This window comes from Bidens hawaiensis, unplaced genomic scaffold (genome assembly GCF_021521415.1).
Source record: "Bidens hawaiensis isolate Kalapana, Puna unplaced genomic scaffold, B.hawaiensis_p1.1 tig00419429_1, whole genome shotgun sequence".
Taxonomy (NCBI): Eukaryota; Viridiplantae; Streptophyta; class Magnoliopsida; order Asterales; family Asteraceae; genus Bidens; species Bidens hawaiensis.
This window is the reverse complement of record NW_027504857.1, coordinates 307,314-379,402: the sequence shown is the minus strand read 5'-3', so window position 1 is coordinate 379,402 and position 72,089 is coordinate 307,314. Positions and strand designations below refer to the sequence as shown.

The following is a 72,089-nucleotide window of genomic DNA, read 5'->3' as shown; positions in this document are numbered from 1 at the left end:
GCGGGCAGAACGGATGATTCGACGACTAAACGATATAATTCGTTCACTTCTAATCCATGCCCACCTACCACCCGCTTTCTGGGTTGAAGCCCTTCACACCGCCACTTACCTCCACAATATCCTTCCCACCAAAAGGCTAAATTTCTTCACCCCAACATTAGCCCTTTACCTACGACACCCAACCTATGACCACCTTAGGGTGTTCGGTTGTGCGTGTTACCCTAATACTTCCGCCACCCAACCACATAAATTACATCCTCGTGCCATTCGATGTATTTTCTTGGGTTACCCACCTGACTTCCGTGGATATCGATGTCTAGATCCTACCACGGGCAAGGTCCAAATTTCCCGACATGTCACTTTTGATGAACAAACCTTCCCCTATACCATGCCCGCCCCCTCGACCACCTATTCTTTTTTGGATGACCCATTACCACCCATGTTTCAATTCGGGACAACACCTATGCCTAAACCAAACATCACGGCCCCATATCCCTTCACCTACTCCCGTCGTCCCCGGCCCAACACTGCCCAGTCTAAAACTTTATCCCAACCCCGCCCATCCCAGCCAATCTCTTCGCAACCTGCCCACTCCATTCCCGGCCCACCTCAGCTAAATCCAAACCTGTCTACACCAGCCCCTAAGCCCACACCTCAAACCAATACTCACCCAATGTCTACTCGGTCCAAAACCGGGTCTATAAAACAACCTGTTTACTCGACTCTCCTAACCACCTCTATCTCCCCGATTCCCACCACTTATTCCAGAGCTTTTTCCGACCCTAATTGGGTGCATGCCATGCAAACAGAATTTAATGCTTTACAGGAAAACGACACTTGGGAATTGGTTCCCCGCCGGCTGACAGACCGGTTATCAGATGTATGTGGCTTTTTCGCCACAAGTTTAAAGCAGATGGGTCATTGGAACGCTACAAAGCAAGACTTGTAGTTAATGGACAATCACAGACAGTGGGGTCGATTGTGATGATACGTTCAGCCCGGTTGTTAAACCGGCCACTATTAGAACTGTTCTTTCTCTCGCAGTCTCTCGTTCATGGCCTATTCATCAGCTGGACGTCAAAAATGCTTTTCTTCATGGTCACTTGAACGAGACGGTCTTTATGCATCAACCTACGGGGTTCGTTGATACACGTCACCCTAATTTTGTTTGCAGGTTGAAGAAATCTTTATACGGCCTTAAACAGGCACCACGAGCATGGTACAACCGTTTTGCATCATATATTTTGCAGCAAGGCTTTCACAACAGTGCGTGCGATAACTCATTATTTATTTATACCAAGGGTGCCGACACTGCTTATTTGCTTTTGTACGTGGACGACATAGTTCTCACTGCGTCTAGTACCACTTTTTTAAATAATATTATTCGGGTCCTTTCGCGGGAATTTGCTATGTCTGATTTGGGTGCCTTGCATTATTTTCTTGGGATCAAAGTTACACGGCACAACCATGGTTTGTTTTTATCTCAATCGTAATATGCGAAGGATATTCTGGCACGGGCTTCTATGACCGCATGCAAGCCTTGTACTACACCGGTGGATTTATCCGCCAAACTTAGTGCCACCGAGGGTCCGTTGTTTGATGATCCTACTTTATATCGAAGCCTAGCAGGTGCCTTACAATACCTCACTTTCACTCGTCCTGATATTTCTTATGCTGTGCAGCAAGTATGCTTATTTATGCATGAGCCTCGGGAGGCTCATTTTGCTTTCATGAAGCGTATCTTTCGTTATCTCCAGGGAACTTTGGCGTATGGTCTTCATATTGTTAAGAGCTCGTCACACAATTTAATTGCTTATTCGGATGCTGATTGGGGTGGCTGTCCGGATTCACGACGTTCTACAAGTGGCTATTGTACCTTTTTGGGTGATAATTTAATTTCTTGGTCTTCTAAAAGACAAGCAACAATTTCACGTTCTAGTGCTGAGGCTGAGTATCGCGGGGTCGCTAATGCAGTTGCCGAATCCACTTGGTTACGCAAATTGTTGTTTGAGTTACATGTTCCCTTACAGAAAGCTACGGTTGTTTATTGTGATAATGTTTCAGCAGTCTACTTATCAGATAATCCAATACAACACCAACGAACCAAGCATATTGAAATTGACATTCATTTTGTTCGAGAGAAGGTTCGTGTTGGTCATATTCGAGTTCTTCATGTTCCTGCTGCACTTTAGTATGCTGATATCTTCACAAAGGGCCTTCCTAGGGTATTGTTTCAGTCTTTTCGGTCCAGTTTGAGCGTTTGTACTCCGCCCGCTCAAACTGCGGGGGAATATTAGCACCATATATATTATTAAGATAGTTTAAATTTATGTGATAAGATAATCATTGTAAATTAGGAATCATTATCTATTCCTATTTAGGTGCTAGGTTATGTTTATGTTTCTTCCCTATATAAAGGGCCCTCACATATACATTCTGATCATCAATAATAAGAATACCATAAACACTTTTACCAACATCCATCAAGCCCTCATTTTCACAAATTCAAAATCATTGATGTTGTTAGATGCCAAGAAGATAAAGATGCATTCATGGTGTTGAGATTTTTTACGAAGATCGTAAGGTACAATATTCGGGATAGGAGTTTTAAGCAGCTATTCAATCAGGCTTACCTTAGTAGAGCGGGACACACAGAAGTTCATCGGTATGTCCAATCTTTAAGTTCGTTCTAAACGAAAATAATAAAATTTCTAAATTGCGGCCAACCTATGTGTGAATTGCCGTTGCATATGGTTGGTTCGCCATTTGATATCTTTCTTTTAGAGGTAAGTTTTTAGCTTGAAGAAGTAAAGTGTTTGATATAATGCTTTATTAACTTGGGTTTGTGTTTTATGAAATATCAATGCTTTATTACCTGTGAAATCTTATTTGACATTTAATTCATGGGTACACTTTCGCATGTTTCTACACTTACTAGATTGATTCATTGTAAATTATGAGAATTATATACTAATGTTCATCACGAAACCGAGTTTGTTTCACCACAAAGTACAAAGATTGTCTACAGTTAATCTATATGACTGGTTTTCATTCTCTACTGGTAACTAATTGAGCGAAACTATTAACTCGAGACATTTTTACAATACGTTTTGCTGAATGTAATTTTGATGAAACGATATTTGTAATCTTAGAGCGTAAACAAATTATAGTTCTAAAAGGGCAAGAATTAAGTTGATATAGATTTGCAGTATCTCATCTTGAGTCTCTTTAATAAGGATCACGACTCGTTAGTTGCGTGCCATTACAATTCAAAAGGTATAAAGGTTGGTTTAGCCTTGATAGATCTTGTTAAAGTTTTGTTTAAACTTTAGCTAAATGTTAATTATGTAACTAGTAGGTTAGATATGGAAATACTATAATTAAACCTACCAGTGTGTTACACCCCTTTGCAAACTGACACGACGTTTAAAACACGTACAATTCTGACGACCTTTAACTAGGCTTACCGCGATCATTTGTAATAATCTCTTCTTCAAGGAATCATTTCCATCAAATCGTTAATTATCTACAGGTTCATGCATGTTTGATTTCTATTGTTTAATGTTCAATCTATCCGATTAAGGGCCATCAATAATGATCTAGCTTCCCATGATGCATATTGTCACTTCTTCCACATTGTACATGTGTTACATGCACGAACGCAAACATCATAGAGTTACTAGATGGAATCATGGATACAAAAATAGTTAAAAATCACGTATAGCGGCTTTAAACAAACACAAATGAATAACGGGATTCATTTATGATTACAAAGAGCGTTACCAAATCACATATAAAACGCACTCAAATTAGAAATCATTGATGTTAGAGGTGAAAAAGAAGTTGCATTCATGGTGTTGAAATTTTTGAGGAACTATTCAATACCATTGATGTTTACCTTAGAAGAATTGGGTACAAACAAGTTCATCATTAAGACCAAAGAATGAAATTCAGTTGAACATTACTTAGCCCAAATAAATCTTCCTTGTTGAGAATACAACTTATGAAATCTTATTTGTGATTTTACATGTTGCTACGCTTATTAGAGTAAGACCAATAGTAGATTACGAGTATATATTCACTCGTACATCCAAAAAAACCAGGTTTGTCTCGTTTAAAACTTTAAACGTGCTTGTTGGTGTTGTTCGGCTAAATTTGTTCACGTAACTAACATACAAAGATTGGCTAGAAAGAACATTGGAAAAATATGTTGATTTCATATAAAGGCAGTCCAATCTAATTCAATTTATATATATATATCCTTTTCTCCATAGTTGTTTCTGAAAGGAATTGAAGTCCCGTCTAATGTGTTCCAACCGTTCTATAACTAGAAGTAGTGCTTCATATTGTATACATAATTGCAGTATTGTACTACTTGATTCTTACAGTTAGCACCTTAATTTAATTCGTATTAGATTCAAACCCATTGGCTATTAATGCAATAGCTACTTAATAATAAATGCATAAATTCCTCGCTATAAAATAGGAAAAGAAATGAAAGGTAAAATTCAGTTAGTACCTTTTTTTTTGAAAATTGACTTTCATTAAAAACAAACACAACCAACGACTATCACCAAGACGGAGAAAGACGCTGAAATCCAAAAACCAAAACCAACAATCACGTTACATCAAATAAACACCAACTTTTCCAATCCACTACCCCTATCTTAGATCTATTTTTGTACCAAAGAAAACCCAAAGATTTTATATCCGCAACCATTTCTGCCACCTTAGTGTTCTTGCCCGAAAAAATCTTTTCATTCCTAGCCCGCCAAATCCTCCAACAAGTAATGATGACAATTCCATGAATAATCAATCTCTTATTCCCCGTCGCACCACAAACCTTATGCACTTCCACCAAATCATTGACATGAAAAACAAAAGATCTAGGGATGTTGCACCATGAACCAATCGCATTCCAAACGGCCATAGAAATGAAACACCCGGTTAACAAGTGCTCGAGCGATTCCTCATTACTCTCACATAAAGCGCAACTATGATCATCACAATGCAAATGACGTCTAGCTAAAGCCTGCTTGGTTGGAAGACTATCCAGAACGGCCCTTCACATAAAAATATTACATTTTTTCGGGACCCAATCGCTCCATTGGAAACTGGAACTCCCAGCATCCACAACGGACCGCACCATCCATCTTTTAATCGCCGAAACCTCGAACTCTTTGCAGCTACCAACCGTCCAAGACCATGAATCTTCACGGTCAACCATCACCACCCCTTGAAGAAGATCTTCCAACTCCTGCTTCTCGATCACCTCCTGTTGGGAGCAAGGAGCTCTAAGCCAATCCCACACAATGCGACGAGAAGATCCAGTGACCACCAACCGATCTGCTAACAAGACATTTTTATGTTTTTCTACCGCATATAAGGACGGATACTTGTCCATAATCGGCGCCGAACCCAACCACAAATCCGTCCAAAACAGAACTTGGCGACCATTCCCAACTGTGGCCCGGATCACTCTATTAAAACCCACACCATCAACCTTAAATTTGTTCCAAAACATAACACAATTCTTCCAAACCCCGGGAACTCCATTATTAACCGGAGCAAGCCCCCAACAGCGCGAGGACCCGTGAATAGACAACACTACTCTTCTCCACATCGCGTGATGATCATTTAGAAATCTCCCAAGCCATTTAGTAATCAGCGCTTGATTATTAACCTCTAAACGAGCGATACCTAAACCCCCTTCCTTTATAGGTTTGGTTACTACCTCCCAAGCCACCCATGACATCTTCCTCACTTCATCCGAACCACCCCATAAGAACCTTCTCATCAAAGCTTCTAAATCATTGGTAACCTTCTTGGGAGCCTTAAAAAGCGAAAAATAATAAGTGGGAAGACTATCCAGCACCGATTTAATAAGGGTTAACCGACCGGCAATAGATAACGAATTAACTTTCCATTTAGATAGCCTCTTCTTGAACTTGGACACAACCGGTTCCCAATTAACCACCCTATTCATGTTAGCGCCAACCATAATCCCTAGATAAGAAAACGGGATTCTACCCGGCTTACAACCCATGAAACCAGCTTGGATATCGATCTCACCATCTTCTACACCTACTCCAAATAACACTGATTTATGGAGATTAATCTTTAGCCCCGAACACAAGTAAAATATGCGAAGAATACGTTTCAAGTTATCAAAATTAAAAGAAGACCACTCTCCCATAATCATAGCATCATCCGCATAAAAAAGATGGGATAAAGTAGGACCTTCATTAGGAAGAGTAATACCATGAAACGCACCTATATCACAGGCTTGTTTCAACATACCTGAAAAAGCCTCCATCAGAATAATAAAAAGAAAAGGCGATAGCGGGTCACCTTGACGAATGCCTTTATGACATCCAAATTCGAATGTAGGAGAACCATTAACAAGAACAGACGATCTGCTCGCCAACAAGATACCACTAATCCAATCGCACCAGACCGAAGGAAAACCCATCTGAGAAAGAACCGACAACAAGAACTCCCAATTCACATTATCAAAGGCTTTATCGAAGTCAATCTTGAACATAAAAATTCTTCTCTCCCTCTTCTTAGCCCAAGCAATAACCTCATTAGCCACCAAAGGGCCATCAAGAATATATCTCCCGGATAAGAAAGCCGACTGATGCTCTGAGACAATCTTATTCATAACCGTTTTGAGTCGATTCACTAACACCTTCGACACAGTCTTTAAAATACAACCAATGAGACTTATCGGTCTAAAATCCCCCAAAGAAGACGGATTGTTTACCTTAGGAATTAAGGTGATAAAAGACGAACCAACCCCCGAGCAAAAACTTTTAACCTTATGAAAATGATCAAGAATATCCACAAAATCCTTCTCTAACAACTCCCAATAAAACCGAATGAACCTAAAATTAAAACCATCCGGCCCAGGAGCTTTGTCACCACCGCAATCAAAAACCGCCTTCTTGATCTCATGCACGGAAAAATCACTGATCAAAAAATCCGCCTCCACCGAAGACAAGACCGAAAACCCATATCCAATCAACCGAGGCCGATGTGTAATAGATTCTTTAAACTTACCAGCAAAGAATCGCAAAACTTCCTTTTTAATGAGAACCGGGTTTGTTTCCCACGCCCCATTCACTTCCAAACCCGGAAAATAATTTGAAGCTTTACGTTTATTAATAAAACCGTGAAAAAATCGAGAATTTTCGTCTCCATGAATCGCCCAATTACACCGAGCCTTTTGCTTCAAATCCCGGTAATAATGATTATCCAACTCGCCTAGCCGTCTTTTAATTTCGCTTAAAGACCATGTCTCTTCTTCCAACAAATCCCGGACCTCCAAGGTTTGGTCCAAGTCACGCAACTCTTGCTCCAATAAAACCCTCTCCTCCTTTTCTTTGGCTTTACAATCGATCGCCCATCTAGTGATAGCATCACGCAAAGCTTTAAATTTATACAACAATCTCGCGTCCGGAGAACCATGAAACGAGCCATCAACAAGCGTCTTCTTAACCAACGTCCCAAAATCCTCTCTACCAAGCCATGAATTGAAAAACCTAAACGGTTTGGGACCATAGTTCTTGGAAGAACCAATTTTCAAAACCAACGGACTATGATCCGGCTTATTCCTTTCGAGAGCAATATACTCCGCACACGGCCATTCCATAAAGAAATCCCAATTAACGAAGATTCTGTCAATACGGCTTAATTTATTTCCTGCGACAAAAGTAAAACGCCCCCTTTCAAGGAGTACTCGTGAAGATTCGAATCATCAATGAAATCGTTAAACTCATTGGCCTCACCCACATTAAACAAAGAATTCCGCCTATCCTCAGCACACCGAACCGAGTTAAAATCTCCTGCCACAATCCACCTCCCATTACCCTCCTCGATTAAATCACGAATTTCTCCCCAAAGAGCTCGTTTAGTAACTAGATTTTGAGGAGAATAAACATTGAGAATATGATACGAGCTACTCTTTCCTTTCACAGTGCCCGAAACTAGAAGCCAATTATTATTCTTGACCACCCTTTCCATCCGAAAGACTTGAGAATCCCAGATCGATAATAACCCACCCGACCTTCCAGACGAAGGAACCCAATCAAAAGAATACTCACCATAACCCCAAAACCGTCCCACATCCACAGAATCCAAGGAAACAAATTGCGACTCTTGTAAAACAATAAAACTAACCTCATGATGGACTCGAAGACCTCGAATCCAATCGGCTTTGCTAGAACTCCCTAACCCACGAATGTTCAGAGAAAAAACATTCATTGAACACCTTCTTGATAGCCTTCGGAAACAAGAACCTCTTTAACATTAGAAACAAAATCTTGCAAATTCTCAACACCTAACGCCTTACTCAACTCAATGGTCTTCTCCAACTCCACCTCAATCGGACCTTGGTGTTGCACCGGATCTATACCTCTACCAATCATCGAGGGCTCCGCAGTCTCTCCCTCGATGTCTCGAACCACCTCCGTATTAGTAGACATCCCTTTGTTAAGATCCGGTGTTAAGAACACTCCTTCAACACCTGTCACGATACCCCTAGTAACATCCGAAGGCACGTGCATAATACCGATGAACCTATCAAGATCAAACATATTTTTATCCTCCCTTGGTCTCTTCTTAGGACGCTCCCTAGAACCACTACCCCCACTCCGATTAGAAAATAAAGACTTCCGTCTGAACTTCTTATGTCCCTTGCCTTTCAACACAGAAACATTAGTACTATCAACGTTACCATTCTCGACCGCCTCCTCATTAGAATGATCATAAGAGTTCGAAAATTCACCGACCATCACGTTAGAATTATCGTTCACACAACCATCCAACCCATTGACAGCATGTTCCCTGACAGAAAACTCATTAGCTTGAGAACATTCGCCCTCTTCACGATGCACATTATGGAACTCATCCTGCACGATATTATCATCACACTTATCCTCCTCCGGTAAAACGGAACCATCATCCTCTTCATACTCTACTACACATTCCGGTATCCATTCCCCAACATCTTCATCCACCCACACTTTAAAAATTTTTCCCCTCCAATTAATGTCCACCCGATCCACAATCCGTTTGCACTCTTTACTCAACACACCGATGAGAGTATACGATAAGTTGTTCTCTTCACCTGATAAGGAAGCCGATTGAACCACCTTGCCAAATCTGCTTCCAATCAAATCGAAAACCTCGTCTAACACCAACTGAGCCGGAACCCCATGAACTTGGAGCCAGGCGATCCGACCCTCCTCCACTCTAGTTCTATCGGACCAAGGTTCTAAAAACTCAAACCAGTCTGACCATTTGTCTTTGTCATTCAGGAAGGCATCCCTATCCCCACTAACGTAGAATACCAACACCACTGAAAGCCCTCCCAGATACTTAATCTCTAATGATCTCCAACCATGCTTCCGAACCAACTTTTTCAGAGAAGTTAACGTGTGAAGATTCACCACCCTCCCCGTAAGAGCACATCCCTTCCAATGAGAAAACCGTTCCACCGAATCATCCACCTTAATCTCATCTACTTTGTTCCGATTCAACAAAGAATCAACAAAGGAACGCCCATTACCGACTGATGCATAGGGAACCCCATTCCTATCGGATCCTTCGGAACTAGGGTTTGTTTGACCACTAGGTTTTGCATGACTATAAACAGGAACCGAAGCCGTCTTCCTCCTATTACCAGAATCGGGTCTATGTAGATTCTCACCATCCACAAACCGAGCAATCGCAATAAACAACTTATACGAACCGATCCATACGTCTGATAACTCATCTCCCAACCGTTTGACATCTTTCACCTCGGAAAACGATACGAAAGCAAACCTCTTGCCCTATTTATCCAGCTTCCTAGCTATATAGGAACCTTCGTAACGACCAAAGCTACCCATAACATCTTTTAAGTCTTGCGAAGAACAATTTGGGGGAAGATTTGAGACAAAAAACTTCGATAAAACCTTGTTATTACCTTGAGTCTGATGACCATTCCGTTTCCCTTTCCGATCACGTGGATGTTCCCATTCTTCTGAATCCATGCCGCCGTGGATCGTGGTCAAAGCAGCGGGGTGGGAGGCTGGGCGGCTGGGTCGGATGGCGGCGACTGTGGAGAGGGAAGAGTGAAGGTGGAGGAGAGGGTTTTCCGGCGACTGTGGAGTGGTGGCGGCTGAGGAGAGGGGTTTCCGGCGACTGTGGATGGTTTTCCGGTTTTCCGGCTGGGTCGGTTGGCGGCGACTGTGAAGGTGTGGAGGCTGAGGTGTGGTGGAGGAGAGGGAAGAGTGAAGGTGGGAGATTAGGGTTTCCCGGTGAGATGTGGTGGTGGCTGAGGTGAGGTGGCGGAGAGCCGGTTTTCCGGCTGGGTCGGTGGCAGCGACTGTGGAGGGTGGTGGCTGAGGTGGGAGATTAGAGTCGGTTGGCCGGATCGTCGAAGCGGTGAGAGGAGAGGGTTTTCCGGTGAGGTGTGGTGGCTGAGGGAAGAGTGGCGGCGGTGTGGTGGAAGAGAGGGTTTTCCGGTGTGGTGGCAGAGGTGTGGTGGAAGAGAGGTGTGGTGGCTGAGGTGAGGTGGAAGGGAGGATTTTCCGGTGAGAGGGAAAAGTGGCGGCGGCCGGGAGGTAGGGTTCCGGTGAGGTGAAAGGGGGGACACAAATTCAGTTAGTACCTAATACTAAACATAATCAATTGATATCTTTTCATTAATTAATACAATATATTTTATTGCAAGAAAACAAATATAAATAGAGGAATAATAAGTACAATATATAAACATTCAAGAGGAAAATAAATAAAAGGTAAAATTCAGTTAATCTAATTCTAAACATAATCAGTTGATATCTTTTCATTAATTAATAAAAGATATCTTGTCGCAAGAAAAAAAATATAAATAGAGGTAGAACAAATACTATAAACATTCAATTAACCTAAGTCAGGTAGCAAAGCTTACTCTCAAATCTCCTCCTCAGTTTCCATGAGTACTTGAGAAACCACCCCGAATGGTCCCCTGACATCTCATACACAGTTAGGTGGAAACGAGATTCATGACTGCCGTTTTCACCATATGCAGATGGCTTTGAGATTCCCCATAGTACTACAGTCGAAAAAGTTGCTATTTCCATCACCATTACCGGTGAGGGTAGCATCTGTGGGACGTTAGGGTACTTTGGTGAATCTTGAAACCATCTACTTGTGGTGGATACAGCCTGTCATGACTCCCGCTTTCTCGTGAGTGTGTATGATATGTTAAGGGAGCGTTCGGGATGGTTTGTCATGTACGTATGAAGTGGAGCTTCATGATGTTATTAGAGGCGAAGAAGAAGATACTTTTATGTTGTTGAAATTATTAAAGAAGATCATAAGGTACAATCTCCTGGATAACAGTTTTATGCTGCTATTCGATATGACCGATGTTTACCATATTAGATTTCTAACCAGAGAAGTGCATCACTATACCATGTTGGGTTTCAAATTCATAAGAATTTGATTCTAAATCTACAATCGTCCCCTCCTATTTTTATTAGTGGGGATTAACGAACTCCTTTGAAATCGATCACAGTATGACGGAACTAACTAATAAACCATGAATCTTTTTGTCTTTCAAAGCTCCATTAGTTAATTAGACTCCATTGGTAATTAAGAAATATCATTATGTTAAAAATATATCAATTTAATATCAGATACTAATGCTATGTGTATGTTCTTTTTCATGTGTTTTGTACATCTTGGGATTCTCTCTGGTTCAACGGGCGATCAAGCCTCACTTTATGTTCTCATGGCCCGGGTTCATCGCCTCCGCTCTCATCACAACATCTTGATGTCTCATGGATCCAGCATGTCTCTCCAAAGGCTCCTTGATTAACTGATTCAAGATCCCAAAATTTGTACTAGCTATTGGTTCATCTTTCTCCAAATAAGCGAGTCCTTTGAAGCTATAAATTGTAGCCTCTCTTGCAGATCCAAAAACACAATTCTACAATGATGCTATTCTTCTCGTTCATTGTATTCATCGGTAATTGATCCGATGAGAGTCGTCTACAGTTCTCAGTAATTTTATTTCAAGTAGTTTGTAATCATTTGTTCTTGTTTATCAATTTAAATTATTTGAGTCTTCTACAATTGTATGTTCTTGAGAATCAAATCAAGTACCACGTTTTCCGACATATTATGCGTGTATAATTTTAAAGGCCCTATATGCAATTTAGCAGCTCATTTCATACCAGATTTTGCAACTCCTGTAAAAGTTCTTGATTGATTGATTCGAATGAACAAGAACAAGCTTTAAAGCAACCAATTGACCAAATCATATTCAAGGGGTTACAATCAAATAAGCTATGCTATCATCCATGATCTTTTCTTTATTAGTAAATAGCCCCGTCGACTTAACTGGAAAATAAATAGCTTTGGAACATTTTTTATACCTCATCTCGCTACTTTTCCACTTGTAGGAATCCTGTCTTAATAGCTTGCTAAACGAAACAAATTACCTTTATAGGAATATATATAATCTGGCCATGAATATAGTTATATAACTTTGTTGAAGGTAAAACTTTTAGGAGCCAAGATCTATTACCATGCAACCCAAGTGACGAACTTTTTCGTTTTCTAGTTCGACAATTACAGAGGGGTAAAGTTAAAATACAAAGAGAGACAAAAATGAGAAGTGTGAGAAGGATTTGTGATTACACAAAAAACCTCTTAAAAATAAATTCAAGAAAAATCATAACTTAAAATATAATTAAAAAACAAAAAAATTAAAAAACTAAAATGTTTCCGCCATCATTCACATACAATTTTTAAAAAAAATATATATATAAAAAATGATGAAAAGACACAATGTTGTGATCAAAGACACAATAACGAAAATGAACAAATGACACAATTGTAACTAAAAAAGACACAATAGATCGCAAAATATAACATAATGCTGAAAAAATTATATTTCAATTGAGTAATATAACACAATATAAAGAAAAAAAAGACACAATGTTAAGCAAAAATAACACAAAACACAATGATAAACAAAAAAACGATTTTTTCGCTTACCACTGTGTTTTTTTAGAATGAGAAATACGGTAGAAACATTTTTGTATTTTTACTTTTTTCGTTTTTTAAATAAATTTTGAGTTATGATTTTTTTTATTTATTTACTTTAATTTTTTTAGAAGATTTTTTTGCGGCTACAAATCCTTCTCATTTTTGTTTCTTCGTAGAATAACTTTACCCATCAATTGATATCTTAGCCTTAATTAGATAACAATAACTCAATCGTGACATATAACAAAGAAATAAAAGGTTAATTACTGCTAATTAAAAAGCTATTAAACCCACCTTCTAAACCCCTCCTCAGTCTTCACTCACATAATGGAAAATACCAGAGCCGAAATCAAGAAAACCCTAAAAACATATTCCTACGATGAAATGTCGCCATCTGCACATTTGATCGGTTCGAACAACGACCTTTTAACCGAAATCCTTGTCCGGCTCCCTGCTACCTCCATTCTAAGGTTCAAATGTTTATCCAAAGATTGGCAATCGCTTTTTAGCCACCGGCGTTTCACCCTCCGTAATGACAAGCTTTCGATCTCTCCTGGTCTTTTTGTACTCAACAAGTACGTCCCGTTTGATAATGAATACCGAACCCCACCTCCTTTCCGTAGTCTCGATTTCTATCCTGATGTTAATGGTATCAGAATCCTGCAATCATGTAATGGCTTACTTCTTTGTTGTAGCCGTCAAGGACACACACGCGATCGTATGTACTACGTCTTCAATCCCACCACCAAACAGTTTGCGATCATCCCGTTGGTTTATTCTCATAAACCGGACCGTTTTGTTGGTTTGGCGTATCATCAGACAAGTTGTCCACATTACAAAGTATTTTGTATTACTTTCTCATATTCTTGTCCATCTAGCGATTTGGTTCTTGCCGAAATTCAAATCTACTCTTCCGATACAAGGAAATGGAAGAATCTAAACCATTATTTCTCCAAGAGTTTCTATAATGCGCCTTTCGGTAATGGAGTTTATTGGAATGGGGCTGTTTACTGGATTCCTTCTGATTGTAATTATCTATCGTACTTTGATCTTAAACTAGAAAAGCTAAAAGAGTTGCCAATACCGTCCCCTGAGAAACCTATGGGGCGTTATGGTTATCGTAGCACATATTTATACTATGGGGAATCTCGTGGCCATCTGCATTGGGTGGCTACTGCCAAGTATGAATACCGTATATATCTACTTGTGTATGAAATGTCAGGGGACCATTCGGGGTGGTTTGTTAAGTACAAAAGTGGGGATTCATGATCTTCCGGGCGTTTTGCCCTCAGATGATCCGCAACAACCAGTTTGAAGTAATTGATGCTGTTAGAGGTGAAGAAGAGGAAGATGCATTCATGGTGTTGAATATTAATAAGATCATAAGATACAATATTCTGGATAAGAGTTGTAAGCATATGACCACCATTTCCCAGATTAGACTTGGAGGCAGAGAAGTGCATCGCTATATCCAATCTTTAACTTCATTCTAAACGGCAACCCGGTTTTAAAGTTTCAGCCGAAAGAAATCTCCCTATGTGTGATTAATTGAATCTGAGTTGCTGTTTGATTTTTCCTTTTTTTCTCCTTTACATGACAAATTGATTTGGAGGTGAGTATTTAGATTCAACAAGATTGCAGGTGATGTTTTAATATGCAATTACGGTGTCTGATCGATATAATGTTTCCTTGACTTGGTTTCGTGTTTGATGATATATTTCAATTTGTTGTGTACTCTATTGGCCATTAAGTATTTGGAACTACTTACTCGAAACATTTTTACAACACGTTTTTTATGAAACAATATTCGGAATCTTAAAAGAGTGTCTATAACTCAAATCACACATAATTTAAAACATATTTCTATTTACAGACTTACATGGAAATTAATCATAACACGAGTACCCCTACTACTACTACCCCTAGCGAAGTACAATTTATAAGACTAACAAATTTAAAACATACTTGGCCTGTTTAGTAGCTCTCTTGTAGGTTAGTAGCAGTATGGTTACTCGTGTTATGATTAATTCCCCTGTAAAGCTATAAATAGACCAAGTATGAAGTATTGCATACTGATTTAAACTTGAAACTCTTGTTTTTCTGTAACCACGCTACGTTCCCTCGAAAAATATGAATCTTGCTCTCTTCGAATCCAAGAATGCATTCGCGCTCTTTTTAAATAAGTAGCGTTTCAGCATCTTGTTCAATTTAGGCACTGACACAGATAACTCATATCTAATTAATTTAAGTGTAGAAGATTAAAGTCGAATTCATACTTTTGTTGAGTAAGCAGTTTAGGTAATAAGTAAGTTCAGGGGCTGGTTGGTAATTTGTTCTTAGTTAGAAGTTTGGTTCAATTTCAGCAAGCTGTTAAGTTTGGAGGACTGATATGTAGCTTTGGAAAATTATAATACAAGACTTGCACGAGCGGTTGTGGTGAAGAAATCTAGACAAAAACGACACGCAAGCACATTGTGAACGACAAAAACTTTCACGGTCGTTTCTGAGAATCAAATTAAAATTTTGGAGCATGGTGCAAGTAAAAAAAGCCACTAAAATCACATTTTGAGTTGCATTTTCAAAGCCCAATATGAATCAAAGAAAAAAAAGTTATTAAAATGACTTGTATAAACACAAAATAAAGTTTTTTTTCTATAAAGAACAAAACACCTACAATGGGACATTTTAATCATATAAAACAAAAAGAAACAAGTCACCTACAATAGGAATTGAACTCATTGCACTATGAAATTTTGTATCTTATTGTTTTAAATTAAAAACATATATAAAATTATATAATTGTTTTAAACAATTATGGGCCTCTCAATAGAGTGGGCCTGGGTGGGTCGTCCTCCTCGACCTCCTATGGGCCAGCGCTACAAACTTGGTTCTAGCACGTTTTAAAGGAGACAAACTTGGTGTTTTTCAAGGTACGAGTGAATGTACTCATGATCTAATATTGGTCTTACTCTAATAAGCATAGCAACATGTAACACGACAAGTCAATAAGATTTCATAAGGTATAATAAGTATAGCAACAAGTAAATTGTATTTTATGATCTTCCTCAAAAGATTTCTAACACCACGAATTTATCTTCTTTTTCATTACCTCTAGCATCAATGATCACAAATTTTAAGTGTGTTTAAAATTACTATATGTGATTGTGTAAGTATTTTGTATTTGTGAATGCATCTAGTAACACCATGATGTATGCACTCATGGCCATGCGCATGTACAATTACTCCACAGCTATGATGATGGTAATTAAATTAATAGTTAATTTGACATAATCAATATGCATTAACTCATTATTTAATTATTTTGAACGGCAATTATGCTTAATAATTAATGGTCAATTAAAGAATACATAAATTTTACCGCTATTAAAAAAGATAATTATAAATATTATGAGGGATGACCCTGGCTTGTTAGGGTTCGAGTCCTGATCTCAACCGATTTTACCGGCTCCTCGCTGTCGTGTCATTTGGCGAGCGTGGGGGTCGGGTTTTATCCGGTGAATCCCTCAATAGGTGGACTGCTATGGACTCCGTCCGTCCGGACTAGTGGCCGGCTCGAGCTACCTTTAGTCAATGAAGACCGCGTACGAAATACCCGGCGTTAATTAGTTGGTCGTTAAAAAAAATTGTCCATGTCCCACCTCAATCTTTTTAACTCTATCATAGAAATCAAAAAGTACTCCTCAATTTGTTTCCTTCCTCATTCAAACAAAATAATAGTTTTATATTATTAAAGTTATTAATGTAACTAAATTTAAAAAAAAAAACATTTTATATATTTAAAAGGAACAACTTTGAAGAATAATAACAAAATTTTAAGTTTGTTCAATTAAGTCATTCGTATTTTATTTTATTTTAATTAAGTCACAAAACTTTGCAATTAGGTTACTTAACTTTCATTGTATCTAAACTAGATCACTTAACTTTTACTTTTGTCTCAGATAGGTCACTCAATCTTCAATGAGTGTTTTAATACTATCATTTTGACCTTCATATTATAGGTTTATAAATAACTAAAAGTCATTAAAACCAACGTTTTTACATTTTAATTGTGTCATTTTGGTTAATATAGTAGTTGTTCCTCTCGTTTTAAAATACAAAATGAAAGTTGAGTTGTAACAAACTTGACATTTGATTGCTATTCTATAATGTCTTTCCCTTAAAAATATTACATTACATTTAATAAATTAAATTTAATAAACATTACACTAAAATATTAGTATATAATATTTTAGTTAAAAGTATATATAAAAAAACACATTAAACTTAATCAAACCTAAACCGGGCTTCAAAAACGGGTTGGTAAATAACATAAGATTGGCCCAAAACTTAAATATGGGTTCAAGAAATAACCTTTTCAAAAAAGAGAGATAAGTATATATAAAAAATTTTCCAATTGCCACACTGACATTTGATCAGTGAAATGGCACCTCAAACCGGTTGGTCGAAAAGGTGAAACCCAATTAACCAAATTCAAGTCGACAATTACTTAATAATTAGTGGTCAATTAATACATAAATTATTTCACCATACAAAATAAAAAAGAAATAAAGATTTTCCAAAACGTGTAATAATTCATCAATTAATACATAATTTTTTTTCGTTTTAAAATAGGAGAAAGAAATAAAAGCTAAAAATTTAGTTAAGCTAATTCATTTCGGCAAAGTTTACACCGAAATCTCATTCTAATCAACTACCAATGGTGATCTTCAAGCATTAAAGCCCACCTTATAAACCCCTCTTCACTCGCCAACCCACCACAAAAATTGCAAGACTCAAATAAAAAAAACCCAAAAAACCCTAAAAACAAATTCTGATGATGAATCGTCTTCGTCTAAAATTTGATTGGTTCGAACAAAGACCTTTTAACCAAAATCCTTCTCCGACTCCTTGCTACCTCCATTGTTGGCTTCAAATCTGGATCCAGAGACTAGCATTCACTTTTAAGTGATCGAAGTTTCACTTGTTAGCATTAATCCCTCACATATAAAGTTTAGGGCTAAATATGTCAAAGTCTCAAAAGTATAAAGTATGTTTAGTGTATTATTAAATATCTATCTAAATAGGAGGGCCTATTTGTAAGACATCAAACTTGTTAATACGACGTCTCCATCAGACGTGTAGTTCCAAACAATTGATGTGCTTACATATTTGACCCTTCTAAAATACATAAATATTAAAAAATACACTAAACATACTTTGAGACAATGACATATCTAGCCCTCCGGTATGACAAGCTTTCAATATACCCTGGTCTTTATGTTTGCAATAAGCGAGTATGCTCGGTTTGGTGTTCAAGACCGAAGCATTCCTCTTTTCTGGAGTCTCAATTTCTTCCTTGATGTTAATGGTATCATAATTGTGCAATCTTGTAATGGCCTATTACTTTGTTGTAGCTATAACAAAGTAGTAAACCATTACATGATTTCACTTTGATACCGTTAACATCAGGGAGGAAATCGAGTGTTCTTGATTTTGGCTATAGTATTTTCCATTATGTGGTGGGTTGACGGCTGATAGGTTAACTAAATGTTTATTTTACTAATCCCTCTATTTATATTTTTTTCTTGCAATTGAATATATTTTATTAATTAATGATAAGATATCAAGTAATCAATGTGAAGATATCAATTGGTTACGCTAAAATTATTGTTAAGAGATAAATACTTTTTGCGTCCTTGTGGTAGACAGCAGATCCAGCTGTCTAACCTCGTTAGTTTCTGTTGTTAATAATTGGTGGGGCCATGGGCAAAATTGTCTTTTCACACATAATATATTGTTGTTAATATCAATATTATTATCGATTGGTATATAATTTGAGTTATTACCGGAAAATAGCAATGAAGATTGACCTGGCTCCCAAAGTTACTTCAAGAGATCATGCAACACACGATTGTGAGGCAAAATCTATGAGTTATCGAGCCCTTTATCCATCCTCGACGAAATCACAAAACTTTTTCCGAAGACAACCGAGTTTCTCAGAAAGCTGAGATTTGGAATAAGGCTGGGTGGGTTGATCAATGGTATTGATGTCATAAAGTTGGTAGACATCACATATTAAGTTTCAAAATAAATTTATTCGGAATAAAGATTATAAAAATTAAAATTCAATAATTTTTCTTCATTAATAAATTATAAAAAAAAATGGTTCGAAAATGTTGAATAATTCAAGTCAACAATAACAAAGTCTTAAAGCTTCCATAAGACTATGCGTAGTGAGGTTACAAATATAGGTGACGGGGGCGAGAACACCTCCCCCTAGGCGACAAAGGGGCGATAAGTGGAGGGGGTGACGAGAATTTGTCGTCGGGTGGTGAGATGATGATGATGATGATGATGATGATGATGATGACGTGGCGATTAATGATTGGATGGTGGAGCGATTTGTGGGCGAGAACATCGCCCTCGTGGGCTACTTGTCGCCCATTTTTCTGCCACGTGTTATAAAACGCCATATTCTGTAGTCCCTCCACTACACATAGTCTTTAACAAGTTCTATTTTTGTAAGGCCCCGTTACCGGCAACCCTACTTTAGTGTTGGATTTACTCATAAACGCAGTTCTAAATATCAGAGTTAATTAAAACTTTACGCGGAATATAAAACTTCAACCATAATATCTTACATAACCTTCAAATCTTGTCTTATAAAACATTCAAAGTCATTTAAAACAAAACATAGTCTTTTAAAACATCACAACATTTTTTCGAGATGCCAGTATCTTCGATTCCATGCCATGTGTCTTCCATTACGCGAGCTGCCTCAACCTATTTGCCTGCGTGCATACTAAAAGTCAGCTACGCCGAGTGAGTTCTAGTTAATCACATGACTTACTTTACATACACATATACGTGCTCGAAGGTACGCATTTCATACATAACCTGTCCATGGGTCCTTCATATACATTCATAACTAACCGTACATTATAAAGAGCATTCGCCCTACATACCTCGGATATTATTAGGGTCCGGTACCCTCCATCCTCAGATATTATTAGGGTCCGATCACCCTTCATCCTCGGGTATTATTAGTGTCCGGTACCCTCCATCCTCGGATATTATTAGGGTCCGGTCACCCTTCATCCTCAGATATTATTAGGGTCCGGTACCCTCCATTTCGTACTACTATAACATACCGGTCCTTTACATACTTTCCATGACAATACGTGCAATCTCCGAAGAGCGTTCACGTACCAGCAACATATCATACTTACATCATACTTAATCATTCATACATCATTTATACATCATATATATTCATACATACAACATTCATACATCATATATATCAATCATATCGTTAACTACCACCTGACGATCCATGCATTATCCGAAGATCGTTCATGCACCGTCGAGCAATCATCATACATAATTCGTATAGGGCATACGCTTACCACTTAAGGTAAGTGTATTAACTATCACATTGAGTATGCACACAGCCTCGAAAACATAACAAGGAAATGGGGCTAGAAACTCACCTGAAGTCGGTTACGTTCACCGTTAATAGTTATTCCTTTCTTTAGTTGAGCACGGCTAACTGTATAATAATTATATGCATCAATTAACTATCACTACTTATAATGTGTTTCTAGGTTGATTATTGCCCTCAACGAACGGGGGTCGGGGGCAGCTCCCCTGGTAGCGGGGTTCTAGGGGCGGCAGCCCCTAGCGGGGTCCAAGGGGAAGAGCCCCTGGCTGGGGTTAAGCTGTCAGGTCAGCTTGAAAAAATTTTATTTTCATTAACTGTCTTAATACATTTTCCATTAACATTTTGAATTATTTTCTAAGCTGGGCTTGTTATTTATCTTAAGATATTGGGCTTGTTTGTTTCAAACAGAACATGGGCTTAAGTTGCGGACTGAGCTAAGTCAGGCCCAACGGCCCATTACAGCATCTGGGTTCAGCTGGGTGGCCGAGAACCCAAGACAGAGAACCTTTAAGTTGACCGAGAACTCGCATATTTGGCCGAGATCCATACTTAACCGAGAACCCGTGTTTTCGGCCGAGAATTTGACCGAGAACACGTGTTCACCGAGAACACTGACCGAGAACTCTTGGTGACTGAATGTTTGACCGAGAACCACATGGTTTGACCAAGGATTCTCAAAATTGACCGAGAACATCCAGTTCAGCTCATTGTTCCATTTCCAGGTTTCTGCCTTGCCCAGTTTGCTCGTTCTAAGGTTCAAATCATGAACTCTTGATCCTTTATCATCATCATTCATACCCGTTTACCCCCATTCCTATCACGGCTTCAAGATCTATCCTGTTTTAGGCATAAAGCTTAGACCTTTATTGGTTTAAAACGTTCTAGGCTAGATCTAGGGTTCATCTTGAGCCGTATACCATCATCATTCATACCCGTTTACCCCATTCCTATCAGGCCATTAGGTTCATTTTAATCATCAAGTTTGTATTTTTATGAGACATCTAGGTCCAATCTACTCTAGGGTCAAGTTTCATGGCAAATGGTTCATAAAAATATAACCTTTAATCATAGGAAACATACCTTTCGATGTTTCTAGGTTACGGTTTAGCTCGATGTTCAATGATGATCTTGTATTTAGCTTGAGAAATCACTATCTAGCAATAATCGGCTTGGTCTTGGCCTTGGATCTTCTTTTTCCTCTCACGGCCGTAAATGGAAAGTTTGTGTGTGTTTTATGGAGGTGTAGGGAATATTATGGATAAGATGGATGAAAATGGAAAGATTTAGGGTTTAAGGGGGTATTTATACTCTCTTAAGCCCATGGACCTAAAGCCCATCTTTCCTTTTTAGTCCATGATTAATCCATCTAATTAGCCTACTTCTCTTTCCATCTTTTATTATTTTATTTATTAATCCAAGTAAACTTTCCATTAAAAATAATATATAAAATACTATTATTTGAAATTTGGGATGTTACTATTTCAGATTTTAATCAACTTCCATGGCAAGCTTTCACCATAATAATTACCCAACTTTAACGAAAATTAGAAGTTGCTGATAAGATCATTGCTACGTGCCACGTGTCGCACCTAGCTCAGTTCTAGGCGCCACGCGTGGTGGTGTGACACCAAACTTTCACGTTTTGTTATTTTTAGCCCCTGAACTTCTATAAATGCGTTTTAAGCCAAAACAAACAATTTTAAGGGTTGTTTAACATCTTTAGATAACATATATTAATATAAAATGAATCTGACGCCGATAATTACTAAATAAATGTTGTGTTTTATTGATAACGAAAGATCCGAATACAATCTCAAATCGGGTAAAACAAAGCAAATGGGGTATGAAAATAGACAGATGTTACAAAAGAAAATGTCATTTCTTGAAAATTTGTACAAGGGATAGGCATTCTAGCGTGGAAATTCCCACAACATTTTCATCGCTAGTGGCACCAACTTTAGGAGGCGGTTTTGCCGGCGCCAATTGTTACATAGGCATTTGATCAGTGAAACAACAACCAAAACAGTCGGTGTAAAAGATAAATTTCACTTATCATAATTCAAGTCGGCAATTACTTAATAATTAATGGTCACCTAATATATAAATTTTTTCTCTATAAAAAATAATGTTTTTCTAACGTATAATCAATTGTCAATTAATACATAGATATTGTCGCTATAAAAAAAGAAAAAAGAAATAACAGCTAAAATTCAGTTAAACTAATACATTTGGTAAAGATTACACTGAAATCTCGTACTAATAAGCCTCCATGGCGATCTTCAACCATTAAAATATTTATGTAAATAGGAGGGTCTATTTGTAAGACATCAAACTTGTTAATACTGTCGTTTTAGAGCTAGAAGGAAACGACGTTACCATTAGACGTATAGTTCCAAACACAACCCATTGAATTGTACATATAGGATGTTCGATAAATAAATTAAGATTTAAATACCCTTATTCTTGTTTTTGATGTTTGATGGATAGAATAATGATTATCAAACAACAAATGATTAAATTGCAAAAAGGGTATTGGTTCTTAAAACACCATTTCAATATAACCTAATTTGACATGTTAACATGTTTGACCCTTCTAGAATACATAAATATTAAATTATACACTTTGAGATACTAGCCCTCCGGTATAACAAGCTTTCGACATCTCCTTGTCTTTTTGTTGCAACAAGCTAGCACGCCCCGTTTGATGTTGATGACCGAAGCATTCCTCCTTTCCGTAGTCTCAATTTCTGCCTTGTTGTCGACGGTATTATGATCATGCAATCTTGTATTGGATTACTACTTTGTTGTAGCTAGAATAAAGCAGTAAAAATTACATGATTGCACGATTATAATACCGTTAACATCATGGAAGAAATCGAGTGTTCTTGATTTTGGCATTGGTATTTTCCATTATGTAATGGGTTGACGACATTATGTAGTGGGTTGACGACTGATGAGGGGTTTATAATTGGGTTTAATGGCGGAAGATCGCCACGGAAGCTGATGAGAAGGATTTTTATTTGTCGAATTGAATTAGGCTAACTAAACGTTTATTGTACTAGTCCCTATATTTATATTATTTTTCTTACAACCGAATATATTGTATTAATTAATGATTTGATATCAAGTAATTAATGCGAAGATATCAGTTGGTTATGTTAAAATTGTTAAGAGACAAGCACTTTCTGCGTTCTTGTGTTACACAGCGGATCCAGCTGTCTAACCCGTTAGTTTCTTCCGTCAAAAATTGGTGGGCCATGGGAAAATTTGTCTTTTCACACATAAATTATCATTGTTATTAGAGAGAATTCCACGAACAGTCCATGTGGTTTGAGCCAAATTTTATGCAACGTCCCTAATGTTTAAAACTTGCATACATGGTCCATAACCACCAACTATGGTTTCATTGTTGGTCCAAAAAGATAACTCAGTTAACTGTTGGTGTTAAATGTTATACGCGAAGTGGTAGTTTTGTCCATTTAATGTTCTCATATTTCTCTCTCTCCCCCGTTATTTTCTATCCTTCATTTTGATTCCAAAAAGATAACTCAGTTAATTGCATGGGCTTTGAGATGAAGTCCATACCTTATAAGGTCATCCGCAGTGGGCGATGAATGAGGGGCGAGGATGGCGATAATTCAAGGGAACACCGCCCCCATGAGACAATAGGAGCGATAAAGCGGGGGAGGGGGGGATGAATATTTATCGCTAGTCTTTTGTTTATGTATATTATTATTATTATTATTATTATTATGTGTGTGTGTGTGTGATGTTGAAAACTGAACTACTACATAGCTGTTGAAAACCGAATTACTATCCCATTTTGTAGCTCATCCGCTACACATCTGACTGGGCGACCGCTTGTAAATGACATTCATTTCATCCTCCAATACAACAACTTTTCAGTCTCCCCTGGTCTTTTTGTTCGCGACTTGTATGTCCCGTATGATGTTAAAACCCGAACTACTCCTTTTCGTGGTCTTGATATCTATCCAGATCATCGTCGTATAAAAATTGTGCATTCTTGTAATTGATTAATGCTTTGTTGCCCGGGGGTGGCGGCGCAACTTGTCGTCTGCTCAACTGCCTTTCTATTGTAATTGGATTCTTTTATTTTCTAATAAGAGAAACAATAAATTTATTAATGCTTTCTTTTAGCGATCGAGGGCACACATGTGATCACGATTACTATGTGTATAAGTGTATAACCCCACAACCAAGCAGTGTGCGACTGTCCCACCGATGGTGTGAGGTTTGGATGCTCTTAGAAAGTGTCCGTTTTATGGGGCTTGCATTTCATCAAACAGAAAACTTATTTGTATTATGAAAACTATTTACGTATGTTTGAATGTGTATGAGATGTTGAGTAATCATTCGGGATGGTTTGTTAAGTATCTATCAAGTGGAGCTTGATGTCCTCCAGGCCACTTACCCAGAGGCAATCCACATATGTCAACAGACAACAGCCGTCAAGACCTCATTACTATAAATTCGAAGTCTTGGCTGTTGTTAAAGGTGGAAAAAAAGATACATTCATGGTGATCGTTTCGAAGAAGATTATTCAGTAAAATATTATGGAAAACAATTTCAAGCAAATATTCGATCTCACCTAGGGGTGTCAATTCTTGACACGACCCGAAACCCAACCCGAACCTGACACGAAAAAAACAGGTTTTGGGTCGGCTAACATGACCCGTTTAAAAAAGGGTCAGGTTCGGGTTGACCTGAATAAAAATGGGTTGACCCGTTAACCCATTTAATTTTAGATATTTTAAAATTAATTTTATATTCCCTCTTTAGTTTTAAAATGTGTTGAAGAATTTAATAATTTTTCATTCTCCATGTTACCTTTTTAGGTCTCCTCTAAAATTCCATTTTTCGTGAATGACATTTTTAAATTCTCAACCAAAATTTCATTACCCAAAATGCATTTCTTCTGTCCATTCACCAATATGCATGAACATATCGTCAAATCCATCTATATCTAAATCGACTCATGCTTAAACTTCATTTGAATTTTGCAATATATGGTTTTGATTTTATTATAATTTGTATGTCTGATTATATAAATTAACTTGTTTAAAAAATATGGGTTAAACGGTCGTGTTCGGGTTGACCCAAATTTATGTGTGCGGGTTAGGGTTGGCATATTTGACACGAATAATAATATGGGTTGGGTTCGGGTTGCACCACCAACACATCATATGAAAATATAGGACCCTGGGATTTCATCGATATCCAGGAATCATAATTTCTTTCTAAATGTTCTTTTTTCTTTTTTATGTATTTGTTGATTTTAAATAATGTAAAATTTATGTGTTCTTTGTTGGAAAAATAGTAATATATGTTCTTCATTAATAAATATAAAAAAATGGTTCGAAAATGTTGAATAATTCAAGTCAACAATAACAAAGTCTTAAAAGCTTCTATAACAAGTTCTATTTCTGATTATAAATTATAATTAGCTTCCATGGCAAGCTTTCACCATGACAACCAACTTAAATACACCCTTTCTTCATGATCCTCCAATCACTCAAAAAATGGTGAACAAAAGAATAAAAATCAAGAAAACCCGAAACACCCTCAAAGATTGCTTCTCTGAGGCAGTGTCCACAGAGTCCGGAGCTACAGTTGGTTCCAACGATGACCTTCTAAACGAAATCCTTCGTAGGCTACCTGTCACCTCCATCCTGCGGTTCAAATTTGTATCTAAACACTGGCAATCGCTTTTAAGTCATCGACGTTTCACCCTCTTTTATGACAAAGTTCCGGTTTCTCTTGGTCTGTTTGTTTGTGATTTGTTTGTTCCGTTTGATGTTGAAAACCCAACCCCTCCTCCTTTTCGTAGTCTAAATTTCTATCGTGATCGTTCTGGTATCAAAATTGTGCAATCTTGTAACGGGTTATTGCTTTGTTTAAGTAGCAATCGAGGGACGGAACTTACACGTAAATATTACGTTTTTAATCCCACCACCAAGCAATTTGCGGTCCTCCCATCGGTCATAGGAGGTTCAAGTGCTAGTAGAACCATCCGTTTTATGGGGCTGGCATTTCATGAAGTAGATTCTGAGCATTACAAAGTTGTTTGTATTCGTAGAGTAAATCGCTATGGGAATATATTTCAAATCCAAATCTACTCGTCTGATACAGGGAAATGGAGAATTTCACAAGAATCTTTCCATGCATCTTATTTTAGGTCTTTCGATTATGAAGTAAACTATGGAGTTTACTTGAATGGAGCGGTGCACTGGATTCCGCTTGGTTTTCATCTTGTTGCATACTTTAAGATCAATATAGAGCAATTGCAAACGATGGTGTTACCGGAGATGAGTTCTTGGTCTAATGGAGGGAGGCGGTATTACTTTGGGGAATCTGGTGGCCATCTACATTTGGTGCAGGACGCTGGCAACAAAAACCGTCTACACTTTAATGTGTACGAAATATTGAGCGATTATTTAGGGTGGATTATCAAATACCGAGTGGAGCTTGACGAGCTTCCAAATGCTTACCCGTATCTTCCAAAATATGAAATTGAAGTCTTTGATGTTGTTAGGAATGAAGAAAAAGAAGAATCTACATTCATGGTGGTGAAGATTCTTGGGAAGATTATACGGTACAATGTCGTTAACAAGAGTTTCAAACAATTAATCGATCTGCCAAATATTCTCTACTATCAAGAAATAAGTTGCAAGAACGTTCATTGTTTTACCCAAATATTATCATCCTTCTGACGTGAGAATCTTGGATCATGAATGGAGCCAAGTCAACCTTTCTTGTTTTTTTTCCTTATTTAGTCTCATTCTTGTACAACCATAAAGTTACCTACATGTCTAAAAAGTAAAAACACAAGACATGAAGTCAGTCTTAAACATGTTGCATGAAATTACAACACACCTAAGTGTTTTGGTTGTAACCTATTTTTGTCCAACTGGACTTCCTGAAGGGGTTGAATATTTGGCGGTCAGAGTTTACCTTACCTGGTAGTCAACGCGGCATTTTTAGTCAACGGATGTATGGGCTTAGGGATGGGTTTTGGATTGGGCTGTAAAACGTTCAACGAACCGTTTGGTAGGAAGTTCATTTATGTTCGTTCGTTTAATAAATGAGCGAACATGAACATGAAATTCTGTTCGATTAGTTACACAAACGAACATGAACTGAGTCCTCGTTTGTTCAATTATGCTCGTGAACATTTAGTAATGTATTCGTGAACATTTGTTTGTATGCATTGTTCATGCAAATCGTACATTTATTTACTTTATCTAAACATTTTATATTTTTTTAACTTATTATCCTTAACATAAAATAGAAACTCATATCCTCACATTGTTTTAGCATTGTTCCCATTTCATTTCCCATTATTCACATTGATGGATACATCGATCTCAATCACTAGGCTACGCCGATTTCGTTTGTGATCGTGAACTGTTCATGAACACATTCATTTCCTTAATGAACAAGCACATGCATAAATCTCGTCCGGTTACAGCCCTAGTTTTAAATGCATGGACGTGGGACAATGGGAGTCTAGATTTGGGTTGGTAAATAGAAGGGTTCTATACTTCCATAAAGTGGACTTGGCTTCATGATATGAAGGGTACACATGTTAAGTTGGTAATCACAACTTATATTGATAATATTACAACTGAGTTGGTAATTTTCAACATGAAGTCATGAACCGTATTCTTCTCAGTGTTTTCACCATTTGATCACTATTAGTTATTTTATTGTTTTCGTCATTAGCTCACCTGAATCATAGTCGTTTGTTAATTTGTTTATTTGATTTCTGAATTGTTATTGATCTTTTCAACTGTATTTGATTACTTTAATGTTGATTTACAATCGTAAGTAGGTCGCTCAAGCGGCCAACACATGATACTTTTGCAAGTTTTGTAGATTTGAATTCACTGGAGAGAGAAATGATCAACATATAAAACACGTACTACGTTTATTGAATAATTTCATGTGTGCATGCCGGTGTGGAAAACGCATGGACACACAATCGTATATATTGATTTGTTCAAGCCATTATAATGATGTGTCCGATTTCCTAGGTTTGTTTTAGTGTTGTAGCTCACATTACATTATTTTTTTTCATGATATTTGAGTATAATTTGAACAATTATCGTAAATTTAGAGTGTTCAAATATATATGTTTCGACTTTGTCTCATGTTTGAGCCCGACTCCGATGCTCAAGATACACGAAGTCTCAATCTTTTGCATATGCATGTTCAAATACACAGTTATTTGATGTGAGGCATATGCATCGATACTAAGATATAATATTTGATTTGATAGATAGGTAATTGTTACAATTCCCATCCTATATTTTTGAAACGACAAAAAACAATATACGGCTCGTCTATTGCTATTCATATATATGATTTTGGCCATTTAGCAATTGGCAATATTATACTTTTAATCGACCGCTATAAATTATAAATTTGAAGCCGCCATTATAACCCAATTAAATAGGTTTTATAAATCCCGTTTAAAAACATTGGTGTGCTAACTACTGTCCACTCTATTGTTATAACTAATTTGGCAGCTTTCGTGTTTACACCAGTTTGCAGTGATTAATTATTTTTTGGCACGTGATGATCGTTTAAAGGGTTTAATAGCCGTTTTAACTGTAAGTTTTATAAAAAATGGGTGTAGTTAATGTACGTTAATGTCTTAACGTACGGTAGGTACGCGATACGCTCAAAGGCAAAAAACAAAGGCAAAAACCTAAAACGCTCAAAAACTGTCTTTGTGAAAAAAAGTGAAAAATTGATCGATTAACCATCCAAAACAGTTTTTTTCGGTGAAACAATGATTGATTGGATATGTATTGACGATTCCGAGATATTTGTATGTGATTTCATGGATCGATTCATGAAAAAATGGATTCGCGTACGTATTGTACGTTAAGGCATTATTGTATTGGATCTTTTCCCTATAAAAAACAACACAACATTATAAACCCGTAGGCCAACCGTTGTATTACATCAATTATCGCCTTAAAAGCGGTTCACTTTGTAGTAGTGACCCAAACGGGTGATTCATGTATAAAGTCAGTATACACTCCTGAACACTTAAGAGAATAGAAATGACCTAAAATACATTCGGAAATAATATCACAATGTAATCTACTTCATTACTAATTAATATAGATATTACCATATTCCTGTTATGCATGACACATACATACATTAAGCAAATATGAACACATAAATTTAAATTAAGTTTGTAACGTATATTCTCAAAGTTTGTTTACAAAAAAAGTAGGAATACTTCAATGAATACTAAACGCTAGTATCTGAAATTTTAGCGCCGATGACATTGAAAACTTTTAAAAAATAATTGTTTTAGTAACGGTTCCAATAAAGGTGGGAAATTGTCTCTTTTGCCTCCTTTTTGAAATGCTATATAAAGGGTCTATGCAATGTGAATTACATATTGCATCAATAAACATACAATATTCATTAGAAACAGCTTGAAAGAAAATGAAAGAAACTGTTGTTGTGATAGTCGGAGCAGGACCTGCCGGCATTGCAACATCAGCATGTCTCAATCTTCTTTCTATCCCAAACATTGTTCTTGAAAGGGAAGATTGCAATGCATCTTTATGGCAAAAAAGGCTTATGATCGTTTAAAGCTTCACTTAGCTAAAAGCTTCTGTGAACTCCCTCATATGACATTCCCTTTGTCCGCACCCACATTTATACCCAAAGACATGTTTGTACAATACTTGCAAAACTATGTGTATCAGTTTAATGTAGATCCGTTGTACCAACGCAGCGTTGAGAATGCATGGTTTAATAGGATTGCACAAAAATGGGTGGTTACCACCAAAAATATGGTTTCAGGTTTGGTCGAAGAGTATGTATGTGAATTTCTTGTGGCAGCGACCGGTGAAGACAAGATGGTCTTACTAAATGGTCTTAATGTTGAGTAAGTTGTTGTATGGAGATCTTGGTGTGTATGGAATACAAAGGCCATTCAAAGGACCATTCATGATCAAAAAATAAACCGGACGATCACCTATCATTGATGTCGGACAATTTCAAAGATGAAAACATGAGACATTAAGTTAAACCTCTATCTTGTTTTCATATCTAATAACATTTAAATCATTAATTAACAATTGCTTTACTATTGTTATTTTGTTTGTGTCTATAGGTGACGACGGCTATTGAAGAAATAAATGGCGATCAAATCAAATTTACAAATGGTCAACAGAGACGATTTGATGCCATTATCTTTGCTACCGGTTTAAAAAGCACTGTGCGAAAATGGCTTAAGGTAAATAAAGTAATATCACTTGTTTACTTAACCTATTGTTCTTTTTTATATCTTAACGTACATTTTCGGTTTAATCTAGGATGATGGAGGGCTCTTTAACGAGAATGGAATGCCAAAACATAAAAGCCCTAATCATTGGAAGGGAGAAAATGGTCTTTATCGTGTAGGATTCGCTAGTGCCGGATTAGTTGGTATCTCAAATGATGCGAAAAACATTGCTGATGACATCTTCAAAATCGTTCATGGAAATTAAGCTTCTATTTTAGAAAATGTAGGTGTGAATGTTGTGAAATTGCTTAATATGACTATGTACCAGTTTAATTAATTTACTATTTAAATGCTTATTTCCTTTATAATAATGCATTTATATCATCAGATATATTTTTGGTTGGTAATTAATTTATTTCCATGTTTACAGTATTATATTACTATATAACTATAATACGATCAAAATAACCTAAATCTGATTTTTTTTTTCTTATAGTTTTAGTACCATCTACAAAACATACATATAATGTATTTAAAACTAAGATATGTGTTTTTTTTTTTAAAAAGTCTACCAATTCTCTGTCTTAAAAAACAATGTATTAATACAGTATTTTGTAATAATCTCCATACGCACACGCGTATACGCACACGCACACGTGTGCATGACGTGCACGCGCACAAAGCTAGACCGATTCTAAGACCACTGTAGGCTCTTAAAACACATGTTAAGGCACCTGAATGAGTGTTTATACATATCTCTTAAATACGTCAGTTTCGCAGTACAACACCTTGTTTCAACCCATAAAACACTAACCGCAGAAACCCTAAGACACTAGCTGCAGGAACAAGACACTAGCTAGCTGACATAAAGAACAAAGTTATTATCGATCGGGATACCCTTTCCGGGGCACCCCTCTCTTGCTGATATATAGATTCCCCCCGGTTGTAGCCTCGGTCGCACCCTCTCCCCCTCTTCCAGGCGGTGCTAGTTCCCTCTGGGGGTATTCGACCAACAAGTTGTAGTATCAACTTGTTTGTAGTATTGTAATAATCTCAACAAGTTATGTTTGGGTATATTGAAAGTTCCAAGTAGTCAAACAAGTATGTGATTTATGATAAAATATAGTAGATGAATAACATTATGACATAGACACGATTAATTTGAACGGGTAACTTTGACATGTTTGTATTTTGGTAAACTAAACTTGTATGTGAAAGAAAAATCACCGATAACGAATAGAAATTTGAAATGATAAATTCAATGGATAGAACAACGGCTCGTGTTGGATACAGACACATCACCGAACCAAACCGAAGGCACTACAAGAAAACATGTCCTTTTCCTACAAACATTTTCTACAGAATTCTTACGAAAAGTAATTCCAACAAATTTCAAATAGAAAAAATAAACTCTAAATTTGCTACAATATAGAAACAGAATAGTAACAACATGATTTTCGTTGGAAAATTGTTGCTAACTTTCCAACAAAAAAAATATTTATCAACTATTTCTTTTGTTTTTAATGCTTGTATAAACTAACCCCAAATGAAAAATAAATCAAAAATAGCTTTTGTAGGAAAGTTGTAGGAAGTTTGCAACGGTATATATTTGTAGCAATTTTGTAAGAAAAGTTGTTGGAAAACGGTTGAAAACAATTTTCAAGCATTTGTTTTTCTAACACCACCTTTTTGTTGGAAAGTGGGGTTTTCAACAGATTTTCTACGAAATCAGTCGTAGAATAATGTTTAATTTTCTAGTAGTGAGGGCTACGATAACCAACCGGAGATACAAGCCATCTTTGACCATGTTCTAACCTTGGCCTTGCCTATTTTCTTTCTGTTGTAACAGATGTTAGCCCACCATGAGGCTGCATGTTTTCTCAGTTAGACGGCCACGATCTTGACCTTGTGACTTTCTGGTGTTCCCTCATTTGCAAATACCTTTTCTACTGTCCGCATCCAGCAACAAGATCTTTGTAAACGGATCCACCGGGGTTTAACGGGCCCAAACATTTCCGATAGCACCGACCCATCTTTTGTTTCGATTGCCATTAACGACTAGGATCCGTTGGCCCGGGAGGTGCCTATTATTGGAAGTAAATTTGTTCTAGACTATTCCATATTATCTTTGATTTTTTTTATGATATTCCCTTTCCTTGTTTACAGGGATATCTAATCTTATATAAACTATTGGTTTTTTTTATTTTCAATTAATAAATTTCAATTCTACTTTTGATCCATAGATTTTATGATGGTATCAGAGCTACTTTCAACCTAAAACACCAACCAACTTAATACGCCGCCACATTCTTCCATGGCCGGCGACAAAGATCCTAGCTCCGGCCAAAATAATGATGTTACGAGCTCTCCACTATACATACATCCCTCCAATTATCCAAAAAAAACTGCATGTCAACGATGCACTCACCGAAAATAATTATTCAGACTGGTCCCAAGAGAAGTTAAATTTCTTGTTTGCGAAGAACAAGGATGGTTTTATCGATTGAAGAGACGACTGCAGATACTACTAGAAAATTGGGCAATTGCAACCAAAAATTGCTAAAAAAACGGTAGCAATTTTAGCGACCGATTTAGCAAATTTGCTACCAAAAAAGCCTAGTTACTTGACACGGTAGCTAAGTTGTCGAAAATTTTGCAACAATTTATTTTCGGTGGCTAGGCGGTCGGAGTTTTAGCAACCGAGTGGCTAAGCGGTCGGAGATTTTGCAACTAGTGGTTAGGCGGTCGGAGTTTTTGCAACCGTATCTAGGCGGTCAGAGTTTTAGCAACCGAGTGGCTCGGCGGTCAAAGTTTTTGCAACCGTATCTAGGCGGTCGGTGGTTTAGCAATTGAGTGGCTCAGTTGGATTTTTTGCAACCGTATCTAGGCGGTTGGAGTTTTAGCAACCGAGTGGCTAAGCGGTCGGAGTTTTTGCAATTGAGTGGATGCGTTGTGATGCCATGGTGAAGGGCTGGCTCACGATAGCCATGGAAACAGAAATCAGAAACAGTGTGAAATACGCTGCTACGACGAACGATATATGGGTTGATCTAGCCGAATGATTTGGGAAAGAAAGCGCCCCTAGGGCCTACGAGTTGAAACAGATCCTAAACAACACACAACAAAACGGGACTTCGGTCTCGGCATATTACACGAAGATGCGTAGTCTATGGGATGAGATGCAGTCGGCTCTTTCCATTCCTCAGTGCACCTGTCTTGGGTGCAAGTGTGATGTCGCGAAGAAGATGACCCAAGTTAGAGAGAAAGAGCAACTATATGAGTTTCTCATGGGTCTTGATAACGAATTCTCTGTTATCAGGACACAAATCCTGGCCATGAACCCTATAACGACACTAAGAAACGCGTATCACCTTATCCATGATGATGAAAAGTAAAGGGCCATCACCGCTGAAAAAGAGTGTTCGCTGAACTTGCTGCCTTCAAAGCCTTTGTGCATGGAAAACGTGACAATAACACTGCTCCTAAACGTGACAAACCGCCCGCTCCCAAAGAAGACAAGCGTAGTGATGTCTTTGGTCATTGTACCTTTTGCGGAAGAGATGTTCACAACCGTGATGGTTGTTTTAAACGAATTAGGTATCCCGAGTGGTGGCTGGGAAATAAGAAATGTGAAGAGGATAAGAATTAAGAAACGTGAAGAGGCAAAACCAAAGGCGGCCTGCGTTGATAGTGTCGAATGCCCTATCCCAGGTTTGACTAAAGACCAATACAATACTTTCTTGAATTTCTTTTGCAGAAAATGGTAAAGCTACAAATGGGAACATGAAACGCATGGCTTGCATGGCAGGTAAAACAAAACACAATAATGATTTGAGTTATTGATTCAGGGGCTCAACTGAACATTTCACCCATAATATTGAAATGTTGGAAAATAGGGTTAAAACCTTTAACGAGGTGCCGGTAGTTATTCCAAACGGACAATACATATCCGTTGAAGGAAGAGGAGAATATGTACTACCTGGAGGGACCAAGATAAAAGGGGTCCTTCATATACCTGATTTTACTTGTAATCTTTTATGACTTAGTCGACTGAGTCAAGACCTACAATCTGCCATAACTTTTTTTCCTGACTTTTGTGTCATGCAGAAGCTACAGGCGAGGAACTTGATTGGTGCGGGTGAGTGCAAAGATGATCTATACCGAATGGGACATTTGAAGTCAAGAGGAAAGCATTGATGACATCCGTTTAAATTTGGCATAGAAGGTTGGGCCATGCTTCCGGTGAAAAACTCGTTTGCTTAGATTTCCATGAAAATTCATCCCTCAATAAACTTTGTGATTCATGTTCTAAGGCTAAACATACTAGACTTCCTTATCAAAATAGTGAAATAAAAACCAAAAGTTGTTTTGAATTATTACATTGTGACGTTTGGGGAAAGTATCGTACCCCTTCCTTTACCGGTACAAGATATTTTTTAACGGTGGTGGATAACTTTAGTCAGGCCGTATGGGTTTTTCTACTAAAATTTAAACATGAGGCAGGAGATTGTTTAATTAAACTTTGTAATATGATAAAAACCCAATTTGGTAAAACAGTTAAAAAGAATTAGAAGTGTCATCAAGCGTAAGATAAAAATGATATTAATGTATCTAAATCGTTATTGCAAGGGATCGCTAATCACATAAGGAAAAATATCATAGCTAGATATGGTAATTCATGCATGTTTATTCATGAATGTGCCATTTTGGATTAACTTTGATCTGAAATGGTCAAACGTGTAAAACAAAATATAAAAAGGCTAAAAGGAAACGTGTCAACTGGGTTCTTGAACATGTTGAGAATTATTTGAAGTGTAATGTCAAGGCATGTATTAAGCTAAATATAGCTTTATTCAAAACAAACTAATTACTGAAAAATATTGTTTTTAATCAAAATTAACACAATTATTTGTGACAATAGTTTCAAGTCAGCCCAAGACAACCTCTATTTACGGAACCCATTTTGACATCTTATCCTACTTCTCCATTTTGCGACCTATAGTGATTAGCAATGGGTGTGTGTATGTGTTTACCGGGGTCATTTTCAAAATGAACCATTTCATACCAACTCTAGCTATTTTTTTTTTGACACATTAAAGATGGAGCAATAAAATATGTGATCTCTATGCAGTTTAGAGACACATTAGATGGTAAAGATAGCTCTTGATCGAGGATCAATGCGGTGATGTAGTTAATCTTCATCGGAACCAACATATGTTGTGGTGTTTGTGTGGTGATATCTTTCTTTTTATGTTGCTTATATGATTTACTTGTTATATAATTGTGTCCATAATAAATCCTTCTATTCGCTCAAAAATCGAAAAGAGCATATTCACCGTCTCTTTAGGTTATAACAACGACTAATGTCGTAATGGAGTTACCATATACATCCTCTATGGTTGAATGACAAAGCATGTGTATGCGAACCATAGAAACGTATATTCGATTTAATCATGTTGTTTATAATTTTGTGATGTTATAGCTGTACAAAAGAAATAAAATTAATTATAAGGTACTATAGAGGTAGGGAAGTGAAAAGACCAAAATACCTATGAAGGATCATCCGCGGGTCTTCCTCAAAAGTCACCCACGAAACATTCCCATCACCCGCATAACTCAAGTCAGAGGAAAAACAAAGAACAAACTCCAGAGACTATCCGCGGGTTGATTAGGACGTCCTCAGAAGTCATCCGCAAAGTTTTCCCTCCATGCGCAAAGATGACTATAGAGTGACGTCAGCAAATCAGTTGTAACTAATTTCCTTCTAGAAGATTTACGCGAAGATCTTTCTTTGGAAAGCACATGATGTAACAACCAATCAGAGAATGACAACTAGCAAGGTTGTTATAACCGTGCACATGGCCAGCTATCTCGTCCTATCATATGCGGACATGTGTCCAGGTTGTTACAAAAGACATTTTCTAGAAAGGGACATCTGTACCAATAATATTCCCCCAACCCTTCGGCTATAAATACCTTATTCGTCATCTCAAGGTATCCATTCACACCTCTCTTATCTTATCAATTACTTAAAGTACTTTTCTCTCTTTAGAACGGTACTTATTCTCACGCCAGAGGTTGGTTACGGGAATAACCCCCCCTGTCCTTCCTGTAACGAGCTCACGGTGGTTGTTTTGCAGGTTTCCTTCATCGGACATGCAGAGATAAGCTCGTACCATTGTGCTGTTTAGTTACCCGGTCCGTATCCTGTGGAACCATTGATTTAGCCTATCCAGGTTCAGATCTGTGTTCTTCATTGGCTGCATCCGTGCTTGTGCTAGAATTACAAGAGTTTTTTGTTTGCTTGGACAGTATGACTTAATCTCTTTAAGGGCCAATAGAAACTCCAACGATAACCAGGCGTTCTGCAGGAGTCACGGCTGAAGGCCCGACTTCAGGTGATTACGGTCATGTGACGGTGGAGAATCATCGGGATCGTAGGAACCCGATTTAGGAAATAGATATGGAATTTCTCCCTCGGTGAGACCTCATCGTCAGAACGTCAGATTTGAGGGGATCCAATCTCCTGAGGAATGGTTGCAACTGCAACAAGAAAAGGTCATAGCTAAGTATGAACGAATGCTGCATGAAGAACGTATTCGTGAAAGAACTTTGGTCTATGATGAAGTTCCGCTTAGATATCCATCTCCTCCTTTAACAATCTGATAGAGTCAGATGCAAGAAAGCGTCAGAACTGTATATTTTCTGATAAAGAGATGGATGAAGGAATTCGTGACAAAGGTCGTCCAATTGTGCGGGTGCTTGCCCACAGAACTGTGTATGATCAGAGTCATGCTTCCAGAAGCAGGGATCCTACGTATCGTCGTGATGATGTCAGTTACTTTAGTGACGATAGTCAGGTCCATGAAAGAGAAGGAACTAGTCGCCCGCGTGTGATGGTTGGACATACTGAGTACTGTAGCGATGCGGAAGAAGATTACACAAGTCGTATCGTCCCGCAACGTTTTCTGAAAAGTCGAAATTTTTCCCGCGTATTGCTACAGCTCCATTTCCGGTTAACGTGAAAACTCCTACCAACTTAGGAAAATATAATGGAATGACCGATCCGAGCGATCACGTGCTTAATTTTGTTGCAGTAGGAGGAGTCAGTGGTTGGACTCTTCCTTATTGGTGTCATATGTTTGCCTTAACATTGACAGGGGTTGCTCGCGAGTGATTCGAAAAGTTACCGGATGGCAAGATTAAAAGTTGGGATGATTGGTAGCTAAGTTTTCACAGCATTTCAGTCAACAGAAAAACACATGCGGGACCCGTATGAGATTTTGGATGTTGTTAGGTGTGACAATGAGTCTGTGGAAGATTTCATTACATGATACAATGATGAAAGCTTAAATATCGGTGGAATTAGTGAAGACATGATATGTGGTGCCTTCCTCAAGAATGTGCGGAGTGGAGCTTTAATTAGATGTCTAATTGGGAAGGATGGTATGCCCAAGACATGAGATGAAATCATGTCCGCGGCAAAACTCTTTGGTAGAATAGAGAATACTTTGGGATCAGAAAGCCCCAAACAAACAACAAAGGTGGAGTTCAAGAATACGCGGGTGAATAAACCAGCGCGAGGTTCAATCTGGTCTAGAGTCCAACCATCCGCGAAGGCTTTAAAGCAACCAAATGCGAGAACGCTAATTGGTAACAAAAACAAGGATCGTAATTTTAGGCGAGATAGTAACAAATGGACTCCGTTGACAAAGACTCCTTCAGATATATTAACTACGGAAAATGTAAATTTCAAAAAACCACAGCCACTCATGAAGAGAACGCATTTGAATCCCAACAAGCATTGCATGTTTCATGATGACATTGATCATCACACAGATGACTGCGTTAAATTAAGAAATGAAATTGAAATCGAATCAAGTCAGGAAAATTAGAGCATCTGTTGAAAAAATGTGAGCCAAATGACCCGCAAGCCACTCGCACAAGTCAATCTCGCCTAAAAAGTAGGTCAAGGATTTAAATGTTCACATGATCCAAGGAGGAAAACTCCGCGGATACAAGAGAAAAGATGTTGATTGTGAAGAATGGAAAAGCGAGCCTGTTGTGTTCCCGCGGGTCAAAGGCAGTCCTTGTATGAAGCGCCCGCTGATAATTACTGACCTGATTGGACACTATAGATCTTAGTACATCTTCTTTGACGCAGGGAGCACAGCTGATATCATGTACGAACAATGTTTTAAATAGTTAGATGAGGAAGACAAGGCGAGGTTGAAACCTATTCACGCGCCGGTGTCTGGTTTTGGAAATGAGGTGATGCATCCGCGAGGGGTGATTTCTTTTCCTGTTACACTCAGTGATGGAATTCACTAACGAACTGAGGATGTAGAATTTTTGGTCTTGCATGCCAAGTCAAAACATGATATAATCCTGGGAAGAGAAGCAATTGGTGATTTCAATGCTAATCCATCTGTAGCTCATGGTGTGGTTGGAGTTCCAACCCGCACAGGTGTATCAATCATCCGCGTCAACAAACATTGCTTCGCAACAGAAAGCTCGAAACCAAGTAAAAATCCAAAAGTGGTGGAAAGAACTGAACCGGAGAAATGAGCGATGAACCCAAAGTTTCTGGAGCAAACAGTCACAATTGGCCCCGCTATTTCTGAAATAGTGAGGACATTTTTGAAACAATTGTTGGTAAAAAAATACGGATGTGTTCGCCTGGCACCCACAGACATGATAGGTTTCCCAAGAGAAATTGCGGAACATAAGTTGCGGGTCAATCCAACATTCACTCCAAGTGTGCAAAAGAAGAGAAAGATGGGTCTGAACAAACAAAAACAATGAATGAACAAGTCCAAGACCTGCTACATGCTGGGATTATTAGAGAGATACATTACCAAACTGTTTTAGATAAAAATCGACTAAGGATAACGTATCCAAATATGTCAAGTGAGGTATAGTGCTAACACGACAATAACGATTGTATAAACGAGGTCTTGATGAACACAAGGATTTGATCACGAGGGAAAAAACCCTTAATTACGATAATCTTTACTTCGGTCAAAACTAACAAGGTAATCTTTGGTCGAATTTCTTCGGTCAAGGATTAACAAGGTAATCTTTGGTCGGATGGTACGTGATTATAGTAATCTCCGGCACAAAAAACCCCCGGACGGTGAAAACTATCACCGTCAAGTTTATTAATAGTAAAAGGTGATTACAAGGTTTGGAGTTATTGATCAACAGATACAATGAAAGCTATGTGTGTGTTTTCTGATGAGCTAGCAGCTAGAATTTGAGTGTAAACGTAAACGTGTGTCTGCCTAATGTTGATCATAACTCGGTTATATAAAGAAAATAATAAGTAACTAACTAACAACTATTCCTATAATCTCGCTGGTCTTCCACTCTTCATCATCGTGTGCTTTGACCACGTGCTAATAGTCGTTCAGTAACGAATTAAGTGGTGGACCAAATCTAAGAACCATAGTTGATATTCAAACATCAGTCTTCATACGAAATCGTCCGTTACTAGCTATACTGAATAAGGATCCTGTATCCATACTCCAGCTGGAGAATAGTCCATGAGAATAATTGATGTCAACATGTCCAAAAATTGTCATACCTGTCTAACACATCACCATACTAAACGCAATCATTAGTAAACAAATAACACCGAGGATCACTGATCCTTTATAACCTGCTATATATCACAAGGATAATTTATCCATAAGACAAGTTAAGGATTAAGGATCCTCAGCATAAAATTCATGCCCTAACAATTGCCCCCAAAATGGCGGGTGACAGTGGAATACAGCTGTCATTTTGAAATTCAAAATTACTGCGAAAAGAGATAGATGGGACGGTTCTGCCAGAAGTATTTACCATTTAGCCCCCAGGTTAATAATAACCGTCTATATATGCCGCCCTATATCTTTGATTATAAATACACCTTCATCCAACGCATCAAGTATCCTTCTCACTTTTCTCTTATTTTCTTTTACCATGTCTCCTGCTTCGTCTTCTTCTTCTCCGTCTCCCTCTAAACCTTCTGAACAAACCTCCGACGGTTCTGAGTTAACGGAAATGGAACCCCAATGTCTGCTGGCCAACCCGTCTACCGAAATCTGCAAACTCACGGATCCAGAGGTTGATGATTTTCGCACACTGTTTCCTCCGAAAACCCTATTCCGACCCTACGAATCCAGTGTCAGATGTGATGTATATTCCAAGTTCTGGGTCTGCTTTCCGGCGACTCCATTTCTGATCGGCTACAAATATCCCTTTCCGTCTTTTACTCAAAGCTTCTTCGATTCCACCGGCATATCCTACATACAGGCCATGCCTATGGTTTGGAGGGTTCTTAGCACTATCGAGAGAATCATCGAGGAGCAAAAGATTGATATTTGTCTTCCGGAGTTATCACATTTGTATACCCTCACTACCCACGGTCCTGCTCGCTTTATCTTCAAATCCAAGCCCCGACAACCTCACCCGTTATTAAAAGTCACTTTAAATGATACCTTGTGGAGGAACCAGTTTTTCTTTGTAAAACGTGACTCAATACCAGGGGGGATTGACCTTCATTCAAAGTGGGTTAGAAAGGGTAGGATCCTGGATCCTTAAGAAATAGCAGGATCCTTTATGCTTTAAGTTGAATTCTGAACTTTCCTTTTTATTTGCAGTTGACAACTTTGCTTCTTTGGGCAAGCTACCTGGCACAGAAGAAAAGACAAAACGGTTCCTAGCACTGGATACCGAAATTAGGACCTTTCAAGCTCGATTTGTTGAAGGTTTTTCTGATATCTCTTCGGGTTCAAGCATGTCAAGTAAGTTAATAATTTTAATATTAATAAGATTAGAACAAGAAAACTTATCTATTAACCTTTTCCCTTTTCAGGCGCCAAGAAATCCCAGAAGTCAGCCGACAAGTTTTCCCTAGAAGACATTGACTGTATGGTCACCTCCCCTGTTGTCAAGAAGGAGGCCTCGAAGGCATGCACTAGTTCCGAGCCCAAGACTGCAACAACCAGGGCCAAATCCGCGGCTTCCAAGAGGAAGAGGTCTTCTGATCCTAAGACCCATTATGACATTGTCCTCTATGTAAGTATCCTGTATCCTGACACTTTGATTTGTAGGATCCAATATCCTTCTGACTTTGACTACTTTGTTGTGTGTAGGCCATGAGTGCTTTCAAACAACATTATAAAAAGGTCATCGGCCAAATGAGCGACAAGTTGTCGGGATTAGGGAAAGCCGTGGTTGCAAAGGAAAAGGCTATGATCCAGCTTTCCAAGGAGAAAAAACAGTGGGAGGATCAGCTATCCTTAGCCGAAGTCCAACGTCAAGAGGCAGTGGAGCAGGCTATAGACGAGGCCAAGGTGTGGGCTGCAGGTCGGTATTCCAAGCGCGGATCAAGATGGCGAAGGAGGCCGGTGATCCTGCTTTTGAGAAGTCGACCTGGGACGTGGTGAAGTGGAAGGCTGCCTTTGATGATCTTGGTGGTGAGGATGACGAGGAAATGGCTGAGGACACCGAGGCTGGGACTAGTGGCGTCAAGGAGGCGGTTGAAGCCGGTAAAGAGGATGGTGCTGCTGAGGGTGAAGATGCAGCTTAGGTGGGCGATGAAGGATACATAAGACAAGGCCCCAACCCGCCTTTTTTATTTTGTGTTTATGTTTTCCTGAACAATTACTTTGGTTTGTAATAAACAATAGTAACTAGGATAAAGGATCCAGGATCCTTAAGAAAATTTGCGGGGGTGACAAAGGTGGAGGGATCCTCTGTTTGTGGGGATGAAGCCTTTGTTGCCCCTGTCTTTTAATTTTCCTACACTTATGAACTGTTAGTAGTACTTACTTAACCCGGATGGATGGTCCATCTTTAGCATTGTGAAGTCCGGGTTAAGAATCTTGGATAAGTCTTGGAGGCTTATTTTAATTAATATAAATCTTTCGACTATTTGTCTGTTTATTTATTTTAAAAGCTTGTTTGATATAACTTTAGCATTATTGATAGTTTCGAAAAATAATCTTGATTAATAGATTTTAGGATAAAAGATCCTTAAAATTACATAGGATAGAATATCCTTAAAAACAAACAGTAGGATAAGGTATCCTTAAAAGATGATAAACGTTATACAATAGAATATCCTTTAAGGATAAATTTTAGGATAAGATATCCTTAAAAATAGGTTAAAAATTTTTTGTAACAAAATATTTTCAAAGGAATAATCCTTCTAACTAGAAATATCCAAAATTATTGCAACTAATATAATACATAAATTAATTAACAGAGATCATACCAGAAGGTCTAGGTAGACCTAAGTTACCATAAGTATCGAGCTTTCGGTGATCCTTGAAGGAATAACTTTAGGATTCTGGATCCTTAGAATTTTGATTCTCATAATGAACTTAGAAAATCTGTTGCAAACAACTCATAGTGTTAGTGGGATTAAACCCATTAAGCTGGGGACAGCCCAAATAATAAACTATGGACAAGCCCGTGCAACTGGGGACAAACCCGTGAACTGGGGACAAGCCCGTGCAACTGGGGACAAGCCCAAAACTGGGGATAAGCCCAAAACTGGGGACAAGCCCAAATGCGGAAGTTAACTGGGGACTCGCTCAAACGAAGATAATGCGAAAACGTTATAAACCTTAGCTAACATGAAAATGTTAGAAACCTTTGTCTTGAGATAACGTGAAAACGTTATAAATCGGTGATATGGTACGTCTACCATAATTCGTATGATCCTCTATATAGCCGAAAACAACGAAATTGTAAGCCACTAAGCGTCTACTGGTCCCGCTGCCCCGGACTATACGTTGGATAGCGTGCGCTCCAGGGGAGAGTGTATAAACTCTATTTATAAGAAAGGTGAAAACCTTTAAACCTTAAAAGATATGACCATCGGGGGTCATACCCAAACGTGGGCTAGGCCAAGGGAAATAGTAAAGTACCTTAAATGTAAAGGAGAGGTGGCCAACCTATTGACTATTACACATCGCAATAATACCCTGCATTGATATTTAAAAACTTGGAAGAAATAAAATGTTAAGAATATATTACCCTTAAATTAAGAATAATAAAATGAAAAGAATAAGTAATTGGATAGATATTACCAATCTAGAGGATCCTTGATCCTTTAAGGATAATATATCCTCTCAGGACATTGGATCCTAATTAGAAAAAATACTTCTTGAGGTGGATATCATTCCATGCTCTTGGTAATCTATTTCCTTCCATTGTGAGCAAATGATATGCCCCATTTCCTGCTTCCGATTCGATCTGATAAGGTCCTTCTCATTTGGGTGCTAACTTTCCATCAGCCGGATTGGTAGTATTTTGGAAGGCTTTCCTCAAGACTAGATCTCCTTCTTGAAATCTTCTGATTCTTATATTCTTGTTGTATACCCCAGCTACCCTTTGTTGATAAGCTGCCATTCTGATCTTGGCCAGGTCTTTGAGTTCTTCAACAGTATCCAAGTCTTCAAGAAGAATTTCTTCATTGGCTTTAGGATCACGGATGCTCGTTCTTGCTGTAGGAACCACCATCTCTGTTAGGATTACCGTTTCTGATCCAAATACCAATGAAAAGGGTGTTTGGCCTGTTGCATTCTTGGGTGTTATCCTGTCGGCCCAAAGAACGTATGGTAGTTCCTCGGCCCACTTTCCCTTCTTGGATCCTAACTTCTTCTTTAAATTGTTGATGATGATTTTGTTGCTAGACTCCGCTTGACCATTAGCTTGAGGATGCACTGGTGTTGAAGTAATCATCTTTATGCCCCAGCTGTCACAAAAGTTAGTTGTTCTCTTCCCAATAAATTGGGAACCATTATCACAAATAATCTCAGAGGGAATGCCAAATCTAGTTATAATATTTCGTTTAATAAAGGATATAACTTCCCTTTCTCGGACTTGTACGAATGCCTCTGCTTCGATCCATTTAGAGAAGTAGTCCTTCATGGCAAGCATAAAGACCTTTCCACCTGGTGCCTTTGGTAGTTTGCCAACAATGTCCATTCCCCATTTCATGAAAGTCCATGAAGAGGATATAGGATACATTGGTTCTGCTGGTTGATGAAGGATATTTGCATGCCTTTGGCAGACATCACATTTCTTCGAATACTCTACTGCATCCTTCTTCATTGTTGGCCAGAAGTACCCGTTCTAAGTATTCTGGAGAATAATGCCCTTCCTCTTGTGTGGTTGCCGCAATCTCCTTTGTGAAAGTCTTTAAGTACTTCTTGGATTTCAGGATCCTCGATGCACCTCGAGTATGGACCTGCAAGAGATTTTCTGTATAGCATATCATCTAATAAAATATATTGTGATACCATGAGTTTTAAGGATTTCGGATTCTCCGTAGCTGGGATCTCTCCAGTTTGGATGTACTTTTTGATTGGAAGGATCTAGGATCCTTGATTGTCTGAGGATAATGAATCCCAAAGTACAATCTGCTTATCACTTGTTATTTCCCCCAACTTCTTGCTCTCCTATTGCTGGCGAGAGTATGTGGATAATTGGGATCTTCGTATCTTCTGGAATTTTCAAGGATGAAGCTAAATTTGCTAAGGCGTCTGCCTCGACATTTTCTTCTCTTGGTACCTGTACTATACTAAACACTTCGAAGGATTTTGCTAATTCCTTCACAATTTCTAAATATTTGATCATATTTTCACCTTTTACGGTATAAGAACCGTTAAAGTGGTTAGTAATGAGTAAAGAATCCATATAAACTTGAAGATACCTGATCCTCATACTTTTGGCTGAAAGTAAACCTGCTATGAGTGCTTCGTATTCTGCCTCATTGTTGGTAGCTTGAAATGCACATGCAATGGACTGGGGTATTATGCCCCCCTGTGGCGATTTCAGTAGTATGCCCAATCCTGTTCCTCTTACGTTGGATGCTCCATCTGTGAAGAGGATCCAAGGATCCTTGGTTACATCTAGTTGCTGAACCTCTAGGTCGGCTTCTTTCTGCATGTCACTGCTGAAATCAGCCACAAAGTCTGTGAGTGTCTGCGATTTAATAGTTGTTCTAGGCTCATTCTGAATGTCATATGCACTCAGCTTCACAGCCCACTTAGCCATTCTACCTGACAATTCTGGCTTTCTAAGAACATTCTTAACAGGATAATTAGTTTTCAAATTAATAGTATGGGTCTCAAAATAATGTCTTAATATAGTAGAAGCCATAATTAAAGCAAGAATTAATTTTTCAAGGTGAGAGTACCTAGCTTCTGCATCTAACAGACTCTTACTTACATAATATATAGGGTGTTGTTCACCTTCATGATCCTTGACAAGAACAGCACTCACTGCATTTCCCGAGACAGCTAAATACAGATATAAGGATTCCCCATCCACATGCTTCATTAGAGCTGGAGCTGAGGATAAGTAATCCTTCAAAGCCTTAAGTGCAGCCTCATGCTTTTCCGTCCACCCAAACTTCTTATTCTTCCTAAGGATATCATAGAAGTCCTTGCACTTTTCATAGGATCTTGAGATGAACCTGTTGAGAGCAGCTATTCTTCCTGTGAGCCTTTGGACATCTTTTGCATTTGCAGGAGACTTTAAATTGAGGATGGCTTCAATCTGCTCGGGGCTTGCTTCAATTCCTCTTTTTGTCACCATATATCCCAGAAATTTTCCAGCCTTAACACCAAAGTGACATTTTGCCGGATTCAATTTCATGTTATATTTCGAGGATATTGAATGCTTCTTCAAGATCTCTGAGATGATCCTCGGCTCTCTTTGACTTCACCACCATATCATCTATGTAGACCTCCATAGTCTTACCTAACTGATTCTTGAACATCATGTTGACTAGTCTTTGGTATGTTGCCCCTGCATTTTTTAGTCCAAACGGCATGGCAGTATAACAGTATATGCCGGTAGGAGTTATGAATGTTGTATCCTCTTGATCAGATGGTTCCATCTGAATTTTTTGGAATCCAGAGGAAGCATCCATAAAGGTAAGCATTTCATATCCTGCCGTTGCATCCACCATGGAGTCTATATGTGGTAAAGGGAAAGGATCCTTGGGACATGCCTTGTTTAAATATGTGAAATCAACGCATACCCTCCACTTTCCATTCTTTTTTGAAACTACAACCACATTAGCCAACCATCGAGGATACTAAACCTCTCTGATCATACCGGCCTTAAAAAGTTTCTCAACCTCTTCTTGTATGATCTTGTTCCTCTCAGGGGCGAATTTTCTTCGCTTCTGATGGACGGGTTTAATATATAAATCAAGGCCTAGTTTGTGAGTGATTATCTCTTTTGAAATACCTGTCATGTCTGAGTGCTTGAAGGCGAAGGTAGATTTTCTTTGTCCCAAGAAGGATACTAAATCCTCCTTGATTTTGCTGGGGATACTGGATCCTAGGAACACCTTTACCTCTGGATCCTCAGGGTCCAATGATACTTCTTTAAGGTCTTTCTCCCTAGCTTCCAGCACGTCCCTAGGATGCTGCTGTAGTTGTTATGCTATAGTTTGTTTGATTGTTGGCTTCATTGATGAAGAATAATAGTTCTTGGCCTCCGCTTGGTCACCAACTATCTTCACAACTCCCCAAGGGGTAGGCAGTTTGATGCATTGGTGATACGTTGAGGCTACTGCCTTCATTCCATGCAACCAGGGCCTACCTAAAATAACATTGCGACAAGAAAGGTTATCAATAACACAAAATTTCTGGTATGAATTTAACCCTTCGATATAAATTGGGAGGTTGATGTCCCCCAATGTTTTTTTGGTTTCACCACTGAAACCGACTAGCACTGATGTTCTAGGAATGATCTCTGAGTCCGGTATGTTCATCTTTTTGAGGACATCTTGCTGGATAATGTTGACTGAGCTCCCTCCGTCTACTAGGATCCTGCATACATAATGGTTAGCGATAAATAAAGTAATGATCGTTAGTCATGATGAGGATCCTGGATGTTTAGTTTGTCTTCCTCGTCGAAGAAGATCCTTTTGTCTGTTGTTAAGGTAGTGGATACTATCGGTTGGTCTCCGTTATCCATCTTGACTTCTTTGGCAAGTATTTTTTGTAGGTTCCCTGGACGGATCACACGAGATATCCCGATATACACAGGTGCGGAATCCCTGTGTAGATCGTTACGGACGTAGAATATTAGCTCACGAACACACGTACACACAATACGAACAACCACACGTTATATTGATAACTTAAACCGAGATGCTTACAGACTCACGTCAATAGACTCACGTAAACTGAACTCGATCAACCAAAACACTAACTGACCAACTGATTAACCGATTAACCTTAAACAGTAAACCCATAAACTATTTAAATACACGACAACTTCGCCTCAGGCGAAGTTGTCTATAACTTCGCTCGTTCAACAAGTTCGCCTAGGCGAACTTGTCAACAACTTCGCTTGGTTAACAAGTTCGCCTAAGCGAACTTGTCAACAACTTCGCTTTTACACAAACAATTACATAAACAATATTACAGACTCGATTACAGACTTTAGACATATGAACTACTGACATCTATGCACCAACAGACTCCCCCTTGGCAGTAGCTTCATATCTTGATCTTTCAGCTCTTGTCTCGTAATCCTGTATCTTCATGCGTGCACTCCTTCTCTAACACACACCGTGACTACTCGCTGATATTTCCTTGCTTCATCCTTCCAAGCAGAAATATAGAATATCTTCTTTTCGTTCAACGCTTGCAAATCAGCTTTCGATAAGTTAACAAGATGCATCGGGTCATACACCCTCAGCACTTCTTGTTCATCTTCGTCTTCCATCACGGCTTCAGCAGTGTGGCAATCAACGTACCACAATTTTAGATTCTTCAACACATCTTGAGGCATATTCTTCATTGGAACCTCCTTGATGCATCGGATCGGTTTGTACTTCATCACCATCCATGGCTTGCCATCTGCTCTCAATCCCCTCTCTGTATCCTCCACGAGCTTTCCCTTCTGTGGCTTTAATAGTTCAAACTTCTTTTCTTTTATGCCTTCTTTCCACACAATCTTCTCAATCATTCTCGCCATATTGTTGTCACTTCTGTTTATCAGGCCCAACCTGGCCAAATCCTTCACCTCGCATTCCGGCAACGTATTGAAAGATCTCAACATTCTCTTGAAGTATTGAATGCCATCATAACGCTTCACCACAAACAACTTGATCTGTTCATCATAAATCCAACAGATGATTCCCTTCTTCGACTCAGCATAGCCTTTGATGTTATAACTCTTCTTGAACATGGCTGGAACAGCAGGCTTCTTGGTCTTGATAAACCATTGAGCACAGCCTTCCTTCCACCTAGGCTGCTCCTCCCACTCAGTCTCATCCATCTCAACACTGACGTCGGCTTTCTCAACCTCAGGGATCTCGTGTTCAACGTTTTCTTCTACTATCTCCCCCTCTTCTATTCCATCTTCAATCTCAATCTGCTCACCGATCTTCTCAATCATATCATTCGGCAGCACATCTTCATCAAACAGAACATCGTCACTGAACATGTCATCATCAAGCTCTTTCAGCGCATCAATAACGTCATCCTCAACTAACACCACATCATCACCAGAACCACCAGCCACGTCAGTAGACTCCCCCTCAGCTGTGGAAGTACCAAGAGCTTCAGAAGTTCTTGGCAGCTCACCACCTGCATCTTTCGATGCATTGGGATCATCGTCTCGGTCATTCCTCTTCTTCGTTCTGAGCTCGTCGCCTTTACAGCTCATCTCCCCCTGAGATGCCAAGAACTCCTTCAAGGCATCTATGATTTTCCCATGCTCAACCAGGAGGGATGCCTGTAGTTGATTTGCTTCCACTAGGCTTTGAATAGTCTTCGATTGTTCTGCCACGATCCGCTCTAGTGAAGCTATTCTCTCTGAGTCTGACATGGCGAAGGCGAGACTCCAGAAGCAGGCGTAACCGCAGGTGGTACCAGACCTGATAACCCTGCAGCTGTGACGACCGTTGACTCCACAAAACGAGCAGCTACCACCGATTGAGTAAGCGTTGGAGGTGGTAGTGACACGATCTCCGGAGTCGACATCTGGATGGTAATGGTGGATGGAATGCCAGCCGTTGATGTATCCACCACGGGAACATCCGCAGCGCTTGTACTTGTCACCTGTACAGAAGAAGGAACAATGGACATACCAGACAGTGCGGCCGGAGCAAATCGTACAGTCCTTGAAGTCTCTCCAGCTCCCATGCCAGCACCTGTCCTCTCCCGTCTTGATCTTCTAATCAGCTTATGTATGTCTTCTTCTTCCTCCGACTCATCATCATCCTCCGTTCTCTTCCTCTTCCCAATCGTTCTCTCTCTAGACACCATCAACCGTCTCCCCTCATTCATAATCTCGTCCAAATCGGAGTCAGCCATCGACGTAGCTGCTCTAGTCATACTCACACCCAAACTTTGTGCAGCTGAGACTTGCACCTCTTCCACATGATCCATATCAAAATAGCCTTGACCTCCAAAAACAGCGTCAAGGTCTATATCCTCAGCAGTGATACAACAGGCACAGCAGGAGTAGAAACAGCTTGAGTTGCTCTTGCCTGTTGCGGTTGAGGATCTCTGAACTCGTCCCCACCAGCAGGAACATACTCTGGGTTAATTAAAAACCCAAATAGAGGAGTATGCCTGGGACGACGTTCAGGATTGCTCCTCGCACTTGACGTGCGGCATTGAGCAAAGATACGTTTGCTCACTGATTCGACGTATCTGATCGGGCGTCTCTGAGGTAGAGCCGGAGCGACATGGTTCAATATCATCTGTAAAAAGCGTGGGTACATGATGAACCGCTCTCAAGACATCGCCCGTCTTTGTCTATCAAGCTCGTAAAAGACCATTTGACTGAAACTATAACGCTTGTTATAGGTCAGTGCAGTCATGGCAGACTGCATGGTCGCACCCATACCGTCTGTGCCCGCCTTCCTCCCCGACATGCACACGATCATGACGTGCATGAGGAAGCGCCACTGGTCTAGAAGGAAACCCTTCCTCCTCTGGGTATCTCCTAATGGACCAGAGTAGCCCATTCGAAGAAATGCTCCATCACGAAAAGGAGCTACGAACTCAGTTGGATCGTCTCGAGTCTCGTCTCCAAACCGTAGCGCCACCCGGATCTGTTCAGAGTTGAACTGAACCTGTTGATTGTTCACCGTAGCTCTCATCACCGGGGGCTCAACACGGCAATCATATTCTACCGTCTCCCAGAAGTCTTCGATATTCGGCAAGGATATCGGCAAAGTATTTGTTATGGCGTGAAAAATCCTCGAGCGCAGGAGGAAAGTGATAATCTCGCAGTAGTCGTCCACACCGCTCGCCTCCGGGTCAAGAGTGATGTACATATTGTGACCCGGGAAAAACTGTCTCTGATTTTCACCATCATCGCCTCCTGCACCACCAGCACCCGCTATCGCAGCCATATCTGCAACAAACTAACCAAGTTAGAACGACACAAAGACATAGCACAAGTTCGCTTTGTTACCATGAGCGAAGTTGTGATAAACTCTGTATAGGCGAAGTTAAAGTTGAGGCGAAGTTGGGAACAACTTCGCTTCAGCTTTAAGTTCGTCTAAGTAACACCAAGTAAAAATGATCTTAGGCGAAGTTAAACTTAACTTCGCCTCATCACAACATCGCCTCAGGCGAATTTAAGTTCTGGGCGAAGTTACGGATAACTTCGCCTTAGGCGAACTTAAGCTTCGGGCGAAGTTACGGATAACTTCGCCTCAGGCGAACTTAAGCTCCAGGCGAAGTTACGGATAACTTCGCCTAAACCCTAACTTCGCCTGAATCTGAATCGGCGACAGTGAGATTCATGGAACAACGTGCAGTTGATGATTCGGATAGTTTAGACGATTAAGAACTCTTAAACACAAGTTTTAAGGACATGTTGACGATCAGTATAGTGTTTAACACGTAAAAACACAAGTTAAGAAAATCGGTTTCAAAACCGATTGGTTCGAGGTTAATAACCGGGTCGAAACGACCCTTGATTAGCACGAAAGAATTTGTAATATATGATAAAACAACATCTCGAACCTTTGATCGGTGTGAAAAACGGAAATAAAGAACACGTAAACGATGTAAAGATCAAGTTCGCCGGAGAATGGTGTAACTGTGGATATAAGTTCGCCGGAAATAAGTTCGCTGTGGATAAAGTTATGAACAGTTTGACCCTTAAAATCCTTTATATAGAGGCTCTGTTATACAGGCGAAGTTACGGATAACTTCGCCTAGGCGAAATTATTCACAACTTCGCCTGTTCAACAACATCGCCTAAAATTTCAAAATTTTACCCTTAAAATTTTAACAGTTGTCAATTAAGTTATAAATTGTCCTTTAAGAAATAAATAACATGATCAATTCTAAGTAACCAGTTAAAAAGCATAAAATTATCTAAGTACAAAAACGTAAACATTTAAAGTATAAGGGATCAAATTTCAGTCTCGATAGGGACTGCTACGTTTTAGAAAAGATCCGAACAGGAATCATACTCAATACGTGACTGTCACATAGATCCGTGTTTAGCTGTATTATGACATATAGAGACAGGTTGTAAGCAGGTATATACTTAAGATGGTTTTCATCGTTTCTGTGATACGAGTTAGGTTCAATTAATCCTCAAAATTTAAGTGGGCAACAACTCAGTAATATTGATGCCTCCTATCTATCCTCAAAGCGTATTTGGCTTTCCCCAAGTCACCCCGAATTGACTTCGACCCATAGTGTCTGATTAAACATGTATGTACTCTTCTTCTGGTTCCCGTTCTTCTCTCTTACTCTAAGATTGATAAGTCTTGATTTTATCATCACTAATATGTTACAATAACTTCAAATATATATATATATATATATATATATATATATATTTATGAATAACATAGACTTCAAAGTAGAAATTAACTGCAAGTCCCGAATCTAGATCACTGCAGTATCTTGAGACGCTATCTTCACGGGAATCAGAACACACATGGGCTCGTGTATGACTGGGTAATCGCTTTTCTGCCTATCATTCGGAAAGATATATATGAAGACACGCAAAACTCTTAAGGAGTTTCCACGTAAAATCAAGTAAAATTAGTTTGTATCACATCTACTTTTACGCACCATAAAAAGTTACCATAACATACAATGACTGTCCTAAAGCCTTTTAAGCCTAATAACTTCACTAGTTAAGCACACAAAGTTAGTATATCTATCATTTTCCAAGGTTGGATCAATTTTCCGTTTAACATAGCTAACGAACTTCTTACGAAGTAACAGACTTGAAAAATAATTTCATTTCCCTTTTTTCTCTTTCAAAATTTAAACAAAAATCGCCCCGACCAAAACAAAGTCTTCAGGTAAACGGCTATCCCGAAGATCCAATGGATCAGCTGGACCGACCACATACTAGTATGTGTCCTTCTAACTAAGTATGATCGACTAATTTTAAGCGAAAGAAAGAAAAACTCATCATAAACCGCCCCGGTCACTATCAGTAATCTGGTTAATGGCTATCCTCAAAATCTACAAGTAGAAAATGAGGACCAAAACATAACCGAAGACAAGTCCATCAAACTAATGTAACCGACATAATTTTAAGCGATTAGTGACGTTTTTTTTTTTTTTTTTTAATAACACAAGAAAAGCATGGTTACTCGGGATTGATCATCCCATTCAGTTCAATAAGGTTTTGAAATCTGGATTTGTTAAACGCTTTAGTGTATAAATCAGCGAAATTATCAAGCGTATCCACTTTTTCCAGAATTATCAGTTTCTTCTCAGCACAATCCCGTATGAAATGATGACGTATGTCAATGTGTTTAGTTTTACTATGTTTCACGGGATTGTTAGTTACTGAGATAGCAGCTGTGTTATCAATGCAAATAGGAGTAAGTAAGAAATTCAAACCATAGTCGCGCAGCTGTTGTTGTATCCAAAGAACCTGAGAGCAGCAGTTGGATGCAGCCATGTATTCTACCTCACAGGTTGAGATTGCGACTGAAGTCTGCTTCTTGCATTGCCATGACACCAATCTGCCACCAAGAAACTGACATCCTCCAGTTGTTGACTTCCGACTCTGATTGCACCCTCCATAATCAGAGTCTGTGTAAGCGACCAGCTCCAAGTCACCTCCTCTCGGGTACCACAACCCCAGCTTCGGCTTGCCCTTGAGATACCGCAGTATCCTCTTTGCACCTTTCAAATGAGATTCTTTTGGATTTGCCTATTATCGCCCGATATTGAGTTGGGTCCACGTCTGCATCACCGTCTACTTCAGCACCCAATTTGTGATTGACGCAGATAGGAGTATCATATGGAGAACTGTCCTCCATCTTGAAGCGCTTGAGCACATCATGAACATATTTCGTCTGATGAATGAACATCCCGTCCTTCCTCTGATCAACCTGCAATCCTAGAAAGAAAGTTAGTTCACCCATAACACTCATTTCAAACCTTTTCTTCATGACGGCTTCAAACTCCTGACACATGGAGACTTTTGATGCAGCAAAAATAATGTCATCCACGTATACTTGCACCAGCAGGATGTCGCTTCCATCTCTTTTGAAGAACAACGTGCTATCAATTTTCCCTCTTTCAAAACCATTCTCGAGCAAGTAATCCGATAAAGTTGCATACCAGGCACGAGGTGCCTGATGTAATCCATACAATGCCTTGCTCAACCTGTACACGTGATCTGGATAGTCTGGGTCAGGAAAACCCGGAGGTTGCTCAACATACACAACCTCATCAACTATCCCATTTAAAAACGCACTCTTCACATCTAGCTGAAACACCTTCATCTTTTCATAAGCAGCAAACGCCAAAAACAATCTTATGGCTTCCAACTTGGCGACAGGAGCGAACACTTCGTTATAATCAATCCCCTCTTGTTGATTAAAACCTTTCACGACAAGCCTCGCCTTGTTTCTTATAATGATCCCCTTATCATCTCTCTTGCACTTGAACACCCATTTTGTGCCTATCGCATGCACATTCTTTGGTTTTTCAACCAAAGTCCAAACTTCCATCTTCTCGAATTGAGCCAACTCTTCTTGCATGGCCTCGACCCACGAGCTGTCCTTTAAAGCCATTTGATAATTTTTCGGTTCAATCTGGCTTATAAAGCAGGTATACAGGCATTCATCGATTATTCCTGTCTCCTTAATGCTTGTATAAACACAGGTGTGTTCATTCAAGCTGCTTCTCGTTTGTACACCTGAGGACACATCACCAATCACATTATCCAAAGGGTGATCTTTATGAATTCTCGTGGTCGGAACAGAACCGACGTGCAAATTATCTTCCAAATTAGAAGAGATCTCATCAATGGTTGTTTCATGCTGAGAGTGAAAAGGATTGATAAATTCTTCTTCAGTTGAGGCAGCAGGGGTACCGATAGTGTTTGATGAGGAAGGTTGACACTTATCAATCAGCTGTCTTTGTAATAAATTTTCTTCCTCATCGATTATCATCATCGTCGCAGCTCTTTCTTCTTCTTCAGAAATTTCCAAATCCGGTACGTTAAACGACTTAAAAAGCTTAACATAGTCGAAAAGCTCAGCAGGTCCATTGCTAGGTTTTGGCGGTTGGTAACTTGTGATGTCAGTGTTACACACCACCTCCACCTTGCAAGTCGAAGTATTGAAGACACGTCTGTTGGGTGTACCAACAACATAACCGACTAAGATTCCTTCATCGGCTACTTCACCAAATTTCGAGTTTGTCTTCAAGATCGAACAAGGGGACCCGAATGGTTCAAGACCACTCAAGTTGGGCTTCCTTCCATGCATAAGCTCGTAGCAAGTTTTACCAAGTCTCTTAACGGTTAACACTCTATTCAGAACATAGCAGGCTGTAGCAACCGCTTCAGCCCAGAACATCACAGGAAGCTTCGAATCTGCCAGCATAGTCCTGGCTCCTTCAATTAAAGTTCGGTTCTTCCTTTCAGCCACTCCATTCTGTTGCGGAGTATACGGAGCGCTGTATTGATGTTCAATTCCTTTCTGAAGACAGAAGATCTCCATTTCAAAGTTCTTGAACTCCGTCCCATTGTCACTTCTGATGAACTTAACTGTTTTACTCATGACGTTCTCAACTTTAGTAATCAAATTCTTCACCATTTGAGCCGTCTCATCTTTCGATTTCAGAAAATATACCCACGAGTATCGCGAGTAGTCATCAGTGATCACCAAGCAGTAAGAAGTACCTCCTAGACTTTGTACATTCACTGGACCGAAGAGATCCATGTGAAGCAGTTCTAGAGTACTGGCAATTGAGTTGACCTTCTTGGTGAGATGGGATTTCTTGTGTTGCTTTCCCTTCTTGCATGCTATACATTTGTCTTCAAAGTTAAAATTTTTCAAGGGAACGCCCATCACAAGCCCATTTTTGACAATGTAGTTCATCTTCCGAAGATGAATGTGCCCCATCCTCCTGTGCCATAGTTCGGATTCTGATTCGCTTGCTTTCGTCATTAAACATGATTCTCCCAAGGCCATTTCAGTAGACCTCATATCCATCACATACGTATTTGTATCACGTGAAGCTGTCATCACTATCCACTCTTCTGGTATCTGAAAACCAGGCTTCAACACGATCGCCTCATTCTTCGTGAAGTGAACAGTATACTCCTTATCACAAATCTGCGACACACTCAGCAGATTGTGCTTCAGCTCTTCCACAAAATTCACATTCTCAAGTGTCATCTTCCCATTGGACACCGTTCCTTTTCCAGTTATTCTTCATCCACTTTCACCAGCAAAACTAACTCTCGCTCCCTGAACAGGTTTTAAGTCGTGCAACAGGTATTTGTTGCCCGTCATGTGCCGGGAACAGCCGCTATCTACAATCCAAAGACTGTGGGCAGCCCTGTTCAACTGTTCCTGCACAATAAAGCAAATGATTAGAATCTAGGGACCCAAGACCAATTGGTCTTGGATCTATACATCCCGTACTTCTGCTTTCCAAAGTTAGCATTTGGATAATTCCTGTCAGTCCTAGTAGGAAATCTCCTTGGAAATTGAGTGTGAGGCCTTCCAAACCTATGTGTATTGAAAGTATTATATCTTACGGTTTGGTGATTAGCATTGTTAAACTGAGGTTTGTTTCTGTGAAAACCTGTATTAGTTACATTTCGGAACCTTGAAGGGTTTTCATTTTTAACAGTATTAAAATTACCATTAGCCTTATGCTCAGTTTTAATAGGCCTCACGCCTCTGAATTTCGGCGTCAGAGGACAATCTGCAACAAGATGTCCTAACTTATTACATCTAAAACAACACCTATACTCCATTTTCTTTTCAAAGGTTGTTTTGGATGTAGAGGCAGTGTTACCGGCCGTTCGTCTCACATAAGGTGGGATGTACGGGTTGAGTGGAGTACTCTTTTTAGAAGTTTTATCTTTTTCTCCACCAGTGGGTAACACTACCTTCTCTTTTGTCTTACCCGATTCGGACAGCTTATCCGAATCCGATGAGACTGGACTCGTAACAGAAATATTTACACTTAAAACAGGTGAACTCGTTTCGCCACTACTAACACTTGGTTCTAAACTCGTAACCTTGATTGGAACTGTCTGAGGAACTTCAAAATCAGCAGATTTCTGTACACTAGGGTTAAAAGTGTAATTGTGGTTATACGGTGGTGGAACCTCGTGATAACCAATTCCTCCTCTCTTTGTAGAGGTACCTTGATCACTAACAAGGTGATCAAGAATAGCTGAGGAATTTCGGAACTGCTCCAGTTTTCGGTTCAGTTCCACCACTTTCACCTGGTGGTCAGCAATCTGCTTTTCTCGTTCAGCAATCAGTTTAGTCTTTTCTTCTAAAACCTCATAACTAAGATCAATAACTTCAATTTTTTCAGCAAGTTTAGTTTTTAAGCTTTTAACATCTTTTTCACACGCTTTAATTTTAACTTTGTAACTGTTTTCTCTTGCTTTTGTGAAGTGATGATCTTCTTTAAGAGTTTTAAATTCAGCATCTAAACGAACATACTGATCAGTTATGGTAGCAAGTTGCTCAGACAAATTCTCACATTTAGTACAAATAGATTTAGAACTTACCTCGGAGCGTTGATCCTCGTTATCTGCCATGAAAGCTTTTTCCTTACCAGTAGCTTTCTCTTCTCCGGTAGTCTTCTCACGTTCTTCACTCTCAACCTTAGCCATATTTGCCTGTTCACCAGTTTCATTCAAATGCAGGTTCCAGTTGTATTCACCTGCTTCTCTGGACAGCATGGCATTGATTTCCTTATTATTCCCAGTGTGCTGAGGAGACCGGCCCTGACCACGCTCAACTCTCTCGTTTCTGCAATCTTTGGCAAAGTGCCCGTTTTGTTGACAGTTATAGCACCTCACCTTGGACTTGTCGAACCCTGGCCTGCCACCAACAAACTTTCTCCCCGTCTTTCTCATGAACTTCTTCACTCTCCTCACTATCATGGCCATCTGCCATTGTAAATCCATCTCCTCCAGATCATCAGCATCGATCTGGTCATAGTCTTCATCTAGCATTGCTGGATCAACCACCTTTCCTTGAATATAGTTTTCGTATGAAGCAATAAATGAAGCATAGAGGCCAAACTGCTCTTCAGCAGATTTGACGCTCATTGGCATCTTTGAGTAATTATTGCTTGAGGAACTTGAAGATCCACTACTCTGGCTTGCTGTCTGCTGAGTACCACTTGATCCACCCGCAACAAAGCAAACATCCCCATTTGAGTTTACTGACACATGCCCCTCCTGTGAAGAATTGGCACCCGACTCACCTTTCGAGTAATAGGCGGCAGAGTCAGTCTTTGAACTTGTATTGGAGTTTACTTTGGCACCGTACATGCCTGGATCTTGAACCTGATCCATAGATGTTTCTTTTCTTACCATATTAAGCTCAAAAGTTCTGAGCTTGTTGACAACGGTTTCAAGATCATAAGTAGAGAAGTCCTTGTCTTCTCTCATCAGTACAGTATACATCTCCCATTTTGGTGGGAGAGCATCGAGAAGTTTCTCCACAATCTCTTCTTCTCGGTATGAAATGGAGTAGTTACTCAATTCAGTCATGAGATGATAATATCGAGTGATAATATCATCAAGAGATTTGTTCTTTAAGTACTTAAAGACTGAAAATTGAGTCTTGAGTAACTTTATCTTTGAGGCCCGAATGCCTACATTTCCTTCGAATCTGCTCTCAAGAGCTTCCCAAAGTTCTCTAGCTGATGTATACTTTCTGAAAGTATGGAGGATCTCCTGTGGAAGAGCCATTGTGATTGCAGCATGAGCCTTGCTTTCGGCTTCATACATCTTCTTCTCCTCCTCTTCCATCTTACTGTATTTCTTGATTTGGTCTCGACCCTCATACTCCATGATCGGTGGAATATATCCATCTTGGATGCATACCCACATTTTTGCATCCTGGTACTTAACATACTGGATGAACCGATCCTTCCACGCGACAAAATCGGTTCCCTTCAGCAACCTTGGGGCCTTTGTAGCTGACCCCGCTTCAACTTCCATTTTGACAAGCTCCGAAATGTTGATCGACGACATCCTTCTTGAAGACTAAGAAACCCGAAAAATTCTGAAAAGGGCGAAGTTAGAAAAATTTCTTCGAAACAGTACTATAGGCGAAGTTAAGGATAACGTCGCTTAAGTAATAACTTCGCTGGATTCTTCTTAAATTCGCGTGACTGAGCGAAGTTGAGAATAACTTCGCTTAGGGTAAGCGAACTTAGAAAGTAAGCGAACTTGAAGAGAACTTCGCTGAACTAGGCGAACTTGAGAAGAACTTCGCTGAGTTAGGCGAAGTTGAAGAGGTAGGCGAAGTTGTGAATAACTTCGCTTCTCCTTATATCTTCGCTGAAACCCTACGAATCCTGACGGCAACTTCGCCTGATGAACAGCAACTTCGCCTGACGAACTTGAACTTTCTGCAGATCTGAAAAACTGATTTTAACGACGATTTTGACGGTTTGAAGGCTTGAACACACTGCTAGGAAGCTAGAATGAGCAAAAACACCACAAACTCGTCCCGGTAATACCCGAAATGGAACGAATTCTTCACCCGCGTGAATATCCCGAACCACACAATCGAGAAAATGCTCTGATACCAATTGTAGGTTCCCTGGACGGATCACACGAGATATCACGATATACACAGGTGCGGAATCCCTGTGTAGATCGTTACGGACGTAGAATATTAGCTCACGAACACACGTACACACAATACGAACAACCACACGTTATATTGATAACTTAAACCGAGATGCTTACAGACTCATGTCAATAGACTCACGTAAACTGAACTCGATCAACCAAAACACTAACTGACCAACTGATTAACCGATTAACCTTAAACAGTAAACCCGTAAACTATTTAAATACACGACAACTTCGCCTCAAGCGAAGTTGTCTATAACTTCGCTCGTTCAACAAGTTCGCCTAGGCGAACTTGTCAACAACTTCGCTTGGTTAACAAGTTCGCCTAAGCGAACTTGTCAACAACTTCGCTTTTACACAAACAATTACATAAACAATATTACAGACTCGATTACATACTTTAGACATATGAACTACTGACATCTATGCACCAACATTTTTGCTGCAGAGAAGGAAGTTCTACAAATGTCTGAACCTCCATAGATGAAATTCACCATTTGGACATCCAGCTCATCCTTCTGAGGATCCTGGATCTTTGAGTCGAAGAAGACTCTCTGATCAGTCACTTGAGTAATGGGGATAAGCGGTCTTCTTTCATCGTCCAACTTGTGGGCTTTTCCTCTATGTCACACGAATCTTGAAACATTTAGTAGTCTCTAGAGACAAAGTTGATCACATGAGCGTCTGATGGTGGCGGCGTTGCTTTTTGTGGAAGATCTTCAGGATCCTGGATCCTGGATTTTTTCCTTCCCAAGAGTTCTTTAAAGTGACCCTTGCTCAGGAGGTATCCAATTTCCCTCCTCAATCCAATGCATTCGTCTGTTGTGTGGCCAAAGTCTTCATGAAAGGCACGCCACTTAGACTTGTCTTTGAAGGCAGTCGTCTTCTCGTTCTTTCAGGTACACCTTGCTTTCTCTCCTAGATCCTTCATGGCACAAATCAAGCCATGGGTATCTACGGAGAAACAACACTCGGAGATGCAGGGATAGTCTTCATCATCTTCTCCTTCTTCAACTGCTCGTACGTTCTGGTTATTGAACTTGTCATACGGCTTTTTGTTGTTGTTCTTGAACGAGAATCCTTGCTTTTTGTCGAAGGATTCTTGTTTCGTTTGATTCCCCAGACGATCCTGGATCCTCTTGTCATCCTCCAATCATATGAATCTGAGCACCTTGTTCCTTACTTCATCTAGAGACCTGCAAAGAGTCATCACGAGATCATCTTAAAAGGGGGAGCCCCTCTGAACTCCCATCTTGAAGGCCTCAACAGCAGTAGCCATGTCAAGATTAGGGATTTCTAGAGCTTCCCTACCGAACCTGGTAACAAAATCCCTAAGGGATTCGTCACTAGGTTGGATAACTCGGTATAAATCACTTGTTAACTTTTCAAATTTCCTACTACAGGAGAATTGGCTGTTGAACAAGTTAACTAAATGTGAAAAAGAAGTAACTGAAAAGGGAGGAAGACTTAGCAGCCATTTTAATGCAGATCCTGTAAGTGTGGATCCGAATCCTTTGCACAAGAAAGCTTCTTTGAGTCTCTCAAGAATGGGGTTGATTTCCATCCTTTTCCTATATTGTGCAACGTGCTTATCAGGATTTGTGGTCCCGTCATAAGTCTTCATGTTGGGGGTTTGGAACCGCTTCGGAATCTTAGCATCACAGATAGGCGGAGCAAATCTTGATAATTTTTGGCTTCCCTCAGGTATCTCGGGGATTGGTCCTATCACCCCGGGAAAACTGGATATCATATCCTTAAGCTTTTGTAGTTATTTGGCCATGGCCTGGTTGATACATGTATCCTGCATGGGACCACGGTTAAAATCTAAGGATATATGATCATACAAGTTACCTCTTTGCTGGGTGAAGGTCGGCATCCCGGATGAGTAATTGGGATAAGAAGAATCTGCGATAGGAGTTGGTCCTCCAGAAGCTATGGTCTGCATGGGGATTATATCTCCTTCATGGACTTCAGAGGATCGTTGATGTTGAACTCCTGAGGATCCTTGAATCTGAAAGAAGGATCCTTGAGGTTGGGAATTATAGGATCCTTGGTGATATAATCCAAAGGATCCTGGTTGAAGGATGGATGATCCTTGTGGGACAGTTGAGGATCCTTGAGCTAGTTGACCCATGGATCCCGGTTAAAGGATAGATGATCCTTGTTGGAAGTATGAGGATCCTTGAGTGTGCTGACCCATGGACCCTTGTTGAAGGATAGATGATCCTGGCTGAAACAGCGAAGATCCTTGAGTCTGTTGACCCATGGATCCTTGTAGAAGGATAGATGATCCTTGAGTAAACTGAGCCATGTATCCCGGACTGGTGAAATCCAGCATCCTGGGTATCAGGGGGGTGTGATCCTCCGCTGGCCACTTAGTCCTCTTGAGATCTTCTATCTTACGAAGGATCCTCTGGTTGGTCTTGGTTAGTTGCTCCATATAAGCTTTAACCTGCGAAAACATAGATGAAACATCATTGTAAGTATTAACCACTGGCGCAGCAGCAGCGGTCTTTGAGCTCTGGAAGACAGGTAGTTGCGTCTTGCTTCCAGCAGCAGCAGGCCGTTGTGTTCCCCTAATTGGCGGAGGCATCGGTGGTAAAGTTCTCGATGAGAGAGGAACCGTAGACGGCATAGTTGATGAAGCAGAGGTTGATTGAGAGGCCATTAATAGTGATATGGGTATGAAAAATTGAAAATTGATAGGAATAACACGGATTATAGCACCAATTGCCCCACGGTGGGCGCCAAATTGTTTTGGATAAAAATCGACTAAGGATAACGTATCCAAATCTGTCAAGTGAGGTATAGTGCTAACACAACAATAACGATTGTATAAACGAGGTCTTGATGAACACAAGGATTTGATCACGAGGGAAAAAAAACCTTTAATTACGATAATCTTTACTTCGGTCAAAAACTAACAAGGTAATCTTTGGTCGAATTGCTTCGGTCAAGGATTAACAAGGTAATCTTTGGTCGGATGATACGTGATTATAGTAATCTCCGGCACAAAAAACCCCCGGACGGTGAAAACTATCACCATCAAGTTTATTAATAGTAAAAGGTGATTACAAGGTTTGGAGTTATTGATCAACAGATACAATGAAAGCTATGTGTGTGTTTTCTGATGCGCTAGCAGCTAGAATATGAGTGTAAATGTGAACGTGTGTCTGCCTAATGTTGATCATAACTCGGTTATATAAAGAAAATAATAAGTAACTAACTAACAACTATTCCTATAATCTCGCTGGTCTTCCACTCTTCATCACCGTGTGCTTTGACCACGTGCTAATAGCCGTTCAGTAACGAATTAAATGGTGGACCAGGTCTAAGAACCATAGTTGATATTCAAACATCAGTCTTCATACGAAATCGTCCGTTACTAGCTATACTGAGTAAGGATCCTGTATCCATACTCCAGCTAGAGAATACTCCATGAGAATAATTAATGTCAGCATGTCCAAAAATTGTCATACATGTCTAACACATAACCATACTAAACGCAATCATTAGTAAAGAAATAACATTGAGGATCATTGATCCTTTATAACCTACTATATATCTCAAGGATAATTTATCCATAAGACAAGTTAAGGATTAAGGATCCTCAGCATAAAATTCATGCTCTAACACAAACATGGGTAGCAAATCCAGTAATTGTCCCTAAAAGTAATGGAACATGGATAATGTGCATTGATTTCAAAGACTTGAACAAAGCATGCCTGAAAGATTGTTATCCATTTCCAGAGATCGACTTGAAAGTCGATGCAGTGGCACCTTTCAAATTCACATGTTTCCTCGATGCTTACAAAGGTTATCATCAGATCCGCATGACACCTGGGGAGGAAGATAAAACCGCATTCCGCGCATACCAAGGCACATTTTGTTACAAAATGATGTCGTTTAGATTAAAAATGCGGGAGCGACATACCAGCGGCTAATGGATGAGGCATTCAAAGAACAAATTGGGCACAATTTGGAGGTTTATATGGATGATTTGGTGACAAAAAGAGTTGAGGAAGAAAAGATGTTAAGAGATATTGAAGAAACATTCAACACCTCGAGGAAGATCAACATGAAACTCAACCCAAGCAAATGCTCTTTTGGGATGGAAGAAGGTAATTTTTTGGGCGTCATAGTCACAAGCGCGAATTTTAAAGCTAACCTGGAGAAAGTCCAAGCAATCGCCTGCATGCCTTCACCATCTTCCCTCAATGAAATACAAACATTGAATGGAAGATTGGTGGCTTTAAAGAGATTCTTAGCCAATCATGCGGCTAAGTCTTTTACGTTTGTTTCACCGTTAAGGAATTATTTATAGAAAGCACACTTTAAGTGGACCGCGGAAGCAGAGCAAGTGTTTGCGGAGGTTAAAAAATGTTTAATGGAGTTACCCACGTTATCCGCACAACAAGCTGGAGAACCACTAACTCTATATCTTTCAGCAACAGATATAGCCATTAAAGCAGGTGTGTTAATAGATAGGATGGTCCAAACTCCGATCTATTATGTTAGCAGAACATCGGATGCTGAGACAGGATATTCAATGCTTGAGAAGTTGGTTATGGCATTGGTTTATGCGGCTAGAAGTCCCCACATATACTTCCAGGGACACCCAATCAATGTATTGACGAACTATAAGTTGAAAAGTGTCTTATGTAAGCCTGAATTGTCGGGAAGGTTGGATAAGTGGGCCATCGAGTTTGGTGAACATACAATTGAGTATAAACCGAGATCCGCAATCAAGGGACAGGTCTTGGCAAGATTTTTCACAAAAGTTTTGCAGAACAAAGAGAAAGAGTGTTTGATTGAACAACATATCCTTACACCTCCTTAGCAGGATCAAGTGTGGTAACTGTTCACGAATGGTGCATCAAGTAGTGAGGGTTCTGGAGTAGGTCTTAGGTTGGTCAATCTGGAGGGCCATGAGTTTAGTTATGAAATCAAGTTAGACTTCAAGATCACTAAAAATGAAGCCGAGTATGAAGCCTTCCTGGAGGGGTTACGGATTGCCAATAAATTTGGTGTCCAACAATTGGAGCCACGTGCGAATTCAATGTTAATCGCGGGGCAGATTAATGGATCTTATGAAGCTAAGAACGAGGTGATGGCATCTTACTTATCTCAGGCAAAGGATATCATACTTCAATTTGCATCATGCAAAGTCATCCACATTAAAAGAAGTGAGAACAAATCCGCTGATGATTGGAGCAAGCTAGCTTCCACCAACTTTGAACACTTTGCAAAAGACATCCGCATTGAAGTTCTAGATCGCCCTTCAGTTCCGCAACACAAGGTGCTAGTCATTCAAACGAGAGTCGAATCATGGATGACTCCAATTGTCGCCTATTTTTCATCTGGACACTCCCAAAAGAAAAGTTAGCAGCACAAAAATTTGACACAAAGCTTTAAACTACCAACTGCAAGATGGGGTACTTTACCGAAGATCATTCTTGGGTCCGCTCCTCAGATGTGTGGATGTAGAAGATGCCAACTATTTAATAAGAGAAGTTCACGAAGGAATATGTAGCTTACACGCGGGTCCCAGAATGGTAGTGGCTAAACTGATGAATGTGGGTTATTACTGGCCAGGGATGCACGTTGACACAGTGGCTGAAGTTCGAAAATGTGATTCATGCCAACAACATGCACCCAATACTTTAAGGCCAAAAAATGAATTTGTGCTTGTATCATCCGTATGGTCGTTCCAAAAGTGGGAAACTGATATCATCGGACCATTTCCAGAAGCCCCTGGACGAGTCAAATTTTTAATTGTCGCAATCGATTATTTTACCAAGTGGGTCGAAGCTAAGCCAGTTGCCTTCATCACTGCAGCAAGTATGAATAAGTTTTTGTGGGAATTCATTATCTGCCGCTTTGGACTTCCGAAAACATTGGTGAGCGATAATGGAACCTAGTTTTTAGACGGAGGACTACAAGCGTGGTTGAAAGAACTCCAAATTAGCCAAGTATTCACATCAGTGGCACATCCGCAGGCTAATGGCCAAGTAGAGAGAGCCAACCGAACCATCAAAGATGGGATTAAGTCAAGATTGAGAACTAAACCAATGGGATGGGTCGATGAGTTGCCTCATGTGCTATGGGCCTTCTGTACTAAAAAAAAAGACGAGTAACTCAGAAACATCGTTCAGTTTAACATACGATACTGAGGCCATGATCCGGTAGAGGTCGGATTACCATCCGCAAGAATGTTGTCCATCATTAATAACGAAGAAGAACTCCACCTGAATCTCAATATTTTGAAAGAACGACGCGAGTTAGCACATATTCGAGAACATAATTACAAGCGTCAACTTCAAAAGTATTACAATTCAAGGATACAGATTTGCAAATTATATGCGGGAGATTTTGTCTTCCACAATAACGAGGCATCAGGACAAGAACACTTGGGTAAACTTAATCCAACTTGGGAAGGGCCATACCAAGTTAAAGAAGTTATATCTAAGGGCGCCTACAAGTTAGAGAAATTGGACGGGACAGAAATCCCGAGAACGTTGAGTGTTTCCCAGTTGAACACATGTTATATGTGAGCGGACACATTTTTTATTCGTATTTTTATTTTCCGGCCAGCATGCCATTAACAGTTAAAAAGTAATGTGTGGATTACAGTATTGTAAATTGGCATGCGTGCCTTTTCTTTTTAAAGTAATCATTCACTTGCAATATGCCTTGTGTACAAACTGTTCTTATACCTTGCCTGCGTGCCAGAAGTGACCCGCTTGTCAATAAAATTATTCCTGGCATGCGTGCCAGAAGTGACCCACGTGTCAATAAACTTATTCCTAGCATGCGTGCCAGAAGTGACCCGCGTGTCAATAAACATATTCCTGGCCTGCGTGCCAGAACTGACCCGCGTGTCAGTAATCTTATTCCTGGCCTACGTATCAAAAGTGACCCACGCGTCAATAAAATTATTCCTGACCTGCATGCCAGAAGTGACCCGCGTGTCAATAAACTTATTCCTGGCCTACGTTCCAGAAGTGACCCGCGTGTCAATAAACTTATTCATGGCCTGCGTTCCAGAAGTGACCCGCGTGCCAATAAAATTATTCCTGGCTTGCATGCCAGAAGTGACCAGTGTGTCACTAAACTTATTCCTGGCCTGCGTGCCAGAAGTGACCTGCAAATCATTAAACGTATACAAGACTTGCGTGCCAAAAACGACCCCCTTATCGTTAAAGGTATACTTAGCTTGTGGGTCCAAAGCACCTTGAGTTTCATAGTATAATTGGAGTAATCCTTTATTAACATCTATGAAGATCCTAAGCAACACTTATATTATTCATAGCAATAAAACAAAGTGTAAAGGAAAATCGCTTCATATATATATGTTAAAACAGGATTACAAGAGCTGCTAATACAAAAGACTCCTAAAAATTTTAAGGTACAAAATACTCTTCTACTTGATCTTGAACTTGGGCTTGCGGGGTATCTGGCTTTGAAGAAGTTGGAGGAGTGGATAGTGTGTCATCTGAGGGCCCGCTCAGATATTCTTTAAGGCGTTGAACGTCATCCGCATCTGGCGCAAAATCAAGAAGCATGCCTTGAATAGCGAATGTTAAGTCATCATACTCCTTCATTCGCTTGCGGTATTCAACTTCCACGTTGTGATCGTTCAACGGATGTATCTCAAGATGGCGTTGGACTTTCATATACTCCACACCATCCTCAAAGCCAACCTTGTGGCCAGCTTGAGAAGAGATGTTGAGTAACTCAGCAAGACAATTGCCCAACTCATGTCCATCCTTGATATTGTCTATTACCTACCAGATGACAAGGAACAATAATTAATACTTATAAGGCATATATGTACTATAAGCGCATCAACAGGAAGAAAAGCATACATGCACAAGACCCTCGGACATCAACCAATGATTGTCCTTCTCAGATTGCTCAGCCTTCTTCTCCAGCTCGTCGTACGCACCCACAAGCTTCACATTATCAGCTCTCAACTCCTCCATACTTTTCTCCATCGCCTCCGCACTACTCCTTCCAGAACTTGGCCTCTTCCTCGTATGTTTGAATCAAATTACCATGGTTGGTAACTTGACTCTCTAGAGCAGAATTAACCTCCAAGGCTTTGGCCAGGTCTGCCTCGTTGCGTTTGATCTCCTCACGGGCAGCGGCGAGGATGGCGTTCGGCTTTTTGCGCGCTTCTTCCGATGAGCGAGCCTCGACAGTTTGGGGACTTTTTTCAGCACGAAGAGCAAAATCGGCATCCTTCAGCTTCCACTTTGCAGTGTTAGCTTCCAAACACCGATCTCCGGCTGCCTTCTTGGTTTCCTCTTCCTGCCTGGACTCTCCCCCCACTTTTCTCCCATCGAGAGCCACTCCTTAAAAATTTATTGCCCGCTAGCCACAGTATTGGCCATGATAAAATTAAAGCAGCGGGAAAGATTTTTACGTGAACGACTACGTTGAAAGGCACGTTCCGCTGGCGGGATTCCATGACTGAGAAACTCGGCACTGACTTTCGCGTCAGTGAAACGGGACCCTTGCGGCCAAGGTCCAACGTCGTATATGAAGGTGGTCATCCTCCCCGGGATTAGCCATCCTATAATAGTCAACATCGAAGAGCGATGGAACCTTCTAGACTTGGAAGACTGGGATCTTCCCCCACCACCTGATTGATGCAGGGGTGAGGAATAAGAAAAATGTGGAGGTGAATGCGGAGAAGAATGCGGACATGCATATAGAGATTCTTTTGTCTCCAGACCCTCAAAGTCTTGAATCGGTTCTTTCCCTTTCGAACCAGACGCGCCATCGGGTATAATGATTGTCAGAGGAGGAGATGGTGGCTTTTGAGTATATACACCCTGGTCCGGTGCAACGGTTGTTCCTGCGGATGACAAATAAAAATGTCAGAATTTAAGAGTATAAAGGAGAGAATTGTCTTATGACATTAGTAACTTACATGTCGGAGACCGCATATCAACCTCTTTAACTCGGTCCTTGAGGCGGACCTTCTTGTGTTTCTTGGGGCCTGATGCCCGTTTTTTCTCTGCCGGCTCCTCTTCGGCATCAACGTGGCTTCCTTCTGTGTCATCTGCTTTGGAGGAGCGATGTTTCCTCTTCCGCTCAAGGTCTGCTAGGGCTTGTATAATAGCCGATGTTTCAGGAGAATCATCAAAGTAACGTTCTTCGCGGGGTGAGGATTCGTCACTGGAAGATAGTAACACGATCACCATGTCTGAAGTCAATGCTTTCAAATGACGAGGGTTTAATGAAAATGCACTTAGTTCGAAGACTGCTTCTGAAACCACAGGTTCAGAACGCAAGTCCATTGGAAACAAGAAATGGTCCCGTGTCTTGTCCAGGATCGGAAGGGTGGTAGGATTACACGGGCGCTTTTGCATGCACCCCTCTGTGTCACACCCTGACTAGGACAATGCGGAAGCGTAATACGAGAATGTAACATATAACTTCGGTATCAAAAACATTGTTTATAAAGAAATTCAACAACTAATTTACATTATATTACATTGGTTGGTACTAAGTTTACAAACTAGGCGAAAACACAAAACCAGTTCTTTTGGATACTTATTCTTTAATATATATACTTGTATCTATCTATAGCGATTCAACTTCAGATTTTTAGCACCAAGCACGTAGCAATCATTCCAACTTGGCCTTACCTGAAAAGCATGTTAAAACCGGTCAACTACTTCTAGTTGGTGAGTTTCAAGTTTCATAAGAACGAACGAAAACCAGTATACGTAATCACAGTATTCATGTTTTGTAAATATGCGATGTAATTATACTAAGCCACGAGTGAATCCTCGACCAGTTCCCATTACGTGGCCTCTCCTGCCCACGCACTTCCTATACCCACATTGGCTCTATTTGACTCAAGTATGTACTATGTCTAACACCACATAGCATGTTACAAAAGTTCGCATGGTCATGTGCAATTGATAATAAACATGTTCCTGCATACCCCTCCGGCCCGTCAATTGGGTTTGTCAAACCAATAGTACTATTCAAATGCCTTCGGCTAGTAGTTAATGTGACATTCGTCAAGTTCGTTGTCATGTTTACGTACGTTTTATTACCGTTTGTAGTTGGATCTTCATATTTAATAAAAAAAAACGTCCGATTAATAATTATGTTATTTAGTTTATCTTTAATTTTTTATTTACGCACGACTCGTAATAATATAATTTGTAATCGCTTAAAGTATCTAATATGTTCACTCTTAGCCCCATACTATATTGTTTACATTGATCGCCAAACCAAACTATGAGGACTAGTTTGCAAATATTATTCAAATCTTCTTCTTCACCTTCCTTTCCCGTCACCACCGACAGCCCCCTCCCCCCTTTCCAATTTTGATTTCGTTTGACCCCTAAATCACGGGATTAGATCAATTACTTGGAGCCTTATCATACACGCTCCTTCCCATTTTAGTATGACGCGTAATTAACAGCTGATTTGTATCGAATCGTATCAATTTCATTAACTCTTCGGGCGCGACTATTCTTGATCTTGTTAGCCTATAAATACAAGTCCTAAATGCAATTAAACGAGCATACACCACCTCCTTTCAATCCCGAACATAAACCCTAAGACAATTGCAACAAATAAATAGATATTGATCTCGTTTGATTTTGTCTTTTGGCCGCAAACCCTAACTCGCCGTTCGCGTTCAATTCGTACATGAACAAGGTAATTGTTACATGCATATGGATCGGTTTTTGTTGGGTTATTTTTTGTATTAATTTATTTAAACTTTTTAATTATTAAATACTTTACTATATTAAAAATAATATTGTTTACACTTGTTTAACAACCCGAACACCGTTGAAACTCTTTAAAGAAGCTCTCGTTAAAATGTTTTCAGATAATATTATAAATCTTTTCTTATTATAATAATAATAATAATAACAATAATAATAATAATGGTGACCTTTAAGAATATTTAAACTAATAAAATTGTCTTATACATGTGAACACTTTAACGATTCCCAAATATATTATAAACCTATTTTTGTTTTATATTCATACTTAGTTCGTTCTTGTCGCTTTAGGTATTTATGTTGTTTTATACTAGGACAAATTATCGGGACTTCTCGCGGAACCATCTAGTTCTTATATCGTTACCATCTCCTCGTTACCGTATTCCCTACTCCAAGTGAGTTCTTCATAACCCCATTTTAACGCTTTTAATATTTTTGGGGTGTAGCATGTCACAAGTTTTTACCTCGTTATTTATGTGCTTGTTTACAAACCGATTCAAAACTTGCGTACATGTTAATATTATTCTTGCATATTGTTTATGATTATACGTGAACTTGCTTGCAACTTGTTTACTATTCTTATGGTGGAAGTTACGCAAACGCATACACATAGTGGGAGGGTCCGACGGGACGTACCTACGCCGTCTAACGTTACGACTTCGGTTGTTCGTAAGGTGGTTTTCATTTCCCCTATTACTACGGCCTCGGCTAAAGGAACGGGAGGACGACATCTATTGATTTCATTTACTTTAGATATTTATTGCATTACGAATGTTGAATCGTGGTTTTTATATGTATGTATACTCAAAAACTTATGAAAACTCACCAACTTAATTGTTGAAAAATATATTATTTTCAACGTGCTACAGGTTGAATCGATGGCATGCTAAGGATGAAGATCATTAGTATACCTTAGGATATTTGAATAAAGAACGTATTTATTGTTTTGATGAAATGTTTCTTTTTATTTTTAATTATGAATAATTGTGTACTTGTTACGTTACGAAATGAAATGATATAATTATTGTCGCTTTAAATAGTGTTACGAGCTATGAGTGATCTGTACGTTACACCCGGGCGTATTCCGCTTAAAGCCGGGGTGTTACAGTTAATCACTTGTGTGGGAGGCCTTTCAAGTGTTAGCACTTAGATAATTCACATCATAATAAGTTTTCAAGTACATAAGTATATGTAAACATGCTTTCCACCCCAAAAGTTCGTAAACAGTTTAGAAAGTAGGGTCGTGAAACTCACCTTATCGTAGTTCAAGCTGGTAATACGTGTCAGTAAGTAATGTGCCTCGATTATAGCTTGAATCCTATAACCGGTATCGTACCATTAATACTAGTACAATGTTTAAGTTAAATCGGGCTGTATAACTAGTCTGGGTAGAGCTGTTAAGCCCAGAACATGACCATAATTTTAGATTGTGGCGTTGTATACTATGAAATGTTCAAAACCATATTTGGCT

General features: G+C 39.4%; 2 protein-coding genes across 2 annotated transcripts; both read left to right on the top strand.

The window, feature by feature from the left end:
* Positions 1-13,353: 13,353 nt before the first annotated feature.
* Positions 13,354-14,295, top strand: LOC143608753 (F-box protein At5g07610-like). The gene has a single exon (XM_077083703.1). It carries the CDS (start codon positions 13,354-13,356, stop codon positions 14,293-14,295), a length of 942 nt encoding a protein of 313 aa, XP_076939818.1.
* Positions 14,296-25,953: 11,658 nt separating this feature from the next.
* Positions 25,954-27,201, top strand: LOC143608752 (F-box protein At5g07610-like). The gene has a single exon (XM_077083702.1). The coding sequence runs from the start codon at positions 25,957-25,959 to the stop codon at positions 27,199-27,201; it is 1,245 nt and encodes a 414-aa protein (XP_076939817.1). The 5' UTR covers positions 25,954-25,956.
* The last annotated feature ends 44,888 nt before the right edge of the window (positions 27,202-72,089 follow it).

What these genes read in the sequence shown, in the direction of transcription:
- LOC143608752 (XM_077083702.1), top strand. Translation starts at nt 25,957, where the DNA reads ATGACAACCAACTTAAATACACCCTTTCTTCATGATCCTCCAATCACT.
- LOC143608753 (XM_077083703.1), top strand. Translation starts at nt 13,354, where the DNA reads ATGGAAAATACCAGAGCCGAAATCAAGAAAACCCTAAAAACATATTCC.